Below are 72089 nucleotides of genomic sequence, written 5' to 3'. Positions count from 1 at the left end.
CATGTCTTTCTTTGTAATACTCTTCCATGGTCTCGTCAGTTGCGCTTCCCTAGCTAGCTCGTAGTATCATGGTTCCTCCCCACTTTCTCCATGTAGCGCTCCCGAACCACGGTGCTATGAACGTGGCCCTCCAGCTGGCCGAGTGGCTTGCACGCGTCGGAATCATGTTAATTTCCTCTCAACCGTGTTCGCCCACGCCCGCATGATCGATCCAGTTTGCCTTGAAGGAGTAATCTTTACCTCTAGTGGATAGGGGAAATTACCAAAAAAGTCCCAAACTTATTATAGTTATGTCAATTTAATTCTAAACTTTTTTTTAGTCAATTCAATCCTAAATCTTTTGTATTGATACCACTTCAATCTATCTAGCCAATTTTAGTCGACCGGCATTGATGTAATGCTACCAGAACTAACATGACATTTTTAAAATAATATTTTAATATTTTTTTATAATTTTTTATAATTTTTCTCTCCCCCTTCCCCTACCTTTAGTGCCAATGAGGGCCGCTAGCCACAGGCAAGGACTGCGATGCCCTCGTTGCCAATAGGCGAGGATGCCGCAACCCTCGCCCAGACTAGGTGAGGGCTATGATGCCCTCGCCCCTCATGTGGTCTAGTCAAGCGCCGCAATGGCCTCACCCAATCTAGGTGAGCAAGGGCATCATAGCCCTCGCTTGTGGCTAGTGACCATCGCCGGCGCTAAGGGTAGGAAAAGGGGAAGGGAGAGGGAAAAAAAAAGAAAAAAATTATACAAAATTTAAAAAATATTAAAATATTATTTTAAAAATGTTACGTCAGCACCGGTAGCGCTACATTAGCGTCAGCCAGCCAAAATTGGCTAGATGGAATGAATTGACATAATTGTAAAAATTTATGATGGAATTAGCCAAAAATAATTTATGATTAAATTGACACAATTGTAATAATTTTATGACTTATTTTTATAATTCTCCCCACAATGGATATGGCGACAGGCATAAACCAGGGGATGACACCGAGCGCTTCCGGGCCGAGATGAAGCAGTGGGGTCAGAAGCTCTTGGAAACCTCATCAACTATAGTTCTAAGCGAGGCCTCCGGTTCACATGCGCCCTCCACACGATGATCCCTTGGGTCGACGATGTTGCTCGCTCCCTTCAAATCAAATCCGTTCTCGTTTGGATTGAACCCGCCACCGTGTTCAGCATATACTACTATTACTTAAATGGCTACGAGGATGTGATTAAGAACGTTACAAGCCACAGCTGTGATACTACATTGCTCATCCAATTGCCCGACCTACCACCACTAACCAACCTTGACGTCCCCTCTTTTTTCAACCTTGGAAAGTATGCTTTTGCTCTCCCGAAATTGCAAAGCCAATTTGAGCAGCTAAAAGAGGGGGGGAATCCAAAAGCGGTACTCGTGAACGCCTTAAATACACTTGAACTCGAGGTATTAAGAGCAATTCGTACACTAAATTTGGTCAAAATCGGACCCCTTGTCCCGTTCCGTTTTCTAGATGCACAAAATCATAATTCTTCTCATAAATCTTCCAGAGACGACCTCTTTCAGGGCTCTGTGAATTATGTTTAATGGTTCAATTCCAAGGAGGAGGCATCAGCAACTTACGTAGCTTTTGGAAGCATAGTAACGCTATCAAGGGACAAAAGCGAGAAATGGTGTGCGGATTGCTAGAGACCGGCTGGCCATTCTTGTGGGTGATGAGGGAGAGATGGAGATGAGGATGAACTTGTTTACAAAGAGGAATTAGAACAGAGAGGATGTTTCTTTACTCACTGTGGATGGAACTCGACAATAGAGAGCTTGGCATGCGGCATTTCAATGGTGGCATTCCCTCAATTTGGTGACCAAATGACGAATGCAAAGCTCATCGAGGACGTGTGGCGGGTCGGGGTTCAAGTGTCTGAGATTAGCGAGGAAGGCACCATTGTTAAGGGAGGTGAAATCAAGAAGTGCTTGGAATTGGTCATGGGAGATGCAGAGAGATGATGGAATTAGAAGAAATGCAAGGAAGTGGAAGGATTTGGCCATGAAGTCTTCCAGGGAAGATGGATCTTCGGACAAAAATCTCAAGGCCTTTGTTGAGAATTCGCTAAAGCAGATTGATTCATGATAAAATGTTGTATGTTAGCTTGAATTTATGTGTTCGTAAGGTTCCTTAAATGTGCATGATTCTTCGAAAATTGTATCTGAGTTGAGTGGCAATGTTGTGTGAATATGTTCTATTATTTCGTGTACTAAAAGAGTAAAAGGAAAGAATTTTAAACAAGCCTTCTCCATAGTTGGCCGTTCTTTTAATAGTCGAATTTATTATTTCATTTATAGGTGAATTATCCCGTTCTTATACCACACTAGTGAAACGCTATTCGCCATATTAAGTCGTTTTTCTTTATAAAAAAAATGAGAAAAAGGCATCAGAGGACTCCAAAATTTTTCCAAATTGTTCAATAAGATTCCTGAATTATTTTTTGTGAAATAAGGTCCTTAAAATATATGTTATCTTGCTCGAGTTGGTCCTTCCATTAAAATAAGAATAAAAATGTTAACATGGACTAACAGGTAAGCGTCGTGTCAATACTGACCAGATAAATCACTGTTTAGATGTAATTTTTATGTATCGACTAGATAAATATTGAATATCTTATGTAAAAACAAACCCTAAACAAGATAGAAACAGATGAGACGTGGGGATGTTGTTGGGCAGTGCTGACGAGGGTCGCGGAGCTCTTCCCAGCCAAATTTAGCCGGGCCGCGAAACCTCGAGGAGGGCCAAATCTAGTCGCTGCCAAGTTGAAGAAGTACGCACCAGTTTGACGAGGAGAACTTGAAGCGAAGACCGTGAACAAGAAGGACGAAGCACAATAGCAGCCTGGGACAAGATGCGAAGAAAGTTTACAAAAAGTTTCCGCTCAAGCATTGTCGCCAAGACAAGTTCTTGAAACATCACAATCTTCAACGTCATAAAATGTGTTTGTTAAGTTACACGTGTAAGTTTTATTAGAAAAATTTTACATCGAATAATTAGTATATATCATTGTCCGCTTATAACTTATTGAATTTAATTTTTAACTGAAATTAGGTTCAATCAGATATATTTATGAGCCCGGATTTTGACATCCTCTTGATGGTCTGTCCTCTTGATGGTCTTTCGAGATAAAGATTTCGGACTTTTGTTGCGCGTCTCCATTTATCTACCGAAGAGTACACTAGGGAGTGGCATGGGATGGAGAGCCAAAAGAGCAAACCATGATCCATTACTTTTGGTCGCTTCAAATCCGAGATCTGTCAAGGGAGCCCCTTCTATACAAGTAGATGGGGACAAAACTTTGGAAGAGCTATTTGGAGCAGGATAGCCATCCCTGAGGACAACGGCTAGAGTAGGTCTCTAAAATGTTCAGCGACAAGCTTCAAGAAATCGCCACCGGTTTCATTCAACTGAGGGACAATTGGCAATCGGCACTTCCGACTCTTCACTTGGTTTCTTAGTGCGACTGACAGATCCTACATATTCATTATATTTGTATGATCTTCTTCCATTTATAATTTAAACTTTTGGATTTGATTTTCTAATATGATATCATAGTGGAATATCTTGAGTTCAAATTCTTTCAAACCCCATTTGTCTTTCAAATTAAATATGTCTACATCAAATTAAGCGTGAGGGGTATTAAAATATTAAAATATTAAATCATATTTATCTAATCAGTTTAAATTTTTGGATTAACTTTCTAACAACAGTTGATGATTGCGAATATGTTAGTATCGGGACCTGACTATTCCTGACAAATGACCAGTAGAAATTCAAGGCCTTACGTTAGAATGTTAATTTAATTAGCTTCTCTTTACGACATCATATTCTGTTTTTTTTTTTTTGCCTTCTTTTTTGGGGTAGAAGCTTCGGTCCGTCTGTTGATTTTCATGTGCAGCCGTGTTGGAATTGAGTTGCAACTTGGGGTGATGACTGAGACTGTAGAAAAGGATAAAAACAATGGTTTGCTCAAGTAGGAAATGACATTTGAGTGGACGCACGTCCCTAACATAAAAGCTTGAGTTGTTGAATTAAAAATGATTGAATTTTAAAATATTATGATAAAAGCATTTGACGATGTCGTGCTCCGATTACGATTTTATGTGGGTCCTCCGATTACGATTTTATGAGCTTCCTCGAGCCAATATTTTATTAGTATAATCCGAATAAATGAAATCCGACCCACGGTATTTATCATAATAAGATCATTTAATTTGAAACTTCGACCTAGATGTTGACTAATTCTATGTTGAAGACGAGGCATGTCTTTCTATATAATTTCTTCTTTGGTCTGGTCATTTGCACTTCCCTAACTAGCTCCTAAAACCATATGGCTCCTCCCACCTTTCTCTCGTAGCGCTCCCGAGCCGGGGGGGTATAAACCCAGCCCTCCAGCTAGCCAAGCGCCTCGCTTGCACAGGCAATCGCATTACTTTCTTCACCACCGTGTCCGCCCACTGCCGCAAGATCGATCCAGTTAGCCTCGATGGTGTAACCTTCGCCATGTTCTCCGATGGCTAGGACAACGGGTATGAGCTAGGGGATGCTGTCGATCACTTTATGGCCGAGCTGAAGCGGCGGGGTCGGAAGCTCTTAGAGGCCTCATCGAGTATAATTCTGGACGAGACCTCAAGTTCACGTGCGTACTTCACACGACGATCCCTTGGGCCGATGACGTTGCTCGTTCCTTTCAAATCAAATAGACTCTCATTTGGATTCAACCCGCTACCGTGCTCAACATATACTACTATTACTTCAATGACTACGAGGATGTGATTAAGAACGTTACAAGCCAAAGCTGTGATACCATACCGCTCATCCGATTGCCCGGCCTACCGCCACTAACCGACCGCAACATCCCCTCCTTTCTCCACGTCGAAAACAAGCCTGCTTTCACTCTGCCGCATATGCAAAGCCTACTGGAGAACCTAAAAGAGGGGAAAACCAAAAGTGGTACTTGTGAACACCTTCGATGCGCTCGAACTCGAGGCATTAGGATTGATCGGTGCACTCAATTTAGTCGGAATCAAGCCCCTTGTCCCACTCAGTTTCCTAGATTCAGATCAATCTTCTGGAGGCAACCGCTTCCTCAGCTCTTAGGATTATGTTAAGTGGTTGAACGCAAAGGGGGAAGCGTCCGTAATTGGGAAAAGTACCAAAACAGTTCTAAATCTTTTGTATTGGTACCAAATCAGTCATAAACTTTTTAATTGAACCAATTTAGTCATAAACATTTTCATATCGGTACCAATTCAGTCTATTCGGCTAATTTAAGCCGAAAATTGCTGATGTGACCGTCAGTGGTCTTATGTGGCGCCATGTGGACAAATTTTATATTTTTTCAGATTTTTAAAATTATTATTTCTTTTTCCTTTTTTCTTTTCTCCTTAACCCTTGGCCGGCGAGGTCGCTGGCTAGTCGACCATCGCCAGCCACAGGCTGGTCAAGGGGAGGGCCCCCGCCCTTGTTGGCCACCGGCGAGGCCGCCGTGCCCTCGTCGGCCACAAGCGAGGGCGTTGGCCCCTGCTCGGATCCAAGCGAGGGCTAAAACTCTCACCTGTTGGCTAGCGAGGGCCTCTGCACCCTCGTCGACCATAGGTGAGGGCACGGTGGCCCTCACTTGGATTTGGGCGAGGGCGTCAGCCACAAGTGAGGGCATGCAGGGGCTTACGCCTTGCTTGTGGTCGCGAGTGCGCGAGCTAGTGGCCGGCGAGGGTGTGGGGCCCTCACTGACCAGCCTGTGGCTGGCGATGGTCGGCTGGCTGGCGACCTCGTCGGCCAAGGGCTAATGAGAAAAGAAAAAAAAAAAGGGAAAATAAGCAAAAAATTAATTTAAAAATCTGAAAAATATAAAAAAAATTATAAAATTTGTCCACGTGGCACCACATAAGACCGGTGGTGACCACATCAACAATTTTCGGCTTAAATTAGCCAGATGGACTGAATTGGTACCAATATAAAAATATTTAGGACTAAATTTATCCAATTGAAAAGTTTAGAATTGAATTGGTATCAATATAAAAGGTTTATGACTATTTTGGTACTTTTCCCATCCATTATTTATGTAGCTTTTGGAAGCATAGCTAGGTTATCAAAGTCGCAAAAGCAAGAAATGGCATGCAGATTGCTAGAGACTACTCGGCCGTTCTTGTGGGTGATGAGAAAAAGTGATGGAGAAGATGATGAACTTAGTTATAAAGAGGAATTAGACAAGAAGAGAGTGATAGTCCCATGGTGCTCTCAAATAGAAGTCTTGTCGCATCCTTCAATAGGGTGTTTCTTTACTCATTGCAGGTGGAACTCGACATTTGAAAGCTTGGCATGCAGAGTTCCGATGGTGGCATTCCCTCAATTTGGCCACCAGATGATGAACGCAAAGCTAGTCGAGGACGTGTGAAAGGTCGGGGTTAGAGTGTCTGAGATTAATCAAGGAGGCATCGTTGTTGAGGGAGGTGAAATCAAGAAGTGCTTGGAATTGGTCGTGGAAGATGGAGAGAGAGGTGATGGAATTAGAAGGAATGCAAGGAAGTGGAAGGATCTGGCCATGGAGGCTTCCAGGAAGGGGGATCTTCGGACAAAAATCTCAAGGCCTTTGTTGAAGAAATCGCCTAAGTAGAGGAAAACGTAATGGAGTGATTAATGACAACATGTTATGGGTTAGCTTGAATTAAATATAGCTAGATAATATGTTCTTATCGTTCTTAAAGTTGCATCAATCTTTGAGAATTGCACTGGCTTGAATGGTAATGTAATTGGATCTAATTCCCAAAAAGATACCAACTTTGAGTGGGGGGTGTTTATTTTATCTAAACTATTTTTTCTCATAAAAGAAAAATCAACTCTAGCTCGTGCCCCCACTCTAATCTAAAATATTTTAATCTCATTAGAAAATGCCAACTTCAAGTTGGATTCCAATGTTGGCTGAAACGTATTGTCACTCATAAAAAAAGAAAAATTTCAGATGGTACTCAAATCCGACCTGTGTCGAGTTTCCATTAATAGTGCCTTTAAAGATTTGATGTGTTATTTTATGTGTACTTGGCGAAAACATGATAGGGTCTACCCCAAAACAAAATTTGGACGAGAATTGGATTGTGCTTTTTTTATGAGATGAGACAGCACAGGCCAGAATAGACACTTGAGTTAACGGTGGTGCATTCATAGGGAATTAAAAAAAAAAAAAAAAAAAAAAAAAGAGCGTGTATCAAAATTGTGACTGAAGTCAAACTTGGTGTTTTTAAGAAAAATTGGGCAAAGGCAATTGGTGTATGAGTATGGACTTTTTATTTCGTACACTGAATATGAAAAAGAAAAGAATTTTAAATAAGCTTTGTCAAAAATGGTCGTTCTTTTAAGACGAAGATAGTCTGTGGAATTGAATTTTTCTATCTCCACCGTATGACGAAGTACTTTTCCGAAAAATTAATATCATCTCAACCATTAATTTTGTGAGACCTTTTAATCAATAGTTGGCATGATATTGCTCTACACGACCTAAGTACATATAATATTTTGGTTTTTTCGACTAGTAGATATGCATTAGTTTGAATTCTAAATCTCCATAATTATTGCTACAATTTTTTCTATAATGAGTTATTGGTAAGTCGACAAAGGGTGGTGATACATATTATGAATTATTGGTGGAGTCGAATTCCCCCATTGTACACCATCTATGGGAAACTTCGGATAATAATGGTATAGTTAGCAAAAAGTTAAGACAAAACATTTATTGTATTGTCCTTGTACGTATGAATTGATTATTTAGGACAAAATTGGATTGGTTTTATAAAATTAGAATAAAGCCAAGAACTTATCCTCGATCAATTGTTAATTTAAAAAATTATAGTTTAACTTAGCTATTACATCATTTGCTTAAATTTTCCCGATCTAAGTAGATTTATATGGTGGAAGTATCAAAAAAATTATAAATCTATTGCATTAGTGCACGTTCATTTGTAAACATTTCAATTGTGTCAATTTAGTTCTAAATTATTTTCATATTTTGCTTATTGAGTTTATTAGGTAATTTTGACAAGAAATCATTGACGTTGACATAGACTATCTTATGTGGTACTGTCGGTGCTAATGTGGAAATTTTTTAATAGTATTTTGATTTTTTAATGCATTTTGTTTTCTCTTGTTATTATTGTTTTCCTTTTTTTCTTTCTTATTTTTCCTTATATTTGGTCACGGACTCTCATTGACTACTGGGCACAGGCCAGTAAGCCCTTACCAACAATTAGCGAAGGTCGCAGCTCTCATCCAAGCCCTCGCCCATAGCCTACAAGGGCGTCACCTAGATTTTGTTGAGGGCCTTCACACCCTTGTCTACAACCAACAAGGCTGGGCCTCACCCATATATGGAGAGGGCCTATGCAAGGGTCACGACCCTCATTGACCAAAATGAAAGGGAAAAAAAGAAAAAACTAAAATTTTAATTTAAAAAAATTATCCACGTCAACACAAATTACATCATATAGAATAATCAGTATCTATGTCAGCGATTTCCTGTCAAAATTGATTAGATAGACTCAATTAATAAAAAAATTTCCAAATTTTATGAAACGAAGTCTAAATTTCATTTTTAACCGGTGTGAAATATTTTCGATAACATTAATGGCCAATTATTGCTGATACCTTGGCAATTGGACTTGGCTGTTCTTGACGGATGAACAAGGCCAGAAAATGACCAAGCACAAGTAGCATTTCAAGGCCTAAAGTTAAAATCTACGTAAATTAGCTTCTCTTTAATATTATTATTTTTTTCTAGGGTGGAAGATTCGGTGAGAAATTGTTAATTTTCATGTGCAGTCACGTTTGAATTAGGCTTACTAGTCCAAGGAGAAAGAGTAGTAGGAGTGCCAAAACTTTTGTACGACACTTACTTGAGTGTCAAAACTCTTTTTTTTTATTCACTTAAGTGCCATAAATTTAAATAATCAATCAGTTAAGTGCCAATTCCGATTTACCTCATCGGAAAATCTGACGTGGATGCCAATCATCGACACAACAAAACCAGTCATCTAATGTAGCTTTGCATGAGTTGACATGGATAATTTTTTAAAATTTTTTAAATTCCTATATTTTTTTAATTTTTTTAATTTTCACTTTTATTTTTGTTTCTTTTTTTTTTTTAGGATTGGCGAGGATCACTAGTGACCCTTACTAGTTGCAAAACCCTAGATCAGATTAGGTGAGGGCTACCTCATCTTCAACTGTGAAGGCCTTGGGCAAGGTCATTGAGGCCTTGCTGGTTGCTAGCGAGGCCATGAGGGCCCTTGTGGACAGGTCTAGGCAAGGACCACCTCACCCTCGTCGCAAAGGCCCTAGGCAAGGGCACGCAGCCTCATTAGTGGCTGGCAAGGCCAACGGCCTTGCTTGGGGACTTTGCAGATGAGGGTAAGGCAAGCAAAACAAAAAAAATTAAAATTAAAATTAAAAATTTTAAAAAATTCCACGTAGATTGATTTGCCGGAATTGACATTCAAGTGATAATTTTATTCCATGTGGCATACAAGTAAGCAAAAAAAAAAAAAAATTGCACTCAAGTGTGTATTGTACGAAATCTTTGACACTACTACTGTTCTTATCCCAAAGTCTAAGTTATGACTTTTTCCTTATCTAAGTAGATTTATATGAATCATTACTCGAGCAAAAAAAACATAGATATGAATAAATTACGTTTATTAATATTCGTCATTTTAAACCAATCGAGGTTATTTCAAATTGATCGATCTTAATATGTGATTGAGTTCCATCGGAGGTGGGCAATATGATAACTCACATATCCTTGTTCTAAACTTATACAGAAATTCATGGCCTAAACTTAAAATAGCAAGTTAATTAGCTTCTCTTTATTATCTAATTCTCTTCTTCTTTTTCGTGCGTTGCCTTCAAATTTTGGGTAGATGGTTTGGCCTGTCTGTTGATTTTCATGTGCAGCCATGTTTGACTTTTAACTTGCAAATGCTTGGCGGAATAAATTGAGAGGTCCGACATATCTAGCACGTCCCTAACATAAAAAGCTTTAAATTGTTTAATAAAAAAAATGATCGAATTTTCAAATATCATGACAGAAGCCTTTGACCATGTCATTCATGAAACATACGTTAAAGATGAGAATGACCCTCGGATAACGACATACGAGCATCATCGAGCCGATATTTATACAACATGATCCAACCAAATCATATCCAAACCGTCCACGCACCATCAAATTTAACATCGACATCATTTATCATAATGTCATCATATAACATGAAACTTCCACTTAAATGTTGACAAATTCTATGGTGAAGACGAGGCATGTCTTTCTATTTAACTTCTTCCATAGTATCATCATTCGCACTACCCTAGCTAGCTCCTAAAACCATATGGCTCCACCCCACTTTCTCCTCATAGCGTTCCCGAGCCGCGGCGCTATAAACCCGGCCCTCCAGCTAGCCGAGCGCCTCACTCATGCTGGCAGCCGTGTTACTTTCTTCACCACGGTGTCCGCCCACCGCCGCATGATCGAACCAGTTTGCCTTGATGGTGTAACCTTCGCCACGTTCTCCGATGGCTACGACAATGGGTACGAACTAGGGGATGATGTCGATCACTTCATGGCCGAGCTGAAGCGGCGGGGGTCGGAAGCTCTTAGAGGCCTCATCGAGTATAGTTCTGGACGAGGCCTCAGGTTCACGTGCGCACTCCACACGATGATCCGCTGGGCCGACGAGGTTGCTCGTTCCTTTCAGATCCAGTCTGTTCTCGTTTGGATTCAACCGGCGACCGTGTTTGGCATATACTACCATTACTTCAATGGCTATGAGGACGTGATTAAGAGCGTTACAAGCCAAAGCTGTGATACGACATCGCTAATCCGATTGCCCGGCCTACCACCACTAACCGACCGCGATCTCCCCTCCTTTTTCAACCCCGACAACAAGTATGCTTTTGGTCTCCCGCATATGCAAAGCCAATTCAAGCAGCTAAAAGAAGGGGGAAATCCAAACATGGTACTTTTGAACACCTTTGATATGCTCGAACTCGAGGTATTAAGGGCAATTGGTACACTGAATTTGGTTGGAATTGGGCCCCTTGTCCCGTTTCGTTTCCTAGATGCGCAGGATCGTAATTCTTCCGATGAATCTTCCAGAGGCGACCACTTTCAGGGCTCCAAGGAGTATGTTCAATGGTTGAATACAAAGAAGGAAGCGTCGGTAATTTATGTAGCCTTTGGAAGCATAGCGAAGTTCTCGAAGGCGCAAAAGCTAGAAATAGCGCACGGATTGCTAGAGACCGGCCGGCCATTCTTGTGGGTGGTGAGAAAGACTGTTGGAGATGATGATGAACTCATTTACAAAGAGGAATTAGACAAGAGAGGAATGATAATCCCATGGTGCTCTCAAATGGAGGTCTTGTCGCATCGTTCAATAGGGTGTTTCTTCACTCATTGCGGGTGGAACTCGACGCTCGAGAGCTTGGCATGTGGTGTCCCGATGGTGGCATTCCCTCAATTTACTGACCAGATGACGAACTCAAAGCTTGTCGAGGATGTGTGGAAGGTTGGGGTTCGAGTGTCCGAGATCAACGAAGATGGCATCATCGTCAAGGGAGGTGAAATCAAGAAGTGCTTGGAATTGGTCATGGGAAGTGGAGAGAGAGGTAATGGAATAAGAAGGAATGCAAGGAAGTGGAAGAATTTAGCCATGGAGGCTTCCAAGGAAGGTGGATCTTCGGACAAAAATCTAAGGGCCTTTGTTGAAGAATTCTCTAAAGTAGATTAGTTTATGGTACAATGCTCTATGTTAGCTTGAATTCAAAGGTAGCTAGAGACTATGTTCGTATTGTTCTATAAATATGCATGAATCTTTGAAAGTTGCACTAAGTTCCTCTTTTTTTTTTTTTTTGGGGGGTGGTCATAAAAGTTACAATAAGTTGAGTTGTAATGTATTTGATGTATCAATATTATGGACTTTGAATTCGTACACTAAAAGTGGAAAAGAAAATAACTTAAAGAAGACAATTCCATTATCCCTTTCTCGTGCAAGAAAATCGACTTCGTCACGTTTCTTTTACTTGACTTGAGGAAGGGAAAAGCAAGATGTAATCAAACACTGCCTTAGATGTGATGTAAGCGAAAGGGGTAAGTTATCAGGAAACGTCATGGATGACGTCTGATAGCAGAAAATTTGTTTCGTACTAATGAAAAAAAAATGAATGTTTGGAAGTAAAAGGTACAACATGTAGAATTTTATTGGTTAAAAATAATGAATGGTATCGTGTTGATAATTCATCGATTCTTCGGAAGGGATCACGGCAAGGCAAGTCGTCCTAGGTGCATCGGACGACGGGAAGCAGCAGTGGGCAGCAACCGCAAAGTAGTCGGTGAGGTCTCGGCCGAGACTCCTCTTTTCTCATCTTTCACGCTCTCTCTCCGAATCCTCTTGTCTATTTTGGCCGTGTATTCTCAATTGTGTGGCCCCCAAAACTTCGTGATTGTTGATCACCGCCAAAAGAGGGGTGCACGCTGCTACTTTATCATCAGAGAGGATCGCGACAAAGCTGGCCGTTGTCAATGCAACGGACGATTGGCAGCAGGGTCGGCGTCGAGGCACGGCCACGAACTTGACAAATTCATGGCCGTGAAGGGGTTTCAACCGTGACTTGTTCAGCTCTCGCGAATGTGCCCTTTCTCAATCGTCCCCTCTCACGTGCGTCTCTCTATGCTCTCTCAGAATTGTGGCCATCCCCTTATTTTATTCTGCAACTTTTTTTGCGTATTATATGTGTGGCTTCCCTTGCATGTACGAAGCTCCCTTCAGGAAGAGAAGGTGATCGTGGATGCATATATTCGTTAAAAATACATAAAGTCGAAATATTCCTAAAAAGAATATACAAAATAAAATCAAGTTCCTACTACACAATATTCAAGTTTCTCATTAATGAACCATCATAATCAATTAGATCAATTAAAGCAATCATATCTTCAACATTTCCCCTCAAGCTGACGATTTATACACATCAAGAGTACCGAGCTTGCTTAATACATAAGGATGTTGCCTTTGGCATAAGGGTTTAGTAAAGATGTTTGCCGGCTGCTCCGTTGTTCTTTTTCCCTTTGTCTTAATTTCTCCATCCTGAATCTTTTCTTTGATAAAATGACAATAAATTTCTATATGTTTTGTCCTTTCAAGAAAAATAGGATTTCCTGCAAGTTTAAGTACAACATCATTTTCATAGTATTGGATGGTTGGCTCTCTCACCCATACACCAAGATCCTGCAATAATCTTTTGATCCAGACCATCTCATAGGTAGTTTTTGCCATTGCCTAATATTCCGCTTTGTAGATGAGTCACCTAATTTGATGTAGAATTTCGTGATTGATTTTCTACTCATGGGACAAGTAGCATAATCTGTATCACGATACGCTGTCATATCCATGTTATTATTCCAAGACAATAGTATTCCCAAACCTGAACATCCTTTTAAGTACTTCACAATCTTTAATGTAGCATGCATGTGAGACTGCTTCGGATTATGCATGAACAGATTGAGAATTTGCACTGCATAGCATATGTCAGGCCTAGTCATAATTAGGTATATGAGTTTCCCGACAAATCTCTGATAAGCATAAGGACCACTAAGCAAAGGATCCTCATTTAACGGTGACAATCCTCTATCATATTCAAATGCCGTAAACTTGATATTCTATTCAATTGGAATGACAGCTGGTTTGGATTCTGACAGCCCTACTTCCGATATGATCTCTTGGACAAACTTGTGTTGACTGAGACAAATTCCCTTATCTAATCTCACAATTTCTATACCAATGAAGTATTTGGGAGGTCCCAAGTCCTTAATATGAAAGGTGGAGTGTAGATACCCTTTAAACTTCTTGATGGCATTTTCGTCATTTCTCATAGTAAATATGTTATCAACGTATAAAAGCAGGTAGAAGATAACTCCTCCTTTCCCATAAGGATGGAGGTATATGAAGCTCCGATGTGTCTCCTTGTGAAATATTGGGTGCTGCACCGGATATATCCAATGATGAGGTTGCATCATAAGCCAGAGGTGTTGTAGGATATAAATAAAAAAATCACCATCTGTTGGGAAGATCTTCTTCGATTAGAAATGGGCGGTGATTAGCACCCGTATTTTCTAGCTATGTAGAAGACTATTCCTCCTGGAAAGGAAAAGCATCTTCATGGAAGATAACATCTCTACTGACGAAAAATTCCCCAATAGATAGATTATAAACCAAATATCCCTTTTGAAGAGTAGAATATCCCATAAATACACATTTAATAGCATGAGGATCCAATTTATCCCAAGATCCCACAATAGACATATAGCATGAACAGCCAAAGACATGAAGGTGGCGAATGTCTGGACATTTTCCAAAGATAATTAGAATGTGGTTCTTCCTTTGAGAACTTGAGATAGCATCCAATTGATTAGATATGCTGCTGTGATCACACAGTCTCCCCAAAACATCTCAGGAACATAAGCTTGGTATTTAAGGGCATGGGCAACCTCTAAGAGATGACAATGATTTCTTTAAACCACACCATTTTATTGAGAAGTATAAGTGCAGCTACTCTCATGAAGAATTCCACTTGAGGTGAACAGTGAAGAACATTCACGATTGAAAAATTTTCTACCATTATCAGTGCAAAGGATTTATGAAACTGATTTTTAGTTAGAATGAAAAAATTTCTAAAATGAAAAATGACTTGGGCCTTGGATTGCATAAAAAAAACTCAAGTTGCTTGTGTATGATCATCAACAGTCATGAGAAAGAAATGAGATCCATCATAGTGTGGGGTCATATATGGTCCTGAGATATCCATATGGAGGTGAGAAAAAGCTATAGTGGCATGGGAGGTGCTTTGTGAAAAGGATAATCATGATTGTTTTGTCAAAGGACAGATGTGACACTTTAGGTGAGGAAAGGTGGCACTATGGCCTAAACGCTAATAAGATAAAATAATTTTTTTATTAATGCTGGCATTACATGAGATGCCATTATTCAAGAGAAAAACATAAATATCAAAATCTTTGGGAAAACCGGCCTAAAAATAGAGTCCCTCGTGGTTGTTACCCAAGCCCATCATTTTTCCAATCAAAAGGTCCTGAATGAAGCAAATATCAAAGTTGAAAAAGACCCAACATGAGTTGTCTTCACAAAGTTTGGAGATAGAGATGAGATTAAATTGGAAATCAGGAATGAGCAAGACATTTTTCAAAGTGATGGAAGGATTAAGTTGTACGCTCCCTTTCTTGGCAATATATGTGTCGTTTCCATTGGGAAGACACATTGAGGTATTCAATGGAGGTGATTTATGAATGCTAGAAAGAAAACTTTCATTGTAGACTATTGATCACTAGCACTTGAATCAATAATCCATACCATTTTTGAAAAGGAGATCAAACAATGAGAGGTACTTGCATTGCTGGTCATTTTATCTTATATTCCCAATTGACCTATAGCTCTCATGATTTGCTAAAATTGGTCCTTATTAACAAGCTGATGAGCTTTAGCATGCATTGCGATAGAAATATCCCGCTCTTTCTTTTCCTTATCTACTGGGTTTCCATGCAATTTCTAACAATTTTCTCGGGTATGCTAAGGATAATAATCACAATATTTACCTTTCCCTTTGTTGAGATTTTTTCCATGCGATCGATTGGAAATTTTTTGGGAATTTTGGCCATTAGATCCTTTCCATGAAAGGGCTGATGTGGCTCAATGTGGCCTGTCTGATCTAGGCACCGCTAGAATCAATCCTAAGCCATCCAATTTCGTAATTGAATCTTGGCCACTAGATCTAGATGATGATCACATGCGTTTGGAGCCTTTAGATGGGCCAAAGAAATCGTGGCCATTTGTTTGAAAATTAAGGGCTTCATCCTCTTCTTCCTTTAGAATTAGGGTTTGTGATTGCTTCTCCCCATTTGAGCTCCCCACCCCTCTGAAGACACCATTGCCAGACCTCGCTGTAAGCAAGCGTTGGTCCGGCATCGCCTTTGCCACGAGTACAACTTTTGTAACATCTTTGATTTCGACCCTCATTTTCGCCCAACCACTAAGCCAAAAGCCCAGTACACCAATAGCGAGACTTGGCCATGAATCGGCTTGCGGGCTAGTTATGAGTTAAGTGGTCGTTCACGGATTGGTAACCCAAGGTCCAATTATAGAGTATTGACCATAGAATGATTATTTGACCATAAAGATTGATCGTAAGACAATCATGTACCATCATGGATTGGCGGATGGTCATGGCTCAATTTGCTCGGTCAATGTACTGGTTGTGGATGATTCTGCTTGGCTGTTGTACCGGCAATGTACGACCATGACTCGATCCAAGGTGACTGTGAGTCGAGATAAATCAATTGATCCTACATGATTATATGACATTCGATAATTGACCATGGATCGAGCGAACTCAACAGGGTTCAATGTTGGATTGACCATGATTTGTGATGTAGAACCTTGGACTGGCCATAGGACTGGCCATGGAACCGATCGACTAGCGCCACAAGCCTGACCAAGAGGGATTGGTCGATGGACTAGCCTATGAATGAATTAGAGGACCGATCGACTGGGCCAATGCTCGACCCTAGGACCTAGTCGTGAGCCCCCTTTTCTCGGTACAAGCATGACTTAAGCATGAACCTTAGGTTAAATAACATGGTTGATCAAGGTCGAACTTGATTAAGGCCCTACCCAATGACAAGGCCTTCACAAACTTAGATATTTTTCCAAGTTGCATTTAAAACATGCGTCACGTAGTAAGTTAACAAGCATGAATATTTGGTACGTTGGGATTTTACCGTAAAGGATAAGACTAGACTTGAACTTGGAACAATTAAGTAAAGCGACACTTAAGTCTTGACCAGTCAAAGTTTCTTAGAAGAACTAGTGTGAACAAGTGTAATGCCTTAAGGGTATTGTGGAAAAAGAATACTTTGGAGCCCACAAGAAAGGGGATACATGCCCAAAGAGAGATGAGGGAAAAGCCAAGACAAGTCCAACTTTGGACCAAAATAAATCTACCTTATCTCTTTTAAACTTTAGCTAATTAATAACTAGGATAAGATGTCCAAGCTAGCATACAGCCTAATTAGAATCTTGGAAGATAAGGTTGCTTATCCACTAATGAATCTTGACTCAAGACTGAGTGGAAGCACTCATCTTTCCAACTAGAATTTAACTCTTTTGATTTTTGAAATTTCAAGACCTTTGTTGTTTGCCAATTTTACAAAGCTTTTTCTGGTTTACAGAAATGTCCTTTGTTCAAAACATCTCAATCTATAACGCACTTAAATTTTAGATTTTTCTGAGATGAAATAGTAGGGACGAAGGTCCAATCATTTGCCATCTAGAACCTACTTTGTGTGGGAAAAACGATTATAAAATTTTTTGAAAGAAATTTAAAGGACATTCATGTCTACAACATATAAAAAATTTCAAAGAATCTTGAAAAGAATTGGATTTTGAAATGGGTCATTCTTTACGGACGTTGGATCTACTAGACAGACATATTTTTGGGGTATGTTTAGTGATTTGCTGCTCTTTCTACAACATGAATTGGACTTAGCTTCTTTAAGAAAATGTTAATTAAGGTCTTTTCTACAACATACTAAAATTTCATAATTTTTCAATTCTATGTGATAAGGCAATGATATTAATTTCAAAAACTGGTCAAAACTGTGTTTCTTGCTGTAGAAAGTGTGAATCACGCTTAGCTTGGATTCTAGTCCTCAAATACCCTCTTGAGGTGTCCCAATCTACTTGGTTATAGTCCTACTGTATCTTAAGGCTCGATGACCAAATAATACCCCTCATAAATGTTTCTTGATTGGTTTGTTTGAGGACAATAATGTAAGCCTATTGGGGTCCTATGACACTTATTAAAAGGAGGGTAGACAAAGTGTAGCGATTCATTAATTAAGAGACTAGATGGACCAATTAGAAGATAGCTATATCGATCCCACACTTTCCAACTAAACCACCTTCATTTATGACTGCTCAGACAGATTCCTATGAATAAAATTAGAACCCTATCACCCCACCACACCCCCACCAAAGCCATTATCCTCTCTTTCCTTTCCACCACCAATCATCCCTCTTTCTCCCTCTCATAGTTCGACCCTCTCTTCCCTAGAAGTTCTTGCTGCCACCCTTGCCACCATTCTTGTTGTCATCACTAATTCAAGGCCACCGGCTTAGAAAGTAGTAAGTGGACTTACTAACGGTTTGTTAGAATGTTGTGTTAGACTAGTCCAAACTTGTAACAAATCTATATTTTATTTGTTACTTTTTATTGAGGTTTATGTGTACTTACTTAAGCTGGTTTTGTATTGTTGTTGAGCCTTGGTTTGACATTAGGCCTTTAAAATTAAAGCGGTCTAATTCGGATGCTTGATTATTGTGCTTTGGTTTGAACTTTGAAGTGGCCCGATTCTTGTGCCTACTTTGATTCCAACAGTTTTGAAAAGATTTTTTTAAAGAAAGCTTGATGTTATTCTATGAACTATTTTAGATCACTTTTCAAAGTGTGTATTCACATCCCGAGTTCCAAATAGAGGCTTGGACGGACATAAGACTACAACGGATTGGTCCTTTCTTGGTTTTGGGGTGATATTGAGGAGTATCGTTTTCCCTAGCCAAGTTTAATACTAAATCTATGTATTGTATGGATCAGACCAAGTTACAAACCTCCATTTGAGCTAGACATGTTTAATGATTTGAAATTAGTAAGACATTTCACACTTACACATGACACGCTTTCGGGCTTTGAACTAATAACGAAAATAAGAATTGGCTTGTGATGCTTGGACACACGAGGGACTAACTTGTGCCGTTGATTGATGGATTTCGGCATCGATGCCCAATGGATTTCGAAAGAACTAATGGATTTCAATTATATCATTGACCGATGGATTTCGGCAATGATGTCCAATGGATTTCGAATACTTGATGAATTTCAGATGCCTGGTGGATTCCAAAAGGGTCAATGGATGTCGATCATTAATAATTGAACCCCGCATGTATAAGTTCTTCATATATATAATGGATCCTTGATGTATGCTTACATTTAGTTATTTCGATGATCTCTCCTATTTTACTAAGTCATGGCTTTCATTTTTGCTATTGACAACTACGAGGATAAAGTTATTTGCTTGTTGAAGGGCAATGCATATTTAGTAGGTTTACTTACTAGGTTATACTCGCTAGTTGTCTTCTTTAGACTTGTAAGATAGTTGTACCTCTCAAAAGGTTCGGCATTCCTATGGATATGACGATATTAGAAACTGCTATTTATTTTACAAGTATTAATAGGCCCTATCGGATGGTTATTATAATTATTTGGGTGGATGTGGGATTGGACAAACTTGTCCCTCACAAATACTGTGCTAGGTATGAGTGGGTTGAAGGCGATTTTGTTGAAACCCCTTTACTTTGATGGTTCACCAGGGGCCTGAGAGCGATACTCTATGAAACCTGATACAAGTAAATGAGCTTCCAAGATAAATAAGGCGTGTATATAAAATTACTAGTAATTGCCATGTATATATAAATATATGGTTGTGAGCATATTTTTCCTACTGACTTATTGTGATGTTTTATGATCATATGTTAATCACTTTTGCATGTATATAACTCAAAGATCAATAAAAGCAAGAAATACGGGTCAATGACACGCTTGAGATGTCGCGAAAAATAACCCTCACCTCTGGTAACCTTAGAGATGGAGTTAGGGTCATCATAGCCATTTTTGGTATCACAGTAAATTATTATCTGAAGTGATAAGGAGTGTTGGGATTCAGGATCATTATAAAAATGCCTTATGCATGTGATTGCATAGTTGATTTTCTTAAGTGTTAGTCTTAATCCCTAACTTTATTTGTGGAAGTAAAAAAGATTTCCCTAGAATTTATGCAATTTCAATATGAGTGCTTAGGGCCACACTTCAACCTCCAAAGGACAGTCAAACCAAGACCCCTAACTAGACGAGATTCTGCAAGCTCTTGAAACCATGGGTGGACTAATGGAACAACAAGTCCACCAAGAAGTATCGAATGGAAATAGAAAGGGAAATGGTAACGGTGAATGCCCGATGCATAGCTTGGTGGAGCAATCCATAAAGCTACGACCCCCAAGGTTCGACGGGACATGAAATCCCGAGGAGGCTACATCCTGGCTCAATGAGCTAGAAAAGATTTTTGCACTACTGCAGTGTTCTGATGAAAACAAAGTGATCTTGGCAACATACCAACTATAGGGTAATTTCAGTCACTAGTGGAAAGCAACAAAAGGGAGAATCTTCCATGAAGGTGTTGTACTCACGTGGGATGCTTTTATTGAGGCATCTAATGGAAAATACTTTTCAAGTGCACTCACGATCGGAAAATGGAGGAATTCCTATGCTTCACCAGAACAACATGATAGTTGACCAATATGAAGCTAAGTTTGTTGAATTATCCAAATATGCCTTTAAGCTGATCAAAGACCTAGTGGATAGGGCAAAATGATTCTGGGTTGGTCTAAAGCCCGATATCCATAGTCAATTGGTGCTGCTAAACCTGAAGGACTACAATGAGTTGTACAAGCGAGCTCAACTCATCAAGAAAGACTCATTGGAACGGGCTGCCGCACCCAGATCTTACTATTCCACCCCTAAAGGCGACTAGCGCCGAGGCAAAAAGCCAATGGTGGGAGGCAGGCACCAATTTACCTCCAAAAAGAAGAAAAAACAACCAAAGATGACAAAGCGATGCCTCATGTCCAATTTGGATAGGAGCATGCTTTGGGTGTGATCAATAAGGCCATATGGTATAAGATTGCCCACAATGATGACAACGGATACAAGGTGAAGCACCACCTCAAAACAATCTCACTCGACCCCCGGCTCAAGGAAAGGTGTACGCCATGACACAGGAGAAAGTCGAAGCCTCCAAGACCATTATTATAGGTACAATTTCTTTGCATGATCACACTGCATATGTGTTATTTGACACGAATGCTGCTTATTCATTTGTGTTTAAGGCAATTGTGTGATTGATAAGATCAGAACCAAAGCCTCTAGAAATCACCCTCAGTATTTCTACCCTAATGAACACCTCGAAGGAGGAACCAAAGCTAGAAAATATCCTGGTGGTTCAAGAATTTCTCAACGTCTTTTCCAAAGAATTGTCAAGACTATCTCTAGGAAGAGAAGTGGAGTTTGTGATCAAGTTAGTTCTTGGAACAAAACCCATTTCTAAAGCTCCCTACAAGATGTCTTTGTCCGAGCTGAAGGAATTGAAGGTGCAACTATAAGAATTGTTCGACAAAGGGTTTATTCGTCCGAGTGCCTTACCTTAGGGCGCACTAGTCCTATTTGTGAAAAAAAGGACGGATCCTTATGCCTTTGCATTGACTATCGGCAACTCAATAATGTTACTATAAAAAATAAGTACCCATTGTTGAGGATCGATGATTTATTTGATCAACTTCAAGGAGTATCGGTGTTCTCCAAAATCAACTTGAGATCGGGCTACCATCAACTAACAATCAAGAAGGAGGATAGTCTGAAGATGGCATTTAGGACTCGGTACGACCACTACGAATTCACAGTGATGTCGTTCGGCCTAACTAATGCACCCGCAACTTTCATGGATTTAATGAATCAAGTGTTCAAGCCATACCCAGATCATGTTGTGATCATGTTTATTGATGACATCTTGGTATATTCAAAGAGTTCAAGTGAGCACAAACAATACTTGAAGATGGTGTTGCAAACCCTAAAAGAACACGCACTTTACGCCAAATTTAGAAAGTGTGAGTTCTGGCTTAACCGTGTGATGCTTCTCAATCGTCTAGTATTCAGCGAAGGAATCTCAGTAGACCCAATCAAAGCGGAGGCCATAATCAACTGGCCAAGACCCACGACTATCATGGAGGTATGAAGTTTCTTAAGTTTGGCCAGATATTACCAAAGGTTCGTAGAAAAATTTGCAAGCATAGCCACTCCCCTCACCGGACTTCTAAGGAAGGATGTGAAGTTCGAGTGGATGGACAACTGCAAATGAAGTTTTAAAGAACTCAAATGATTCGACCCATGAGGACTCAAGATTTACAGTGATGCCTCTTATAAAGGGCTAGGCTGTGTCTTGATGCAATACAGGAAGTTGGTGCTATATGCGTCTAAGCAATTGAGGCCATATGAGCTAAACTAACCAACTCATGACTTAAAGTTGGCGGCCATCATGTTTGCCTTGAAAATTTGAAGACACTATTTATATAGGGAGAAGTTCATGATATACACCGATTACCAAAACTTGAAATATTTAGTCTCCCGAAAGAAATTTAACATAAGACAAAGACGTTGGATGGAACTTCTAAAAGATTATGACTGCGACATCTTATATCATCTAGGAAAGGCAAATAAAGTCGTGGATGCCTTTAGTCATAAGTCAACCATTGTCCAAATGATGGTTAAAGAATGGATGCTTCTTAAAGAAGTGTGGGACTCGAACTAAAAGTTCGAGATTAAAAGCCTTTTAAGCTTACTAACTACCCTATGAATAGGACCAAAAGTGCTACCGAGAATCAAGATACTTCAATAAACTGACCTTAAAGTCCAAAAGATCCAAAAGGAAGTCTTGGAAGGAAAAAGACTTCACTTTCAAGTAACTAAAGACATAATACTAAGGTTCCATGGATGATTATATGTACCCAAAGACTATCAACTCAAGGAGGAGATTTTGGCAAATGCTATCAAAGCAATTACAATATCCATCCAGGCAACACCAAAATTTATAGAAATCTTTGACAACATTTTTGGTAGAATGGCATGAACATGGATATTACCAAACATGTTGCCAAGTGCTTAACGTGTCAACAAATAAAGGCGCAACATTGTAAATCTAGAGGACTTCTACAGCCTCTCGAAATTCCGAAATGAAAATGGAAGCACCTCACAATGGACTTCATTTTGGGCTCGCCAAGAAACCAAAGAGGAAATGATTCTATTTGGGTGGTTATCGATAGGCTGTGAAAGCCAACCCACTTCCTTGCAATTCAAAAAAACTATACATCGAAAGAATATGCCGAGTTGTATGTTGGGCACATAATTCTTTTACATAGAGTTCTGATGACTATCACATCGAATCGAGATCCAAAATTTATTGCCATATTTTGGCAAAGCCTTCAGTGTGCTATAGGAACCAAACACCAATACAGCACTGTTTATCACCCCCAAATGGATGGTCAAATTGAAAGAACCATCAAAGCTTTGGAAGACATGCTTTGTGCTTGTACCCTAGATTTTAAAGGAAGTTGGGATGAGTGACTGCACATCATAGAATTTGCTTATAACAACAATTTTTAGCAAAGCACCGGGATGGCGTCATTCGAAGCTCTCTATAGTTGAGCTTGCAGAACTCCAGTGTGTTGGGATAAGGTTTGAGAAAGAAGGATTACTGGTCCTAAGCTAGTACAACTTATTATAGAAGTTGCACAGTTAATCCGAGATAGATTAAGAACTGCCCAAAGCGACCTAAAAAGCTACGTGGATAGGCATCGTGAACCATTAGGATTCCAGATATGTAATCATGTGTTTCTCAAAATGTCACCAATAAGGAACGTGTTATAGTTTGGGAAGAAAGAGAAATTGAGCCCAAGGTATGTAGGACCTTTTGAAATCCTTGAAAGAATAGGGAATTTAACTTGTTGGCTAGCTTTACCATCGAAACTTGCTCAAATACATGATGTATTCCATGTATTGATGTTAAGAAAGTATGAGCCTGATCCGACACGTGTTAAATTTTGAAGAAATCGAAGTAGATGACCAAGTGTCGTATGTTAAAGAGCCTGTGCAAATTGTGGATTGAAAGGGGCAAGTCTTGCGTAATAAAGTCATTCCCATAGTTAAGGTCCTATGGCGACATTATGGCATTAAAGAAGCAACTTGGGAAAGTGAAGAAGTTATGAAGCGCCAATGCCCGCATTTTTTTGGATGATCAGGTATGTATTGGAAATTTCAATGACGAAATTTTTTTAGGAAAGAAAGTTGTCACATTCTCAATTTCGACCCTCGTTTTAGCTCTACCAGTGGGCCAAAAGCCGGGTATGCCAATGGCGAGACTTGGCCATGAGCTGGTCCGAGGGTCGATCATGAGTTAAGTGGTCGTTCATGGATCGACAACTTAAGGTCCAGTTATAAAGTATTTGACCATGGAACGAGTATTCGACCATAATGATCAGTCATGGGATGATCGCATACCATCATGGATTGACGAATGGTCATAACTCGATTATGCTCAGTCAATGCATCGGTCGTAGGTGACTCTGCTTGGCTGTTGTACCAGCAATGGACGACCATAAGTCGATCCAAGGCGACCATGAGTTGAGACAAATTGATCGATCTTACACGATAACATGACAACCGATAATTGACCATGGATTGAACGAACTCAACAAGGTTAAACCTTGGATTTACCATGACTTGTGATGTAAGACCTTAGACTGGCCACAATATTCGCTATGAAATCGGTCAACTGGCCTAAGGACTAGCCACAATCCTAGCCAAGAGGGATTGGCCCTTAGACTAGCCCATAAGCCGATCAGGGGACCGACTAACTGAGCCAAGGTCTAGCCCTAGAACCCAGTCGTGAGCCCATTTTTCTCGGTAAAAGGGAGCTCAAACTTGGTTTGGCTGATCAAGCCCAATTGCATCTGGCTCCGTATGGGCATGGCTTAGGCACGAACCTTGGGCTAAATAACGTAGTTGATCGCGGTCGAACCTAATTAAGGCCCTAATTGATGACAAGGCCTTCACAAATTTGGATATTTTTCCAACATGCATTTAGAACGTGCATCATGTAGTAAATTAAGATGCATAGACATTTGGTGTGTTGCGACTTTACCATAAAGGATAAGACTAAAGTTAGACTTAGAACAATTAGAAAACGACACTTAAGTCTTGGCTAATCAAAGTTTCTTAGAAGAACTAATGCGAATAAGTGTGAACGCCTTAGGGGAATTGTGGAAAAAGAAGATCCTAGAGCCTAGGTCTATTACTACCCTAGAACTCAAGTGTGAAAGGTGGATCTTGGAGTCCACAAGAAAGGGGCTACACGCCCAAAAATACAGAGGAGGAAAGCCAAAACAAGTCCAACTTTGGACCAAGATAAGTCTACCTCATCTCTTTTGGACTTTAGCCAATTAATAACCGAGATAAAATGTCTAAGCTAGCATAGGGCTTAATTAGAATCTTGGAAGATAAGTTTGTATAACCATTGATGACTCTTGACTCAAGATCAAGTGGGAACACTCCTCTTTCCAACTAGAATTTACCTCTTTTCATTTTCGAAATCTTTGAACATTTGTTATTTGCCAATTTTACAAAGCTTTTTGTGATTTGAATTTGAAGAAATTTCATGAAAGTTTTTCAAAAAATCTTAATTTATAATGTACTTAAATTTAAAATTTTTCTAAGGTGAAATGGTAGGGACAAAGGTCCAATCATTCACAATTTGAAATCTTCTCTGTATAGGAAAAACAGTGATTATGGTGCCTTTTCGAATTTTTACAAAAATTTTCCTTTCAAATTTGAACATGTTTCCTCCATGAAAATTTTAAAGGACATCTATGTCTATAACACATAAAAATTTCAAGAGTTTTAAAAAGAATTGGATTTCAAAATGGGTCCTTCTTTGTGAATGTTGGATCTACTGGACAAATGGATTCTTGGGATATATTTGGTCACTTGCTACTCTTTCTACGGCAGGAATTGGACTTAGCTTCCTCATGAAAAATGTTAACTAAATTTTTCTCTACAACATACTAAAATTTCATAATTTTTTGATTCCATTTGATAGGGCAATGGCATTAATTTTGGAAACCGGTCAAAACTGTTTTTCTTGCTTAGAAGGTGTGAATCACGCCCAACTTGGATTCTAGTCCTTAATTGCCCTCTTGAGATGTCCCAATCTACCTAGCTATAGTCCTACCCTATCTTAAGACTCGATGACCAAGTAATACCTTTCGTAAATGTTTCTTGACCGGTTTGTTTGAGGATATTAATGTAGGCCTATTGAGAGACCTATAACACCTATTAAGAGGAAGGTAGATAAAGTGTAACGATTCATTAATTAAGGGATTAGGTGGACCAATAGGATGATGGCCATGTTGATACCACACTTTCCAACTAAGCCACCTTCATTTATGACTGTTCGGACTGTTCTGGGGGGAGGATTTCTATAAGTAGGAGTAGAACCTATTCACCTTACCACATCTCACTGAAGCCATCCTCCTCTCTTTATTTCCATCGCCAATCACCCATCTCTCTCTCTCATAGTTCGGCCCTCTCTTCCCTAGAAGTTCTTGCCGCCACCCTTGCCACTGTTCTTGTCATCATCATTAATTCAAGGCCATCGGCATAGAAAGTAGTAAGTAGACTTACTAACGATTGGTTAGGACACGATAGTCCAAGCTTGTAACAAGTCCATGTTTGATTTTTTATTATTATTGAGATTTATGTCTGCTTGCTTGAGTTGGTTTTGTATTGGTGTTGGGCCTTGGTTTGGCATTTGGCCTTTGAAATTGAAGTGGTTTAGTTCGAATGCTTGATTGTTGTGCTTCGGTTTGAACTTTGAAGTGGCCCGGTTCTTGTGCTTGTATTACTATGCCTTCATTTTACTTTGATTCCAATAGTTTTGAAAAGATATTTTTAAAGAAAGCTTGATATTGTTCTATGAACTATTTAAGACCACTTTTGAAAGTGTGTGTTCATGTCTTGAGTTCCGAATAGAGGCTTGGACAGACATAAGACCACGATGGATTAGTCCTTTCTTGGTTTTGAAGCGATATTGAGGCGTATCGATTTCCCGAGCTAAGTTTAGTAGTAATTTGGTGTATCATATGGATCAGACCAAGTTGTGAATCTCCATTTGAGCTCGGCATGTTTAATGATTTGGAACCGGTATGGCATTTCACACACTTACGTGTGGCACACTTTCGGGCTTTGGACTAAAAGCGAAGATAAGAATTGGCTTGTGATGCTTGATGCTTTGACACACAAGGGACTAACTTATGTCGTCGACCAATGGATTTCTACAATGATGCTCAATGGATTTCGGAAGAATCGATAGATTTCGGTAATACTGTCGATCAATGGATTTCGACGACGGTACCGGATAGATTTCAAATGCCCGATGGATTCCGGAAAGGTTGATGAATTTTCATCATTAATAAATAAATCCCGTGTGTATAAGTTTCTCATATGTATAATGGATCCTTGATCTATGCTTGCATTTAGTTATTTTGAGGATCTTTCTTAATTTTATTAAGTTATGGCCTTTTATTTTTTGTTATTGATCTACTATCAACAACTATCAGGATAAAGTTATTTGCTTATTGAAGGGCGATGCATCATCCTACTTTGATTTTAGTAGGTTTACTTATTGGGTTATACTCACCAATTGTTTCCTTCAAACTTGTAGGATGGTTGTACCTCCTGAAAGATTCAACATTCTTGTGGATATGACGATGTCAGAAACTGCTGTTTATTTTGCGAATACTAATAAGATCTATTAGATGGTCACTACAACCATCTAGGTGGATGTAGGATAGGACAAACTCGTCCTCACAAATACCGCATCGGGTATGAGTGGGTCAAAGGTGATTTTGTTGGTCTCCTTCGAGGCTTTGACTGTACACTAGGGCAGAGAGCGATATTCCACCTGATGGCACTGTAGAAGACTAAATTGATAATTGGTCCTTAGGGGTACAATTTTGGTAAAATCTCATTAGAGGATATTAGGATACTTTGAAGATGGCATGTATGTATTAGTTAGTATGAAACCTAGCCCAAGTAAATGGGCTTGTAAGATAAATAAGGCATGTATGTAAAATTATTAGTAGTTGTCATGTATATGTAAATATATATTTGTCAATGTGTTTTTCCTACTGACTTATTGTGATGTTTTGTGATTGGAGCCAATGAGCGTCGTGCGATGCCGGGGTCGCCTCCCGCGGTCACATCCGCATTGTTTTAGCTCGACATTTGAGCAGGAACTGTCTCTTTGCCAACCGTCCCGCTCGTGTGCTCACATGTGATCTTGCACCCTTTACCCTTGCGAGCCATGCAAATATGTAGGAAAAAAAAAATCGCATTCAAGCACATGCGGGGCCCAAATTGCCAAAATAAATTAACAAATAAATTTTTGTTCGACAATAGAGGTGAGCGATTTCAAGTTCTGTACAAGTTTCACCTGCAACATGGAAACTACCGACTAGGATAGGTTCCTTATTTTTTGAAATCTGGAACCTACATATCTTGAAACCTGAAACCTACACTATTATAGGTTCCAAGGTCATTTCTTGGTTCTAGTCAGATTTCACTTGTATTTTTAACTGAATTATTGCAATAAGTCATTAATTTTAATGACCACCACTCGATTGCTTTTGCATGTATATAACTCAAAGATCAATAAAAGAATGAAATATGGGTTGGCGACATGGCTAGTATGTCACGAAAAATAACTCTCATTTTTCGTGACCGTAGATATGGAGTTAGGGTCGTTACAATCCGATTCTCAATCTTTAGGTATTCCAATTAGGTAACTGCTACGGCTTCTTTTGCACCGCAAGCTGGTAAATTTGTCCAAGGGGAGGAACTAGTTCCATGCCGAGGATCTGGCTGCGAAAGGGTAAGCAGCTCTCTATTAAGATCAATAGGAAGCGCGTCACCTTCTCCCCCTCTTTGATTTTGCAGTACTGAGTTAGGATCTCCTTCAACCCTTGCAATTTTTCTTCGGCCATCTCTAACTCGTTCCATAACGTGGACAATTGGTTAAAAACAGTTGATTTTGAGAGATTCCCTTGCTTGAGTCCTGATAAGGCCTGTGTTATAGTAAAAATTTTGGCCTTATCTAATTTTTCATACATTTCTCATATATTTTCCCAAAATTTTTTAGCATCTTCGGTAGGAGGAAGTCCGGTGGCCACTTCCGGGGTGAGGTAGTTCCTGATCCACGTTTGGATGAGCTGGTTGCACTTCCTCTAGTGCCGTGCCAGCTACTCATCCGTTGGAACAAGGATTGTACCATCAATGAAGGCCTCTTTATCCTTTGTAATCAGGGCTCGCCAGAGTTCTTGGGACCAAATGGAGTAGTTATCCAGTCCCGAGAGTAACTGTGAAATTGGGCGGAACTCGGGTCCATCGGCGGTGGTCGTGTACAGCACATCCTCCGGCTCAGGCCGGCCAATGGAGGTACCCGCGAAGGGAAAATAACCAGGTCAATAACCCGGGTAAGGAAAGACGGTCGGACCCAAGCCATTCTCGTTCGAGTAGGACCAGCCCAGTTCGGATCCCCGATTGGGCTCGGTGGCAAGTGTCGAGCCTCCCCCTGACCCACTATTCTCTGCGTGAGTTCTTTCTGTCGAGCCCGTCACATTCTGGGCAGATTGGATTTGGACAGGGATCCATTGAATATATGGTCCCTGAAGTACTTGCCCTGGATTGAGCTGAGGAGGCCCTAAATTAGGTTGAATCGAACCCAAATGTCCTTTATCAGGACGCATCTGGTCTTCGTTTTATCCACCATAGTTGATCGTTGACCCTGAGATGAGTTTTCCAACTCTTGATCATAGGAAGAAATTTCTGGATCCCCAAATGTTCCCGACTGCGAGGTTTGATTTTTCAGCATGGTTTTTAGTGGATCTTTTGTAACCAAAAATTTTCTTTACAAGTGAAGAAGAGTGGTTTTCTAAACCTGTGGTTGTGGCCGGACAAGAAAAAAGGATCAGTGTGCACAAGCTAGAACAAAAGAAGCTCTGATACCACGTCAGAGAATTAGATGATGGAAAGCTGTCGGGAATTATATAATTGTATATTGCTTTCTCATATCAACATTGTATGATTATAGTCCTATTTATAATACATATAGAGTCGAAATACTCCTAGAAAGAACATACAAAATATAATCAAGTTCCTAATACACAATATTCTAGTTTCTCATCAATGAACCATTAGAATCAATTAGAATCAATTAGGATCAATTAAGGCAATCGTATTTTCAACAAGTGACCTATGTGATGACACGGCCTATGTGGCTGACGTCGTAATTACCAAGCTGAAAACTAAGGTAAATAGTGAGATGTGGCTAGCTTTGCTAATAAAGCAGATTCTGAATGATGCTTCCTCAAATGATAGTGCTCTGCAAACTCTGCAACAACAATATAGTTTGACGATGGCTAACAAACGAGACAAATAATGTTGATATCAATGTTGGCCAGAGGATATTAGAACTTATTGGGAAAAAATGACAAGAAGCAAGATTAGTTTTGTATGCACAGTTACTTGGATGTGCACTTGCTGCACTTAAGGATCGACTAGCTTCATATAAGAGAAAATTGTGAAATTTGTGTATATTTGGATGTATCATAATAAATAGTACATAGCCTTTATGATATTCACTATACAAAGTGACATATATCAATCAAGATACACATAATCAAACGAAGATATATGCATAATTTTAAGAGGTAGAAAAAAGTAATATAAATTATTTTAGTTATCTCTAATATTGAAAATATCATAAAGAATTATTCTAATTATCTCTAACATAGTGCTTGTAGGTAAATAAATATTGGATGCAAATTGAATCATCACTTGAAAGGACAAATGAAGGCCCTAATTCTGTATGGTATATGAACAGTTTACGTCATGATTTAGGTGCTCAATTTCAGGATTATGAACTCTCATGGTTCCACGTATCACGGAAAATCTATAATTTCAGAATAATTTTTTTCCCGCCAAATTACCGGAAGCCTTGCGACGAATCTATAGAGAAGCGTTATAAGTATGAGATTTTATTGAGAATTTTTTTTTCCACGAATTATGAACCATTATTCAAATCTTGTTAATAGAGAGAGAGAGAGAGAGAGCTGTAACTTGCAAGTTAACAAGAACTGGTTTAATTAAACACGCTGGATACCTCATTAAGACAAAATAAGTATGGACAAAGTTTTACTTTTTCTTGGATTTCATCAGATGAAAAAGTTCTTCTAGAAACTCTCACCATCTAGAATAATGACTAACAAAACAAGAAGACAACGGCGTGGTTTTAGGATTTCATTTGATGAAAGAGGTCTTCTACAAACTGTCCCCATCTGGAGAAATGGTTAATAAAACAAGAAATCTAAGGCGGAGGTAACAACTTGGGCTATCTTTAGGAAAAGAAAGATAGATCTAGCCTAAGGAAGAACTACGACCGTTTCAACCGCAAGTTCGACTCAAGTCTCCATTTAAAAAGACAACCACCCAAGCACAAGAAGAAACAAGTTGACACTCGAAGCATCTCAACCTGCCCAATCCCATGGCCAACCCCAACTTCCTCATAGTGGCTTTTGCTGGCCAAAGCCACATAAATCCCGCCTTCCAGCTCGCAGGCCGCCTCCTCCGGACTGGCGCTTCCGTCACGTTCACCACCACGACAACCGCTCACCGTAGCATGAGCGGGATCCAAGCCTCCGACCGCCTGACATTTGCCACCTACTCCGATGGCGCCGAAGAGGGTCCTAAACCAAGTAACTTAAGCCTGAGCAGCATATGGAGGACTCCGCCCGGCGGTGCTCGGAAGCCGTGAGACAGATCATCGAGGCGAGCCGTGATAAGGGAGAGAACTTCACGTGCATATTTTATACGGCGGTTGCATCTTGGGTGGGCGAAGTCGCGCGTTGTTATGACATCCCGTCTGGTGTGCTTTGGATTCAACCAGCAACGTTGTTCGAGATATATTACTATTACATCAATGGCTACGGTGACAGTATCACAAATGAGAGCAATGATCCTTCATCGCCGACTCAATTACCAGGACTGCCGCCGCTCACGGGCCGCGACGTCCCTACTTTCTTGACCCCCGGGAGCCCATTTCGTTTTCTTTTCACTTTGATTGAAAAGGAAATCCAATCGCTCAAGGGGGATAGGAAAGCAAGATTGCTTGTGAATACTTTCGATGCACTAGAATCGGAGCAATTGAACGCTATTGATGAACTCAAAATGGTGGCCGTCGGGCCGCTACTGCCTTCCTTGGAGGGACGAGGCTCTTTCTGGCGCATCGCCAGGAGGCGACCTCTTCCTAGGTTCGAGGGATTACATTGAGTGGTTAGACACACAGCCTGCGGCCTCGGTGGTTTACATATCATTCGGAAGTATCTCCGCCCTTTCGAAGCCACAAAAGGAAGAAATGGCACGCGGGCTGTTAAGCACCGGCCGGCCGTTCTTGTGGGTGATCAAGAAAGCATTGATCATGGATGGCGGGGATGGGGACGGGAAGCAAGAGGAGTCAGAGGATCAATTGAGCTGTATGGAAGAGTTACAGAAACAAGGGATGATCGTGCCATGGTGCTCTCAAGTCGAGGTCCTGTCGCACCCGTCGGTAGGGTGCTTCGTCACGCACTGTGGCTGGAACTCGACACTTGAGAGTGTGGTCTGCGGGGTGCCGATGGTGGCCTTCCCGCTGTGGGCCGACCAGCTGACCAACGCCATGCTCATCCAAGATGTTTGGAAGGTTGGGGTGAGGGTCAGCGGGAATGAACGGGGCGTCGTGGAGGGAGAGGAACTCACAAGGTGCTTGGAGATGGTGCTGGGAGGCGGCGAGAGGAGCGAGGGAATGAGGGGGAACGCCAAGAGGCTGAAGGAGGCGGCACGAGAGGCTGGCAAAGAAGGTGGGTGTGCGGACAAGAATCTCAAGGCCTTACTGGAAGAGCTTGTTTCTGGCTGAAGAATAGAGCTCAATTTGAATTGAACCAAGAGGCATTTTTGTTTTTTGTTTTATATAATTATGATGTGATTCAAGGTCTTTGGCCCTCCTTTGTCGCCAAAAGAAATTAATGTAATTGAGATGTATGGTATTTTTTCGGGATTTACATTGTCGCTGGCCAGCCTCTTGACTTATGATATATGAAAGAAGCACATTAACAAAAAACTCCGGCTTGAAAAATCGTTCCATATTGCAAGACACTCGATGGTAGGGATCATATCATGCATTGCATAATAGGCCATAATTAAGAAATGTAATGATAGTATTAATTGAATCAATAACGAGAATAGCTAATAAATAAGGCCAAATGGCCATAATAGTCCTCGAATTTTCTCCTCTTTTTAGTTTTACCGCCAACTTTTTAGGTTATCCAGATAATTTTTTTGCCTTTTGAACTCGTATAAAATATGTCCCAAAATTAGACTCCCTCAAAAACTATACATTAGATACGCTTTTGCCCTTTTCAAAGTTATTATCTACGATTTCACCATTAAGACCGTATTTTCTCGGGGAGAAACCAAATTCTTCTTGTTTTATTTATAAAACAAAAAAAAAAAAAAAGATCAAAAATGGCTGATATAAAACTAGACAAATTGTCTCCTATTTAAAGATATAAAAAAAAAAAAAAAAGATTGGGAAAAATTCGCACAGACCAACAAAAAATAAAAGTAGGTGTAAAGTGGGGATTTGCAAAGAAATTTAACGGAATATTTCTTCTTAAGAATGGTGTTGAAGGGCCTAGGACTGATTTAAAACAAATTAAAAATATTGGATATTTTTCTACCAGGATTAAAAGGTCAGGATAATGTAGAGATCTATTTTGCCATTTGACCCAGAATCTTGTTAGAAAGTGTCCGTGCACACTAGTTAAAGTTAGTAACATTAATGAAGGTACAGATCGACACATTTTAAAAAAATAAATTAAAAGAGACATGCTTCAAATAGAAATATTTGTATTGGCAACGACCCTAACAAAATGCCGTAAAAACGCTCGCAAATTTTCCAAATAAAAAAAAAAAAATCACTAAGGAGATATCTACATACTAAAACTAGGAAAATTACAAAAAAAAAAAAGAAAAAAGTAGTAAGGTTATTGGAAGAATGTCAACTAAATCCTAAATCTTTCAACTCGACTAATTTAATCCTAGATTTTTTTATCATTTGTTGATGTAGTCATTTTGACCTATTTTTGTTGAGAATCTATGGCGTGGACTTAGACCATCCTATATAGCATGACTAGCATTGATGTAAATATCTTTTTAATTTAATTTTTATTTTTTCCTTTTCTTTCCTTTTTCCTTTTTCTTTGTTTCTTATTTCCCTTCACTTGTTTATGGCCTTGGCAATGGTTGGTAGAGGTCGCCACCATAAGCAACACCTAGACGCCTCGTCGGGCCAAGATTTGGCGAGGGCATCATGACTATGCCGGCAATCTTTACCAACCATTAGTTAAAAAAAAAAAAAAAAAAGACGAAAAGAAGAAAATAGAAGAGAAAAAAAAAGAAATGAAAAAATTATCTAAATTTTGTAAAAATTGTCTATGTCAATTTTTTTTTTCTAAAATTTGTAAAAGTTGTCTATGTTAAAGCTGGTCGCCATTTGCGTTGGTAATTTCCTACTAAAATTGACCAAAATGATTAAATTAGCAAATTATCAAAATATTTAGTACTAAATTGATCAAATTAAAATATTTAGAACTGAATTGATATCTATGTAATAAAGTTATTATTATTATTATTACTTTTTGGTGATCATCCCTACTTACCTTTGAAAGAGAGAGAATGGTACTTGAAAAGAATTTGGTCGAACAAAATTTTTGTGATGACAAAATAAGCTAAGATACATAAACACTTTAAGGGCGTGGGAAGTATCTTGAGTTGGAAAGGCTATTCTCTCATCATGTTTTGGACTAAATCAAACGCTTTAAATAGAGAGTCCTTGAGTACGTACAATTGATACAATCTCACAAAAGGGCCGATAACCCAACTCCCATGTCACGCTGGCGCCACCATCACCCGCCCGTAGTTGTCGCTTAGACCCCGCCACAGTCACCTCCCGGTGTCCCCTGCCCTCCTCGTCATCGTCATCGTCATCAACCAATGTCTCTGTTTCTCTACCACTTGTCCATGAAGAAATAGGGGCCTCGCACAAGGGCTATGGCTAACACTGTGGTCGAGGCCCATGGAGCCGTGCTCAATTGAGCAGATGAATAGAGATAGCAAGCCTGTCAAATAAAACGCTAATTTTTTTATGGACTAAAAATAACAAATTTTGATTAGAATTTGCTCTGTAAGGTGTGAGAGTTGAAATCCACTCCCGAAACTATATTGCCCTAATCACAATCTCCTGAGAAAGTGAGAATTTGAATCATTGACCTCTTCCTTCAATGTTGGAAGGATGGCTACTGAGGCAAATTCCAATAGTTAACTTCCCTTTTTAATAAGTAGAAAATCGTTGTGTCAAAACCGCCAAATAAATGAAAGACATTTATTTTTCTTGAATATGATTTTCATATAAATTATTTTCTTTATCATAAATTTTTTTAATGAAATAAATGCATCTTAAAATTAAAGTTCTCTTTTAGGTGATTTTAAGATGGTAGATGATAGCTATGGACCTCCTTCAATGATGCTTAGCTTTATGATAATGTGGTTGGGCGCCGTAAATCGCGCAACTGCAAGCAATCAATAACAATAAATAAAATGAAAACAGAAGGAAGACAGATGTTTTGGTCTATTGCTATCAAATCAGGACGCAACAACTTCCGATGCTCTTCGACACCTGTCCACACCTAACTCCGGTTAACTAGGCTTGATACGCTTTACTCAACAACAGAAATATCTTCGACCAAAAAAAAAAAAAAAAAAAACAACAGAAATATCCATAAATTCAAAATCCTCTTTCCTATTCCGATACAAATATTTAAATATATTTATCTCGTGAAAAATCAATGGCTGAAATAATATTTATTCTCGATTTAGACATAGATTATAATTTTTTTTTTTGGTCAGTCCTACTCTATTTATACTCTACACTCACTCGCAGACTTGTGCCCTATCTCGCAAGTGGCGTGGGAGTCGCAACCCACTCTCGAAACTTACTCGTCCTTACCCCCATCCCCCGGAGAATGTGGGGATTAACCTCACCTCCCCCTTCCATGTCGGAGGTGGCCACTGGGGCGAACCCCCAGTGGTTGACATAGATTATAATTGATTAAGAAATATTTTCCGTTGGGTATAATTCCCAAGACGTTGCAAATAGTTATTTTAAAATACATTTTTAAAATTACTTATTTTCTTGAAATAAACAAATGCGTGACGTAATGTGAGGACAAAAGAAGCAACCGATCATTTGCCGCGTTTTGCCAGCTCAGCGGATTGCAAAAGATGTTTTAGATTCTGTTTCCGTCCCGGAAAAGAGCCCACGCAGTCCAAACAAGACAGGTTGGAAGTCAGATTCTACTCAAAACAAAACATTATCAATAGAGGGAAAAAAAGGATAAGAAAGAAAGTAAAATTGCCACTTGAGACTATATCAATAATACACAACATGTCATCCCAAAAAAATAAAAAAATTAGTACACAACTTTTTTTTATCGCTTAGTTAACATATTTTATTCTTGGTCCTTATCTAATAGTTTAAGACGTTCTATTTTCATAATAGATAATGATTCGAAAATTTTTCAATTGAAAGATTATAAAAAATTTGGATGAGATAGTCTTTGCATTATGGGGTACGAAAATTCATAACCCGTAAGCATAAAATCTTTTTTTTTTTTAATTTTGTCTCTTGGTGGATTAGTTTTGTTTGATAATTCTTTTTGTACACAAGTTAATCACTATCTTAAGAAATAATCAACAATTTACGCAATATAAGCTCTGAAATAAAATTAGAAGGTGCGAAGCGCAAATCTTGGGGATTATTTTACTGATATTCGCATGAAATACTTTTTTTCTCCTTAATTAAGACAATTGATTTTAAAATTAGAAGCAAGAAAATAGACGTTTCCTGTTATATCCTCTAAAGCCCGCTCAAAATCGCTCTCTCCCTCTCCCTCTGCTCTCTCTCTCTCTCTTCGCTGTCCGTCAACCCAACCGAATCATCGTACAACACAACATCGCAACTGCCATAACACGTCTTTCTCTCTCCTCTCTCTCTCTCTCTACGATGGGCGACATGGCAACCCTCCGCCGTCCCCTCCCCGCCGCCGCCCCCCTCGTCGTCGTCGTCGTCGTCCTCCTCTCAGCCGCCGTGGCGTCCGGCGACGACTCCTCCGCCATGGCCGACCTCCGGGCCGGCATGTCCCCCGCCCCGTCCGGCTGGTCGTCCTCCACCCCGTACTGCAAGTGGGACGGCGTCAACTGCGACTCCTCCTCCCGCGTCACCGCCATCAACCTCGCCTCCCGGTCCCTCGCCGGGACCCTCCCCGCCGACCTCTCCTCCCTCTCCCGCCTCAAGACCCTGTCCCTCCAGAAGAACGCCTTCTCCGGCCCCGTCCCCAGCCTCGCCAACCTCGCCTCCCTGCAGGAAGTCTACCTCGACGTCAACAATTTCACCAGCGTGCCCTCCGGGGCCTTCGCCGGGCTCACCAGCTTGCAGACCTTGAGCCTGAGCAACAATTTCAACCTCGACCCGTGGGCGATCCCCTCCGAGCTGAACCAGTCCACGGCCCTCGTCACGTTCTACGCCGGCAACGCCAACGTGGTGGGGTCCCTGCCCGATTTCTTCGGCTCCTTCCCGAGCCTCCAGAGCCTCCGGCTGTCGTACAATAACCTCACCGGGCCCCTCCCGCCGTCGTTCGCCGGATCCGGGATTCAGAACCTGTGGCTCAACAACCAGGCACAGGGCTTGTCAGGTACCATTGATGTTTTGTCTAGCATGCCCGAGTTGTCTCAGGTCTGGTTGCACAAGAATAGCTTCGCCGGTCCGATCCCGGACCTGTCGAAATGCGAGAGCTTGTTTGACCTTCAGCTTCGCGACAACGATCTCACCGGCGTCGTGCCTGCTAATTTGATGTCGTTGCCTAGCTTAAAGAACGTGTCTTTGGACAACAATAAGTTGCAGGGCCCTGTCCCCGATAACCCCAACAAGATCCAGTTTACTTATGACGGTACTAATAGCTTTTGTAACACTGCGCCGGGCCCTTGCTCTTCGCAAGTCACTACCTTGCTGGAGATCGCAGGCGCGCTGGGTTATCCGGCGACGCTGGCTGATTCTTGGGAAGGGAACGATGCTTGTCAAGGGTGGAGTTTCATTACTTGTCAGGGGAAGAATGTAACGTCGGTGAATTTCTCCAAGCAGCATTTCGCCGGGACAATCTCGCCCGCGTTCGCCAATCTCACGTCCTTGAGGAGTTTGTTGCTGAGTGATAATGATTTGACCGGTTCTATACCGGATGGTTTGGCCAAGTTGCCTCAGCTTCAGGTCCTTGATGTTTCGAACAATAATCTCTCTGGGGCAGTGCCAGTGTTCCCAGCTTCAGTGAAATTTACTAGCACGGGCAATCCTTTGCTCGGAAAATCTTCGAGCTCTGGGAGTGGGGGAGCTTCTGGGTCCAATTCAACTCCGGGAAGTTCATCGAGTGCATCGAATGGTTCTTCTGTCTCAGCTGGTTTGATTGTGGCTATCGTTTTGTCTGCTTTAGTATTTTTAGCGATACTTCTGTTTGTGTTATACAGATGCTGTTATGCCAAAAGGAAAAATGCAGGGATCGGGCAGGGCGAAAATTTAGAAAATGGAAAAGAAGTAGCAAAGATAAATGGGATGAATGGGCATGGTGGTGTTCAAAGTGAGATGCATAGCCAAGGTAGTGGCGACCTTCCTGTCTTCGATGGTGGAAACGTCGCCATTTCAATCGATGTCCTCAGACAAGTAACGGATGATTTCAGCGAGGGCAATGTATTAGGCAGGGGAGGTTTTGGTGTTGTCTACGAGGGAGAACTGCACGATGGGACCATGATTGCCGTTAAGAGGATGGAATCTGCAGCTCTAGGAAACAAAGGATTGCATGAGTTCCAATCTGAACTTGCAGTGCTTACTAAGGTCAGGCATAGGCATCTGGTTGCTCTTCTTGGATATTGTATCAACGGTAATGAACGGCTGTTGGTATATGAGCATATGCCGCAGGGCACACTGGCGCAGCATCTGTTTGAGTGGGAAGTGATGGGCTACTCACCCCTTACATGGAAGCAGAGAGTTACAATAGCTCTGGATGTCGCGAGAGGTGTGGAATACTTACACAGCTTGGCTCAACAGAGTTTTATCCACAGGGACTTGAAACCATCCAACATACTTCTTGGGGATGACATGAGGGCGAAAGTTGCAGATTTTGGGTTGGTTAAAAATGCTCCCGATGGCAAGTACTCTCTCGAGACTCGTTTGGCTGGAACATTCGGCTACCTAGCTCCTGAATATGCTGGTAAGTAGAGCTTCAATGCTTCTTGTTTCGGTTTTATCTTTTGTAACTTGCTTATGATACGGCTGCACTTTCTTGAACTCGAGCAATCTAGATAGCCCCAAAGAGTAGGATTGAATTGTCTGAGAATGGGTGTCATTAGGTCAAGTTGATGTCTTTTTGAAACTTGTTATGATACATTGTCTCTTCTTACGAAGAGAGGAAAGAAATAGAGGAAGATACACCTGAAAGCGCAAAACGCTCTTTGTATTCTTTAACTCTTTGGAAGTCCTCTGTTCTGATCGGGACACTCGTGAATGCTCACGGCATTCACGCATTCACGCATTCCCTTGGCTGGAGATTGATGCATGACCATGATCTCCTACCTATGTTCTGTGTCATCGGATATGTGGATAGAGGCCTGCTTCTAGTTTATTGTGTCGGTATTATAGGTTTTGCTGGCTGAATAATCCAGGATGTGTAAATGCTAACACTGGAGAAATTTTTCTTCGCCAGTTAAGAGTACAATTTCGATTATATTCTCCACTACTCTGTTTTGGGCATTCTCTGTACACCCATTTATTCATTTGCTTGGATTGTGTGCCTTGGAAGTTGCGTTTGATATGCTTTCTCCATTGGTGAACAGCGACCGGCAGGGTAACCACCAAGGTAGACATTTATGCATTTGGAGTTGTTCTAATGGAGATACTCACGGGCAGAAAGGCATTAGATGATTCTATGCCAGATGACAGGGCTCATTTGGTGACATGGTTCCGCAGAGTCTTAATCAACAAAGAAAACATCCCAAAAGCCATAGACCGAACTTTTAACCCCGACGACGACACCTTGAGAGCATCTGCAAAGTGGCCGAGCTGGCAGGTCATTGCACTGCCCGTGAACCCTTCCAAAGACCCGATATGGGCCATGCAGTCAACGTTTTGAGCCCTCTTGTAGAGCAGTGGAAGCCTTCTTCCCAGGAGGAAGAGGACAACTACGGCATTGACCTCCACATGAGCCTCCCTCAAGCTCTAGAAAGATGGCAGGCGGATGAAGATACTTCCACAATGTTCAACGGTGCGTCCTCCTCCCAAACCCAGGCAAGCATCCCTCCAAAACCTGGATACTTTGCGGACACATTCAATTCCACGGATTGCAGGTGAGGGGGGCAAAAAGCAAAGGCTTCCCAGCTTCTTAGTCCAGCGTCTTACCGAGGATTAATTGTGCTTCTGTCATATATTCATTCGCTTAATCAGTCTTCTCAGAGTCTCCTGATGATTTATACTGCTCAAGCCGAGCAGATAGAGGCTACTTCTTAGGTTCTCTCGTTCTTTGATCTGTTATTCTTTTCTCTGTCGTCCGTTCTTTCATATCTTCACTTGTTCAGATTCTTTCACGCAGAGCATAGATTTTGCGGTGGTCAAGTAAAGGGGTGTTACACCAAGTTGAGAAGGGTAGATCTGTGTATGATAGTTCCTTCACATTGTAAAGAAAAGAGAAATGTGACTGCTTTCACTTGAATGTAGTGATGAGTTGAGAATATTCCCTTTCTTCCTTTTCCTAGGAATGGTCACATTGATTTTCCTTTTCCTCATGTATCCATTGAGCTTCCTTTGTGAAAAGCATCATGCCCGGGTCCTTTTGAGATGATTTACCTTGTAGTTTTGTGTATGATTTTTCCTTTACATTGTCAAAAAAGAGAAAGGTGACTGCTTTCACTTGAATGTAGGAATGGGTGGAGAAATATTTCCCTTTTTCCTTTTCCTATAAATGATCACATTGATTTCCCTTTCCTCGTGTACCCTTTGAACTTTCCCTTGTGAAAAGTATAATGCCCCCTGGTCCTTTTAAGATGATTCCCCAATCCAGCCTGTGCAACATGTATTAGGTGGATGCTGAGTAGGCTACTCTGTATATGTTAGAAAAGAGACACTGACCAAAAGCTTGATGAGAGAGAGAGAAAGAGAGAGAGATTGGCTGGGTTGGGTTGGACTCTTCGACTGAAATCACATGTTAGGAAGATGCACGAGTTGAGGCCACGCTGGGTTGGTGGCAGCATGGGATCTTTTCGCTGAACATGATTTCGGCTGTCGTGCACATGCTGTGGGGCCCTCCCCTGTTCCTTCTTGATTTCAGTTTGAAAAGAGGCAATTCACGAGATGAGTTGATGCTTTCGGTATTTAAATTGCTAAAAGTCGGTGAATTTTATTCTTCCTCTTTTCATGTTCTTTCACCTTTTTGGTTGAGGCGTGAGAGGACCGGAGTTAAGTTAAACCAAATAACGCAATCGTTTCGCATTAAAGTTTCCATCTACCTGTCAGCGTCGTGTAATCTGACAATGACATAAAACCAGAAAAACTTTTAAGTCCCAGTCTTACTCTTACGAGAGGTGACATTGACAGGCCAAAAATACTAAAAATATCTTAAACTTATTATATTGATATTTTATTTTTAAATTTCTAGGTCAATTTAACCCTTAATTTTTTCACATTTAACCAATTACTTGAGGTAACTTTTGGCTAAGAATCGCTGGCTCAAATAATTTTTAATTAATTTTTCTTTCTTTTTTCCTTTCCTTTCATTTGGGCTAACAAGGGTTGTCGGATCACTTACAAAAATGAATTAATGAGAAATATTTTCATGATCATTGAAATGAAAATGATTAAATATAAATTATTGTCAACAATGAAAATATTTTTCAATAGCTAATTATTTTAAGCGACATGAGCAAGTATTTTCTGAAAAATATCTTTTCAAATTATCCATTTTTCACGAAACAATCGAAATCTAAGTAACAAACCTCTATTGCCACCAATTATTCGTAGGGCCGGATGATATATGTTTCCATAGATTGCATCACTTGTCTCCAATACTAATTCGACATCATGGACCACAATATAGATTATCAAAATTAACACAGTTTTCCCTTTGCTTATAAGTAAAAGTCATTGCACGTCAACATTGAGAATGATAGGGAATAAACTTTCAAAAATTCTACACAATGCTTATTATGACACATTTACCTCAAATATTTTTTGTCACAAAAAATTCTAAACTTGTACCCACGAGGCACATCTACTCACCAAAAACCTTAAACATATATTTGCACAACACATTTACCTCAAATATTTTTTGTCACAAAAATTCTAAACTTGTACCCATGAGGCACATCTACTCACCAAAACCTTAAACATATATCTGTACAACACATTTACCTCAAAATTTAGGTTAAATATGTCACATGAGTATAAGTTTGGGATTTTAATGTCATAAAAAATAATTTGGGAAACATGTGTCACACAGATATAAGTTTGAAATTTTTTATGTTTAAAAAAGAAGTTTAGGATAAATATATCACGTGGGTATAAGTGGGTTTTAGAAATGTTTGGAGTAAATATGTACAGTGATTTTTATTTTTTTTTAGAGTTTTTGGTGGCCTTTTCGTAGAAAGACATGTACTATCTCTTTTAGTACTTTCTCTCAAGCCATTTGTTCTTTAGCATTGGTGATATTATCTCTTTATGTCTACGGATATTATTCTTTTGCTAGTTCAATGCTAATTTCAAGATTTTTTTTTCCAAAATAAGATGGCGAATATTATTTTCTTACAGACGTAAACAATGTAAAAGATAAGTTTTTTTTTTAAAAAAAAATTTCCCTGCAATTAACTCTAACGTGAATAATTTAATCGGCTCATTGAATAACAAATCCTACGTGCCAGATAAGATGAACGAAAATTTCAACTTCGTCCGTCATCCATTGTGTTTTCGATCCTCGTAGAAATATCTCATATACTAAGTTTAAAGCTAAACAAATCCCGTCATATATCGATTTATTGGAATAATATTTCCCTGTCGTCATATGTCTGGATCCTTCCATGTTAACTGTATCTTCATGGCGAGAAACAAGGGAGAAAAAGAAAACTAGGGCTTCATCAGAGGGCGATGAACGGTGAGAATAATAGGAATAGGAATGGCTTCTACTGCTTCCAACATGCGTCGCGAAGGATTGTGTCGAAAGCATTGACCAGGGAGCGGGTGTACAGCTCGGAGTCTATGAAGCCTTGCTCAGCTCCCACAGCTACTCTTAGATTTCCCGCATAGCTGAAGATCGTTATGCGGAGACTCTGCAAAAGTTAAATGCAAGAAGGTATTTCATGCGTTCATTACATTATCGTCTGCGAAGATGAAGGCCACTCAGGATTACTCTAGTCGTTATGTGATATGGTAAACAAGACAAATCGAATTTTGAATTCGACAGTTCTGTCCACTTTTACGGATGGCATAGGAGCCTAATTGTTGCAGATGCTCTGTTCCATTATCATGTGTACGTGATAGAAACGTTCGTCTTTAGACCCTGTATGTGTCCCGGATGTCGCCTTCTAATTAATATTTTGGAAGAAGATGCATGTAGGGACTTGAAAAATGTGTCCTAGTACCAAAACTTTAGACGTACCAACCAAGCATTGGTAATTTTATGCGCTTGGGTCCAAAATCAATGTCCTCCGGACATGTGTCCTAGTACCAAAAATGTGTCGCCTTCTAATTAATTTTATGCGCTTGGGTACTAGATAAATACCTCCGGTGTGCCGGCAACGGTGTAGTACATGCCTTTAACAGGATGATTAGCCAGGGACAATTTCTCCACTGGCCCCATAACGTTGGAGATGACCATGCTCGAGTTTCTCAATGTCCTGCTGATGTGCTTTGCTACTGCCTGCAAGCACGAGCAAACAAGAGCGCATTCATATCAACTTTGTAAATCAGACTTAGCATATTTAGTATTTCTGATTAATTTTATCGTCCCACATGCACAGACCTCTGCGTTTCTGCATTTCTTCATGATCCCAAGTAGCTTCCCTGTGAGGATTACACCGAAGGAGCTCCGTTTCCTCTTGATCACCTCATGAGCTTCGTGGACAAACTTCAAAGGATCAGAGAACTGAGAATCGCTCGGTTTCACTTTCGGTATTGGCACATGCAAGAATGCAAAATTGTTTCCCCATGGTGACTCGGAATTAGGTCGGACCATGTCTCTCACTGACTTGTAATCTCGCAAATTCCTCGTATTTAGCAACACCAGTGCTGTCGAGTTGGTGCTCAGATTTGAGTTTGTGCTCGCTCTTTGCATGTACATTCGAGTCGCCAAGAAGATTGTTCCCATAATCACATCGTTGACGGTCTGTTTTATTAAAGAAAAAATTCAAGTGAAACTGACTGATGATATGTTAGTTTTTTGGCCTCGAACTCGTTGCGTGAGCGATTGATTCGAAGCCCTAGGAGTATCAATCGATTTCTGTATGGTAAAAGAGTAAATATACCTACAATTTCAACTTGACAGCAGTTCAAGAAATAATGTTGCATGTGGATCGTCGGATGCTACTAAAGAGTTTTTCATTTGAGGTTGATTCCCGTCCACTCATGTGATGTTGATATGTATCTCCCTCAAATGTCTTATCATTCTTGTTAAATGTGAATAAATTCGAAGAATAATTTAATGTTGGATCTACTAATATCCCTTTATTGTATTAATTGTCATGGAAAAGGCAAGGAAACGCTCAATATGTTGACCTGATTTTAAAAGAGACATAATCTAAAGCTGAAAAAAGCAAGTGAACTAATCACTTTAATAAATATTTAGGTTAATATCATGGAAAACCCTAAACTGATGCATCTCTAACAATTTACTACTCAACTAATTTTTTTTTACTATTAAAAATTCCAAACTGATACACTTGTGATAAATTTACTATTTATTACTTTGTATTAAATTTAAATTTTATTGTCAAATTATTAAGCCGGATTACACATAGTAATTGAAGGGTCTATCAATTTAAGGTTTTATCTTCGTTTGTTACATGTATACTAGTTTAAGGGTTTTTTGTGCAATACAGAAACTTTTTTTTTGTCTATCCTACTTTACTCCAACTCTAACTCTCACTTTCATACTTTTGCTTTGCTTCATTGTAGGGTATGAGAGTCGGAATTCACATGTGAAATTTGTCACAAATGTACTGGTTTAGGCTTTTTTGTGTTAAAAAAATTAGTCTTGGGTAAATTTGTAACGGGTGTATCAATTTTGAGTTTTTTGTGGTTAAAAAATTAATTTGAGGTAAATTTGTCATAAAATGTAGTAGTTTGGATTTTTTTGTGATATCAGTCCTAAATATTTTGTTTGATTGGTGGGTTTGTTTTAGAAAAATCAATGGTGTATCTAGACATTTATATTTAAAATCATGTAAATAAATGCCAAAATTATCTTTGGAAGAAGAATAACTAGCTTTCTAGAACTACGAATATTTTACAAATAAGTAAGAAAAAAATAATACTTTTCAGCTAATTATGTGAAGGCGATCATTATAATGCAAAAGATTATAGACGAAAGTGTACCTTAAAAAGTAAAATGCTAAAAGATCGAGAAATGCTTATGTGATGCAAGAAGTGAGTTAATATAGTCTTCAAAATGATATTTCTTACCACTCGAAGGCGGGACTTGATCTCTTTGATGCGATCCAACGAGAACGTGACTGTCGACACCAAAAATGGCTGGAAGCTCTCCGACCCACACCGAATTGGTGACAAATCGTCCTCGATACAAGTGCTTTTGAAGACGCTCCAACCGAAATCTTTTACAGTGTTGACCAGTGGTGAAAAACATCTGCTAACTACCTTCCGAAGTCCAATTTTTCTGTCATCTTTATTGGCTGAGCTGAAGTTACTGACCGAGGGAAAGGTTATTGGAAGAGAAGGATTGTCAGCTCTTTGAAGGCAAGACAAGAGAGCACCTACAAGAGAATAGCCATCACCAAGCGCATGGTGAAGCTTGAAAATTAGGGTTCCTTGTGCTTCACTGGTTGGACACTTGATAATATGTATTTCCCACAATGGTTGGCCTTGCGGAAATGGTTGCATGGCTATTTGTGAAATGTAAGTTTTGAGGAAACTATCATTCTCGGATGGAGATGATGAGCCCTTTGGAAAGGAAAACTGGGGACGTGCACATGGTTTTCCACATTCACTTCCACCTTCTTCCACTTTCTTGCTCCCTTCTTTCCCATCACCTATCCAAGAGAAAAAGAAAACAAAATAATATCTGAGTATGTTCAGTGAGTTGGGGTTTATTCATTCGAGATATCTGACCAAGCACGCATTCACATTATAAACACTAATTACTCATATATCAATCCTACCAATGGTGAATATCTATGCATAGGGCGCACAGACACATACCATGATAGAAGAGAAGCGAGGGTTTATTGGGAGGAAAACATCTTTGATCAGCGCCGTAGCTTGGGAGTCATCAATCGGAATTTCTGATTCCAATATACCAAGAATAGAAACCGACATCACTTTACTGTTGAAGTACTCTCCTGTAGGGCTCACTGGCTCAAGGCCATCATCCTCTTTTATCAACTCCATTGGACAGGACTTGCAATAATCCCAATCTAAACGTAACAGGTTGAGAATCTATAGAGAAGTCTATGAAAGAATCGGATATCCTTGGCATACATACATATATATATGTGTGTGTGTGTGTGTGTGTGTGTGTGTGTGTGTGAGTGCGCGTGCGTGTCCGTAGGTGATTTTTACGTTTCTGGCCATCCATGTGACTTCGTGTACCGAGTTGTCGGCGAATATGGGGATTAGGTGGGATAATAAAGTGTTGTTGCAACATGTAGGTAGCTACACTTGGGACGTCATCCGCTGGAAAAAAGTCATAAGACAGAGATTTTCTAACGATCTAGTTCGATCCACGTTGGCCCAAATTTGTATTCAAACAAGTAGCCATCTAGAAATAAATTGTTAATTACCAATCGGTTGATATTACATCTCCTATCGGATGGGAGACTTTCGGGTGTGACGCTTTTTTTCAAGCGCTTGAGGCTCTTCAATCGTCGGATTTGCTATGGTGCACACATTTGTGCTTGACAAATATGTGTTAAGATTGATGGGAGCAAATGCCCGACTCACTTTTTGAATTATAAAAAATGTTTTGTTAGCAAGTGGCCTTGTGAAACTTATCAAACATGCAAAGGAGAAATTCCTTTTTTAGATTGTTGATTGTGTATATCATGAGGATAGTCAATGCATAGCGTCCTTACCTCTCTGTTTTGAGTCCTCCAAGCAGAAACCTATCTGTAAGAGCTGGTTCCCAGTTTTTGGAACCAGTAACTTTCCTTTCCAAGCTTGTTCCAGTATCGACCCATGAACCAGCCTTTTTTTATTTTATTTTTCTGTTTCGTTTTTATTTATTTAATTGCTCAAATGGTTTGTATAAGCAAATCTCATTCAAGCCATGAAACTTAACATAAAGAAGTGGCAGAAGAAAGGGAATACAAGACGACGAAGTGAGGCATGTTTTGAGAAAATTGAACAAATTTGGATGAAAATTGCGACAATGTTTGACCATTTCTGTATATTCAAGTAAAAGGGGGTGTCCCCAGCCCACAAGGCTTGTTGCCACGTGAGGGTTGGTTGCAAGGCACGCATGGGATTGATGTCAATGAACTAATAGTATTCTGCTTCCTTTTGCAAGCGTGTAGAGTAAGCACAAGTCGTGCTTCAGGCCGATGCTTAGTAAAGAGATCAAGAAGATATAGAACACCGCAGAAAAGTGTTGATCTTGGTCTGCAAGTTCACCGGAGTTCATCAGTGACTAATGTTGCTGATAGATCTTCTTCAACAGTTGTGGGAAGTGAGACAACCGAGAACTAGAAAGAAATATGTCTGAGATAATTTAGGGTTGGTTTTGAACAGTTTAAAGTCGGTGTCCACGCATAAAACTGAAAATTGAATTGATCCTTGAGTGAATTAGCCAAGTAATATCAGTCTGGTTCGGTTCCCAGGTTGAACTGGCCTGATTGCTCAATCCCAGTTCTCTCCTTCCTCTTCTTGTCCTCTTCATGCTTTATATGCAAGTTACACTACGAGGACTGCATACCTGCTCTCCGCCGATGACGAGCTCCCACCCAATCAATTCTGCTTCGTTCTCCCCAAGCCCAAGCTTTAGCAGCGGCTCATGGCGTCGGGCATGGCAGCTCGCTCTCAAGGCCAGTCTCGCGCTGCAAAAGGTCACGAAGCAGGGTGGGGACCACAGACGGAGGAATACCTAGATCTCTCCATCTTTGAGGTGCATCTCGACGGCAGAGCTCGTAGTGATGACGGCAATGTCTGATACGGGAGCGAAGAGTTCAACGTCGAGAAGAGCTTCGCCATCAATGGAAAGGCAGTCGGGGGGCATGAGCCTTTCTCGATTAGGGTCCGAGAGGAAGATGCAGATCATCTACGATGATTTGTTCGTTTAGGATGAAGTCGAGCACTTCCCATGAAATCCAAAGATAGTTTCTACTTTTAGATTAGGAAGTTTTTTTCTTCTTATTTTTAAACTTTAATTTTCGGATTGACTCGTGACCGGTTTATTTTCCCAAACCAAGCAAAAGATAACGAAAAATGTTTTTCAGTAAAAATTTTCCTACAAACCAATAGAGTTTCCACATCTTCATAAGAAACCACAGAACAATGTAGAAAACTACCTGTAAATTGGTTTTATCAATTGTCTATTCCATTTATTTTATTGTCTTCATATGGAGTTCCTAGACCACATTAAATTCATCATAAATATGAGAATAACTAAGTCAGGAAGGATCAAAGAGAGAAGATCTGGTGCCAAACTAATAGGACGCTCAAACATAACAAACTAGAGAGTAAGAGCACGAAAGAAAAATCGACACAAGGTTTATGTTCACCCTTAAACTAAATCTATATTCAGTAGATGATTTTTTTATATCTAGCAACTCACATTGCTCTGTTACAAATTTCAATCAAAATAGGAAGAAATTATATATATATATATATATATATATATATATATATATATATATATATATATATCAAGTCCAAACAACCAATAAAATATAGCTCAAATTATAAAGTCTACTGGTGGTTATAGCAATAGAGAGTATAAACTACATCTCAACACATACTCAGAAAACCGTCATACCTTCAAATAAACAAGGTACCAAGTTTAAGCAATCAGAAAAGCAGTGAGATAATTCCGGCACCAACTTTTGATCGTCACGCTCATAAGCCATGTTTTATAAAATTCCCCAAATAGTGGTCCACAACATGAGTAATGAGATAAGAAACTAGAAACAGCTACGGCGTCCAAGATCAAAATTCGCTAAACGGAATGAGACATTTGTAGGATAAGTCCCATCATCCTTCTCTTTCTATAGATGTGGATTTTCAGCTTTTACTGTTGACTTGACCCGAAATTACTTGAATGAAAGCCCTCCAAATCTGGGGAAGGTTGGAAGAACCATCAGCCACTTCGGCAGAATGCTTTTATTGTTGACTTGACCCGAAGTTACATGAATGAAAGCCTCCAAATCTTGGGACGGTCGGACGAACCATCAGCCACTTCGGCAGCTATTCTGCTTGCCATTATGCCTGCAAAAAAGCTACCATTTAAAAGAGCATACTCAAAGCACGAAACACCAACAGTAGCAGCAGATTTTGTCATTCCCAGAGACAATCTTGAATCAAAAGGATGATTTTTTCCGAAGGTTTTGCCCGGAAAACAGTATTTGCAGGTAAGGAAAACATGATCACATAAGTCAAAAAAGTAGTAACACTAGTTATTCTCGTACGCCATATTAAAGACGTAACAAGTATACTTCAATATTAAAAAAGAAATCATGTGATTCCATCTAAAGGCATAATTCGCAAGAAAAAGGGTATCAAAGCTCAAGCAGTGTCTACGTAACTTCAATAAACTTAGGGGATTCTGCCAATATATACCGCTTCTACTTTCTGCACGATAAACATTATATCCAAAAAATGAAGTTAAAAAAAAAAAAAACTGCCAATTCACAAAGGCAGCTTTAGTCAAGGTGTTCAACTTAAGGGATTCTGCCAATAATTCCCAATTCTACTTTCTACATAATAAACATTAACTCCAAAACCTAAAAACAAAACGAACCTTTCAATCCTTGAGTAGAGGTGCTCAACTCTCCAAGAGTTACCATCTTCCTCCACCAGAGATAATCTCCGTGTTCCCACTCCAACGCCAAAGTAATGCTTCTGTCATCCTTTATTGAATGAGGGAAACTTTACTGGAAGAGAAGGACCGTCAACTTTTTGAAGGCAAGACACGAGAGAACCCAAAAGAGAATAGCCGAAGGGCATGGTGAATCTTGAAAATTGGGGTTCCTTATGCTTCACTGGTTGGACACCTGATAATATGTATTTCCCACAATGTTTGGCCTTGTGGAATTGCTTGCATTGCTATTTGTGAAATGTTACTTTTGAGGAAGTCAATTCTTGGATGGAGATGATGAACCCTTTGGAGAGGAAAAACCGGGGACGTTCCACATTCACTTCCACTTTTTTCCATTTGCTTCCTCCTTTCCCATCATCTATCCAAGACAAAAGAAAACCAAAATAATATCCAAGTATGTGGGGATAAGGACACCACAAGTGCTATAACTTTCATATGATACTTACTTGAGTGCTATAATTTTTTTTTTTTTTTATCATTTGAGTACCATAACTTTCAATCGATTATTTGAATGCCATAAATTTTTAAAGATGTATACCCTAGCGTTGGAAATTTGATGTGGCATGACAGTTGTGGTGAGCATTTTTAAAAAGTAATGGCATTCCAATGATTAATTGAAAAGTTATACGATAACAAGTGATTAGAAAAAAAGAAGTTATGGTACTCATGTGATCGAAAAAAAGTTGTGATACTCAACTGAACGTTATACAAAAGTTATGGCATTTGTGATATCCTTTTCCCAAGTATGTGCAGTGAATTGGGGTTTCTTCATTCAAAATATGTGATCATGCACATAGTCACCTGATAATATTCCCTTTAGGACAATACTTCAACAGTAAAGTGTTGTCGGTTCTATTCTTGGCATTCTAGAATTCGAAATTCCAATCGATGACTCCCAAACTATGTGGCTGATCTAAGTCCACATTCACTTCCACCTTCTTCCATTTTCTTCCTCCCTTCTTTCCCATCAAATATCCTAGACAAAAGAAAACCAAAATAGTATTTAAGTATGTGCAGTGAATTAGGGTTTATTTTATTCAAGATATGTGTTCATGCACGCATTACACTTGACAAACACTAGTTACCCATATATCAATCCCATCAATGGTTAATATACATGCATAGAGTACACACATACATACCATGATCGAAGAGAAGCATGGATTGATTAAGAGGAAAACATCTTTGATCAGCGACGTAGTTTGGGAGTCATCGATTGGAATTTCGGATTCCAAAATGCCAAGAAAAGAAAGCCATAACGCTTTGCCGTTGAAGTATAGACCCAAAGGGGTCACTGGCTCAAGGCCATCATACTCTTTTTTCAACTCCATTGGACAGGATTTGTAATATTCCCTTCTCTTTTCTACTCAATTGGACAGGACTTGTAATATTCCCTATCTAAGAGTGTTGAGGATCTATAAAGAAGTTTACGAAAGAATTGGATAAGATCGACAGATACATGCCCATAGATGGTTCTTTATGTTTTCTGGCCATCCTTGTGACTTTGTGTACCATGACTCTCCGTACAGTACAGGAATTAGTTGGGATAATAAAGAGTTGGTAGTTATAAGTAGCTATACGTTGTACATGTTTTATATAAATGTGAAACAGGTGCACCAAAAAAAATCATAAAGACAGTTTTTCTAAACACAATTCACTCCATGTTGATCGAGGCGAGTACTCAAAAGGATAGCCATTTACAGGTGAATCATCATTTGCAAGTCGATTCACAGGGATGTCCTATCTAATGTGAGACAAGGAAAGTGATTAATTTCTATTTATTTGGTGGCTTGGAAAAAATGATTTCCTTCTTATTATAAAGGAAAGTCGTTTTCCCTCAATTTAAACTTGTTATTTTTAGTCCACGGAAAACATTTTCCACATGTCAATTAGTTTTCCGTTATTTAAATATTGGAAAGGCAAAAGACAATTTCTTGAAGATAGTTTTTTTTTTTCCGAACAAATGAACCCTAAAAATAACTCAATCACTAAGAACCAGAAAATTATTACAAAAGTGTTAGTAAGGTCGTGTGTATGTAAACATGTGTCGCGACCTCTTTTTTTCGGCGCCCGCAATCGGGTACGAGCGCCTAAGGAGGCTAATGGCTCGGCTAATTTTATTAAGCCCGGACTCTCCCAAGTCCACCAATTCACGACTTTAATAGTTTGAGTTTTTAACCTATAAATCAATTTTTAAAATGGAGTCGCCACTAATCGATTTAGAGTGGGTCGATTAGAAACCCAAGCGAAGTATCGGGAAAAATACTCGCTCTGCGCAACCAGAGAAATTAGGATCGGGGACTTGATTACACTAGTTAATCACTAATGCCCTTTCGGTACCTAATCTTGTTTAAACCCTAAGGCTTTTGGATTTTTGAGAGATTTTCCATGCATTTTTGGGAGGAAAACATTTTTTTGAGTCATTTTCCAATTTTTTGGACACAAAAGGGATTTTTTGGGGTTTTTTGGTATTTTTTTTGGAAAAATACAAGTCTTTTTGGCTTTTTCTGAATTTTTGGCTTTTTTTGGAAAATATGAAATATTTTTGATTTTTTTTTTTATTTTTTCGAAAAATAAAATATTTTTTAATATTTTTTGATATTTTTGGAAAATAAATTATTTTTTTATTTTTCTCGATTTTTTTAGAAAATAAAACATTTTTCAACAATTTTTAATATTTTTTCGATTTTTTTTGGAAATTAAAACATTTTTTAATATTTTTTTGAAAATAAAACACTTTTTGATTTTTTTTGAAAATAAAATATTTATTATTTTATATTAAAATAATAAAATAAAACCGACCCGGTCGGCGACCCAACGCAGACGGGCCCGCGTTGCGCGCTATGGCCCGACTCGGATTTTTCATTTTTTTTATTTTATTTCGTTAAAACGACGCCGTGGCCGGGCGTTTGGGGACGCCCGGCCCGCCCGATGACCCGGTCCACGACTTGCTTCCCCGGCGAAACCCTACCAGATCCGACCCGAATCGCGACCCGGTCTTCGCCGCGCCCGCAATTTGTGGAATCCCTACCCGGTTCCCGATCCGGTCCGACCCGACAACCCGGGTCGCGACGGAAAATCGGAACCCTAGGGTTCCCAAATCGCGGCGCCGAGGCACAACAGCGGGGGACGACGGCGACGGCGATGGCGGTGGCAACGGCGATGGCAACGGCGGCGGCGACGGCGACGGTAGTGACGAGGGTTGGAGCGAAGGGGGAAACTATGGCGACGGCAACGGCGGCGGTGGCGGTAGCACTACCCATTCGTGGCGATGGCGTCCGGATGGTGGTGGCTGGGCAACTTGGTTTCCCGATCCGGCGCGGCGTCGACGGACCGATCACGGCAACGGCCGCAGGTGGGGCACGACAACAAGCCGTCGAAGCAACGGCGTCGGGACCGAGGCGAACGGCCGCGGCACGGCGTCCGGCGGCAACAACAACAGCAAAAAAACCAGATCTATCGCGTAGATCTCGACCGACCCTCCTCGGCCTTGATTTCTCCTCACTCAAGCGATCCGAGCCTCCACCGGCCGGATCTGACCTTCTCGAAGTCACTCGCGCCCGCCTTCCCCGAAGTCTCGGTGGAGGGTGGGCCGAGCTCGCGACTCGAGCTCTCTCTTGCGCTCGCCCTTCGATCCTTCCCGACGTCTCTCGCTGAAGGATCTCCAAGCTCGCCACACCCTCCGACGATGCTTGCAGCCACTTATTTATAGGCGAAGGAACTCCGGTCGACGGAGGGGCTCGGTCGCCGGCCTCCGGCTTGCCCACCGGTTCCGCTCGGGCTGAACCGGTGTCCCATCGAGCTTTCTAGCGAAGCTCGCTCAGCATTAATGGCGCCGCGATCTTATCCTCCGCCGACGTCGCCCTACACTCCTCGGCCGTAGGCCGTCCTTCGCGCGCGTCGCCGGCCACCGCGCGTGAGATGCAAGCGACTGAGGAAGAAGAAGAGAGAAAAGGGGCCGGGCCAAGGGTGAAGGAAAATGGGCCATATGGGCCACGCGGAGGGGGAAGAGAAAGGGAAAAGAAAAAAAAGGTGGGCTGGGCCTTTGCTTTTTTGTGTTTTTATTTGGTTTTTGTTGTTGTTTTATCTTTTTATTATCTATTTATCCGAAAAGATAAAATAAAAACTTAATTAATAAAATAGACCTAATTAAAATTGAGGTGTCACTGCCCCTCTTTGAAGGTGAGTTCGCAGAGGTTGCATTCAAAGACAGACTGATGCCTCAATTTTATCCATGCATGCGTAGTAGATTATATTTTATTTGGAACTTATTATTCTAAAGAGCAATATAACTTTACATATACTAAGACAGATAAGAAGATACCTGTAGTTACTTACCGAGAGTGAGTGAGATAGGGTGTGAACCCCGAGTTTTGGCAAGTATCAAGGCGTCATCTTACCTGGTAATATGAGGAGGTTGCTTTTCCAGGGCTCGAACCATTCTTCGGTCACCTGTTAAAACAATCAATGATTTGTCTAGGACCCGAACCTTTTTTTTTTTCGGTCGCCTTGACGGGAGACGGCTCTTCCGGGACCCGAACCATTTTTCGGTCGCCTGTTGGAGTAATCGGTGGTTTGTCTCGGACCCGAACCATTCTTCGGTCGCCGTGACGGGAAGTTGCTTCTCCAGGACCCGAACCATTCTTCGGTCGCCTGTTAAAACAATCTATGATTTTTCTAGGACCCGAACCTTTCTTCGGTCGCCTTGACGGGAGATTGCTCCTTCAGGACCCGAACCATTCTTCGGTCGCCTGCTGGAGTAATCAGTGGTTTGTCTCGGACTCGAACCATTCTTCAGTCACCGTGACGGGAAGTTGCTTCTCCAGGACCCGAACCATTCTTCGGTCGCCTGTTAAAACAATCCATGATTTGTCTAGGACCCGAACCTTTCTTCGGTCGCCTTGACAGAGATGCACCGACCTTTCTCGGGGCATCTCATTTGTGGGTGCCCGATTTGTATCGAGGACACTAGTTGGTACCCGACCTTTCTCGGGAGATGCACCGACCTTTCTCAGAGCATCTGTTTTGCTGGGGTATCTGACTTCTGTCAAAGACACTGGTTGGAACCCAACCTTTCTCGGGAGGAGGCGCCGACCTTTCTCGTGGCATCGATTTGTGGGGTGTCGACTTCCGTCGAAGACACCCGTTGGAACCCGACCTTTCTCGGGAGGATGCGCCGACCTTTCTCGGGGCATCGATTTGTGGGGTGCCTAACTTCGTCAAAGACACCAGTTGGAACCCGACCTTCTCGGGAGGATGCGCCGACCTTTCTCAGGGCATCGATTTGTGGGGTGTCTGACTTCTGTTGAAGACACCAGTTGGAACCCCGACCTTTCTCGGGAGGATGCGCCGACCTTTCTCAGGGCATCGATTCTGGAAGATACCTGGACATTCACAAGCATATCAAAGAGTACCTGTATATTCACAAGTACTAACATGAATGATATTTGGGCCTTTGCAGGCGTCGAAATGGGTATTTGGCTGACCATAGGCTTTGAAGGGGTATTTGGATGATCACAATTATGAATTCTTGGGGGATACTTGGACATTCACAAGTATCGAAGAGTACTTGATAATTGGAAATATTGAGAACATACCTTGGATATTTGTGAAGGTTTCTCACCTCTTGGTAATGGGAATGTCGAGGACGTACCTCGCATATTCATGAAGGTCTCTCACCTCTTGGTAAAGGGGAATATCGAGGGAGTACCTGAGATATTCGTGAAGGTCTCTCACCTCCTGGTAATGGGAATATCGAGGACGTGCCCCGCATATTCGTGAAGGTCTCTCACCTCCTGGTAATGGGAATATCGAGGACGTGCCCCGCATATTTGTGAAGGTTTCTCACCTCCTGGTAACATAAACTTGAATGTAGCACGAGGCTTACCTGGATGGCTGCAGGTGTACAAAGTACTGGAATACTTGGATGAACACAAGTATTTAATGATACAACCTGGGACCACTCAGTTGGTCCAAGTGTAAGAAAGCATACCTGGGTAGGCGCAGGCACACGGAGCAGTGGAATGTTTGAACAACTGCTATTATTTGGGGACAACTTGGGCAAGTTGAGTGTCATGAAAAGGATGTACCTAGACAACGGTGGGTACTTGACAATATGGGGATACCTAGACAGCAGTAGGTATTCCAAAAGATACTTGGTTAGTCATAAGTATCAATACTATGGGGACAACTCGGACAGGTCGAGTGTCAGAAAAAGGGAGTATTCGAATAGTGGCCGGTACCTAAAAACAATGGGATGCTAAGACAACAAGTAAGCATCGAAATTCAAGGGACAACTCGAATAGGTCGAGTGTCAAGAAGGGGGTACCTAGACAAAGTGATAGGTACTTTAAGACAAATGGGGACAGTGGATATGCTTACCGGCAATATCTCTGATTTCTGAGAGTATGTCTACTATTTGCACAATATGCACACATGATTGTATATGCTGTAAATTCATGAGTTCAAATGAGATTCATGCATGATAATTTTGTCAATTCTGCATCTTTTGATTTCCACTGGGGAAGATTTTGAAAGACAACCTTCATTTAGAATGTAGATGTCTTGAGCATGCGGATGAGGGACTTTCGGCCCGAAAGGACTTTCCGCTCACTCTCATGGAAAAGGCTATCCCGACCATTGATGCAGGATTCATAAGGACCACACTATCTCTTTGTCATCATGTCGCAGGGTCCTGAGTATTCTCGCAAACGGTACGACTTTACCAATGTGAGAGGTCTTTGTTAAACCGTGATGAAGTCTTGGTCAGCGGCTCATCAAAGGGGACCATCAAGGTTGAAGCTGATGGACGAAAATGCTGCACGATCATCTCCCAGTTTACAAGTCAAGAATTCTGCGAAAAGAGATAGAGTAATCTTGCTCGTACTTCTTCGAGCGATGCTTATAGACATATGAAATCCTAAGTTAATTGAAGTGCCCCTAGTCTGAAGAGACTTTTACAATGGGATGCAAAGTAGGCTTGATTCATGTGTAAAAAGGTAGAGCTGGTGATTGCCTTGGCATTTGTTACTAGTCTTTCTTGTCGAACGGAGGTTCTATGGACCACAACAACAACTTTTCTTGGCTGCGTTTTTGACTGGGGGGCATTGGCCTTGCTTTTACCAAGCACACTGCTTTTTCATGCCCCTATTTTTTATTCCAATTCTTCTTTTATGGGCATTGACCTTGTTTTTACCAGGTACACTGCTTTTTTATGCCCCTGTTTTTTCATTCTTGTCATTAGAGGAACTGGCCTAGACAAGCTCAATCGAAGCACCGTTATTAGACTCTTGAGTCTTCATCTTCAGTAGGCACTCTGGGCTATGCTGCTTAAATGGCAGTAACTTATGTTTTGCCTCCATGTGAGGGTGAAATTATAGACTCAATTGGGTTGTACAATGAATACAAGTGCATAGAGAAAGAATTGCTCTTCGTCATTCTAGGGCACTTAAATTAACGTGAGTGTTCATATGCAATAAAGATACCCAAAGATTGATGCAAGTGCGAGCAAGAAAATTTCTATCTCTCTTCTCACCTTGTAATGCTGCTTCGCTTCTAATCTGGCCCGGTGTAGGGGTTGCTCTTGACGGGGGTATGAGAGAAGCTTCACCAATGTATGGGGCTCAAAGGGGTGAGCGATGGAATGCCTCTCACTATTTTGGTTATCGTACCATTCGCGAGAGAACTCTTTACCCTGCAGCCATGGAATCTTCTGCACTCATCTCACAAGTGTATAGATGGGGGACTGTGTGTAGGATATGGCTTGCCTTTCATCATTCTGACACGCCTCATCCAGCATGCTCGATTAATCTTGTATTCTTCATTTAGCTGTCTATTCTAATAATTCTCAATGGAATCTGTGATTTAGACAGACAAAATCATCATGCAAAAAATCCATTTGTAAAAGGCATGTAGTATTTTAAATATGATGGAATTTGGACTCTTCAAAACAAGTGAATGGTTTTGGCTCAAAAAGACCTTCTTGGTAGCTTTAAAGGTCAACAGAATAGTATTGTTAAGCTTTGAACATCAAAAGGGTTATTCACAAAGGGGTGTCGATGGTTGTCCCTATTGATTAGGGATATGACACATGAATGATCGGCCCGAGGTTGGGAATCGATCGGGCATCTTTGTTTCTTTTCCTTGCTTGGATCACTTGGTTTGCCCCTGTTTAACCATTTGATCTCGCTCTTGAATTCCAATGCTTCTGTCAATATGAGTTCGAGAGTGAGTGTTAGAAATGATGCCAAATTACCTTTCCCCGAGTTTATTTGTGCTGGTTCTTAGGAAAGTTGCTGACGGCCTCTTTTACATTTCAATGCTTTCCTTCTGTGGAATTTTTCCTTCTGCCTTTGATCAGGCAAAGTCATGTACCTCAAGCTTCTATAGAATTTGAGATGGACAATCAAAACTTCCAGTTTTCTAATAGCAATTACTTCTTGCAAGAGCATGTGTCTGGAACAAGAAGTGAGGTTTCCAGATTCTAAGATTGTTGACTGGGACAGAAGGTTTCTTTTAACCAGACTGGTTCCTAAATGACGAATCTTTTACACCGATCTGGGCAAAATTGACAGGGATTACTCTTATGCGTTTGCCTGGGTAATGTTGATTTGTTCAAGTTATGCCATCGAGTTTGCTTCTTGATTTATGACACTTCCTTAAAGACTAGTCATCACCATTCATTTTTCTCCATTGAGTCAAACACACATTTTTCATGATGGTGTAAATACATCACTCATATATAAATGTGCATAAGCATTTTCATTCTGATAGAGAAGTGCTTGGAATTGCCAGACAATAAACATCTTTCAAGGGTAGTACTTTTTTACAGCATCGGAATTAACTGGTTTGGAGAATTCCCGCCCGTCCATTTCAGTCAGAATCAAGGCTCCTCCAGAGAGTATCTTCTTTATTACATAAGGACCCTTGTAATTAGGGGCGAACTTGCCTCCGGGCTCTGGAAAGATTGGCAGCGTCTTTCTCAAGACTAGCTCATTTACCTCGAAGTGCTTGGGTCGCACCTTTTGATTGAAGGATCGAGCTACCCTTTGTTGGTACCACCGACCATGACAGAGGGCTTTCGGTTTTTTTCGTCGATCATATTTAGTTGCTCAAGCCTTTGTTGTGTCCATTCTTCCTTGGACAATCCCGCTTGGGATAAAATTCGCAAGGAAGGGATTTCTACTTCTACAGCAAAACCGCCTCCATGCCGTAAACCAAGGAAAAAGGCGTTGCCCCGGTGGAAGTTCGAATCGAAGTTCGATACGCTGTTAGTGCGAAGGGTAGCCTCTCATGCCAGTCACGGTAGTTTTCAGCTGTCTTGGATAGGATTCTCTTGATGTTCTTGTTGGCGGCTTCCACAGCTCCATTCATTTGTGGACGATAAGGGGACGAGTTCAGATGTTGGATTTTGAACTCAGAAAACAATTGATCAATCAACTTGTTGTTTAGGTTTGACCCATTGTCAGTGACGATAGCTTCCGGTATGCCATAACGGGCGATTATGTCACGTCTGATGAATTTCATAACGTTTCGTGAAGTTACGCTTGCATAGGATGCAGCCTCGATCCATTTTGAGAAGTAGTCGATTGCGACCAAAATGAATCGGTGCCCATTTGATGCCTTCGGATTGATTGGGCCAATTACATCAATACCCCACATTGAAAATGGCCACGGCTCGATAACGATGCAATTCAGTTGGAGGGACATTTATCTTGTCCCCGTGAATCTGACAACGATGACAGCTTCGCACATGCTGAGCACAATCACTCTCTAAAGGAAACCAATAATAACCTAATCTCATTATTTTCTTGGCCAACATACGTCCATTCATGTGAGGGCCACATACTCCCCCATGTATTTCTTGCATTATTTGTGTGGCTTCATTTGCATCCACACACCTTAGCAAGACTGAGTTATATGATCTTTTGTACAAATTTTCACCGCTGACGAAGAACCTCGAAGCCATTTTCATAAGGTATTTTCGATCAGAGGGAGTGCTTTCTTTAGGGAATTCCTGCTTTTGGATGTATTTCATGATGTCGTAATACCAGGGTTTCCCATCGGGTTCTTCAGTTATAGTCATGCAGTGGGCCTGTCTTGTCAAGACTTCAATTTTCAAAGGCTCTACTTCTAACCCCTTCGCTACTTGTAACATGGATGATAGTGTTGCTAGTGCATCAAGAAGCTGGTTACGGATTCTAGGTAGGTATTCAAATGAGATGTCCTGGAATTCTTCTACCAATTCTTCCAAGTAGTCGTGATAAGGCACTAGTTTGGCGTCTCTTGTCTCCCACTCGCCCACCCGGGAGGATAATTAAGGCGGAGTCACCGAACACTTTTAGTTTTGACACTTCCATTCCAATAGCCGCTTGTAGGCCGAGGATGCATGCTTCATATTCGGCTATATTGTTGGTGCATGGAAACATCAATTTTGCAGCCACAGGATAATGTTGCCCATTTGGGGATATCAAGACCGCCCAGGTGCCGAACCCGACAAATTTATAGCTCCATCGAAAAACATAGTCCACGTGTCCTCTTCTCTTTGTTGAGATTCGGTCATCCGAGGAATGATCATCGCCTACTTCTTTAGGGTAATCTGCTAACATATCAGCAATCACCCGACCTTTAACTGATTTTTGCGACATCACCTCGGATGTTGAATTCTCGAGATTAGGATTTGCCATTTGGCCAATTTTCCCACCAAGGCCGGGCAACCAAGCAAATACTTGATTGGGTCACTCTCGGTTATAAGGAATGTCGGTAATGCAAGGTATCGCCGGAGTCTCGTGCAACACCCATACCAATGCAGCACAGGTCTTTTCTGATTTGGAGTAGTTTTGTTCTGATGTGGTGAACTTTTTACTCAAATAGTAAATGGCTCGTTCCTTTCCATCATGAGGTCCTTTCTGTGCCAACATTGCACCTAGGGATTCACGTTGATGGTAAGGTAGAGGGTCAAAGGGTGTCTGAGTCGGGGGTACTAAACCGGGGTTTCATCAGTACCGCTTTAAATTTTCAAACGCCGGTCGGCAGTCATCATCCCATTTGATTTGTGCATCTTTCTTGAGAAGTTTAAAGAAAGGTTTTGCGGTTTCCGAAAGCTGGGAAATGAATCGCGCAATGTAATTTAATCTTCCCGTGAGGCTCAGACTTCTTTCACGTCGAGGGAGGAGGCATCTCAAATATCGCTTTAGTTTTTGACGGGTCCACTTCTATCCCTTTACAGCTCACAATGAATCCAAGTAATTTGCCAGAAGTCGCCCCGAACACACATTTTGCTTGGTTCAAGCGCAACTTGAACTGGCGAAGTCGATCGAATAATTTTTCCAGGGTCTTCACATGGTCTTCTCCATGTCTGGTTTTGGCGATCATGTCATCGACATATACTTCAATTTCTTTATGCATCATGTCATGGAAAAGGGTGACCATGGCACGTTGGTAAGTTGCTCCAGCGTTTTTCAGGCCAAAAGGCATGACCTTATAGTGAAAAGTCCCCATGGAGTAATGAATGCCGTCTTTTCCTTGTCTTGCTCCTTCATTTTTATTTGGTTGTATCCTCGAGAACCCATCCATGAAAGAGAAAAGTTTGAATCCAGCAGTACTATCCACAAGAACGTCTATGTGAGGTAGTGGGAAATCATCCTTTGGGCTTGCTTTGTTCAAATCGTGATGAGTCGACACAAATCCGGATTCGACCATCTTTCTTTTTACTAGTACAATGTTTGCCACCCAACTAGGATATTGCGAGACTTCGAGGAAGCCACTTTGCCAGAGCTTCATTACTTCTTCTTCAATCTTTTTTGACAATTCAAAGCTTAGCTCTTCTTAGCCCGCTTCTTAGGGGCCACATCGGGTTGGTTGGCAAGCCGTGCTCCACGATCATTGGATCAAGGCCTGGCATATCGGCATAAGACCATGCGAATACATCTTGATATCTCTTTAGGAGGGCAATTAAGCTTGCGGCTTCTTCTTGGGAAGGTTCGCGCCAATCTTTATCTCCCTTGGATCTTCTGTGCCGCCTAAATTGACAATGATGGTGTTTTCGGTAGTAGGGGCCTTGCTTCTTCGTGGCGCTTCCAATTCCATTGAATTTCGTCGGAATCATCAAAATCATCATCCGAGTCATCGAATTGCTATCATGGCTACTTACGGTGCTGGTTTGGACCGTTCCCATACCCTCGCCGCCGCTATATTATTCTGTGTCATAGAGTAGATAGGCTAAGGGAACAAATAAGGTTAGTAGTATGCATGCTTCTTTCTTTTGAAAAGGTGATAAATTGCTTTTAAAGATTAAAGACAAGGAAACATGAGGAGACCCAGGCCTCAGATTTCTTCTTTCATTTGACGGCTGGCTATCATCAACGGGCCGGTTTGGTGTGTCTCCTCATGCCCTCAAAATGTTTTCAACTTTATTTATTAGTAGACGGATTTACGTGGTGGTTTCAAAAATAGTTCCTTGAGTGGAACTGTTGTTGAAAACAAAGCAAGCCAGACTTTAAGAAATATGTACAGGCTCCCACGTAGGGGAGTATGCAGAGGAGTTAAAAAGGATTCTACTCGAGCGGGCCTGCACCCATTTCCCCTGACGGTCCCTCGTTGATAGCGCCCACGAAGAAGTCTTCATACCAGTTGCCAGTCACGTCTCCTTGTGCTCCCGGCTTTGTGGATTTCAGATCATCCACGTCTCCCCATCCATCAGGGACGATGTTGTGGTGATGATCATAGAAACTTTGGGGAATTGAATAATTGACATAGTAGTCAAATTTACCACTTGGTTGGCCTAAAGTGTCTATGATTGCTTCTCCTTTATGCGCCTCCTTAGCATGCTCAGGGAACATGGTACGGGTGCTGGGTACCACGAGGAGGTGATCATTGCCAAAACACAGCCATGGAGAGCGGAAGGTGAATACCCGAGCATCCAAAAGATCTTGGACCTTGTCTCTCAGGATGGTGCAATCATCTAGCGAGTGTCCTAATTCCCCTGAATGGTAATCGCATTGCTTGGATGGATCATAATCAATGAAGTACTCGGGGTAGGATGGTTCAATTCTGCCGATTATCCCTTGCTCTAGGAGGATGGGGAAAATAATGGCCATTGATTTAGGAAGAGGCGAATATGGTCGTGTGCTTCTTGGGGATAAGGGTAGCTGTGCCCCTCGCTAGGTCGTGTCAGTAGGGTCCTCTTCATTTATCACCAGCTCCTCATTGTGACGAGAACGGAATGCACGGGTAGCTTGAGCAAAGTTTTCTGTCAAATGGTGTACGAGTCTCGCGTAATTCTTCGACTTGGTGTTGAAGTTTTGGATGAACGAGAAGTTATCGCATGTCTCTTCTAATTGCTCTTCCTCAATGGCACCTATGAAAATATCCTCGAGCATGGTGGTCATGTCATCGGCCCCTCCTTTTTATAAGTGAGGGCCAAGTTGTGTCTTCCTGGGTTATGGGCAATTTCACACTTTCGGGGTTGAACCATTTTGGAGTATCCACTTCCTCTTCCTCATGCATCATCTTGGCTGGGCCTGGGAAAGTTTCCTCGAGACGGGGATATACAAGGCCGACTTTTTTCTTTGCTTTTCTATCTAGGGAATATCCCAAACCGACAGTAGAGGGTCTTCTCCGAGCTTCAATAAGCTGACGAATGCCCTGGCCTCTCCTACCAAGCCCTTGTCCTAGAAGGAAACCGTGTCCTACCATGATTTTTCCTACCATGATTGCAGCACTTGATATCTCGGGGACGAGGGGCAAAGTCCCTCGAGTTTCGTGTATAGTAGACACGAGCTCGAACGATTGATAGCTAGCTTCGCTCTTGTCACTAGGTTCAACATAAGGAATGGCCGTCTCGTGGTAAATGCGGTGATCTTCTTCTCCTCGGACCGTGATAAGTTTTCCTCCAACCACGAACTTCACACTTTGGTGGAGGCTTGAAGGTACTTGCGCCCGTGACGTGTATCCATGGGCGCCCTAAGAGGAAATTGAATGCAAAGTGGGGATATCCATCACCTGGAACAAAATTTTGAATACGGTTGGGCCAATTTGAATGTCGAGCTCGATCTCTCCCACTGTTTCCTTCTTTGTTCCATCGAATGCTCGAACAGAAGTCTTGGGTACCTGGATCCATGATCTCTCTATTTTAAGGCGACAGAGTGTCGCTAATGGACATATGTTAAGAGCAGATCCGTTGTCAATCAGCACTCGAGCGACGTGAGATGCGTTGCACTTGACTGATATGTAAAGGCCCTTGGTGTGTCCTCTACCCTCCTCGGGAATCTCTTCATCGAAAATGCCATTTGATCCTTTAGAAGGATGGTACCGACAAATTCCTCGAGTTTGTCATGCTCAATAGTTTCGGGGACATGTACTTCACTTAATACTTTCATGAGGGATTTCTGGTGCTTGAGATGTCCGAAGCAATTCCGAGAGAGATCTCGCGCCGGTGATTTTCGTGAATCGTTCCACCACATTATATTCGCGGCCTTAACTACGGCCAAAAACTCCTTGGCTTCTTCGTCGTGACGGGCTTAGCGACCGAGTATTTGCTTGAGCATAGGTTCGCCCTGATCTTGTGACCAAACCAACATCAAGGTCATAAGACCATGGTACCGTATTGTTGTATTTGTATTTGTAAGGTTGGGGAATCTCAATGACTATAGCTGTTTTGCTGTTGATGCTTGAACAATGGCTCCTTTCCTTTCAAAGACGCTCTCGGGTAAGGTGGAATCATTCTTCTCCTTTTCCGCATTTAGCGCGCAAATTCTTCCTCCCAATTGATGAGGACTTGGGATATGGTAGAAACTATGTTGGCGTGGCCGGCGTGCACAATTATTCCGGCCTCTATCATTCTTAATACCCTTTCCTCCATTATTGCGAAAGGCGGTATTTCATTGCCCGGATAATACCTGGTTTCTACTAGCCCTCGATAGATGTCGACCATATGTGCATTGACATTTCTGATTTGACCGGCTTGAGTAACCTGAATATCATGTTTACTTTGTCGGCATGATCGGGAGTGGATTGCTTTGGACATTCGGCTTCGCGGTTTGGAATGAGAAGGCCTTAGTATCCAAAGCAGTTCTCGGATTCGATGCTTAAGGACGAAACACTCATCAGTTGAATGGCCTACTTCTCCCATGTGATAATCACATTTTTTGGACGGGTCATATATGGAGAAGCTTTCAACGTTAGGTCGTCTTGGTTCAGTTGAAAGGAGGCTCTTGTTTCGAAGGATTGCCAAAACCTGGGAGGGAGATCCAGGAAGCGGAGTGAATTGTCTTCGGTTGTTGTAGCGCTGGGGTGGACGGCTATTAGTCTGTTGTTGGCCTGTGCTTGTCTGAACAGTTGGGGGGTGACCGGTGTTTGCAGTGTAGGTGGCATTGACATCGATCAAGGATTCTTTATCTTTTTTCATGTTGAGCCTTCGGCGACGAGAGCAAAGCTCGGTGAACCAGCCATCCCTTAAACTTTGTCTCAATTTGCTCTCCCACCGGAATGAGTTGATTGAATGATTCAGCGATTGTAGTCACCATCCGATTGCGGTATTCGAAAGGGAGGGTTTTGATGAACATTTTTCTCAATTCAAAGTCGGTTGGCTCGGGATCGATACGGGCGGCGAGATTCCTCCATCTAATGGCATATTCTTTGAAGGATTCTTGCTTTTTCTTTTCCGTGCGATCAAGATCCTCGCGAGAAGGGGTAATGTCCATTATGAATTTGTACTGTTTGAGGAATGCTTCACTTGCTTCACTCCATGTCTCGATGAGGTTTATGTTCTTTTTTATGTACCATCTCAGGGCGGGACCTATCAGGCTTGACTGGAACAACTGGATCATTAAAGGTTCATTATTAACGTACTGGGTCATTCGAACCAAGTACATCTGCAAGTGAGCTCTTGGGCAGGTCGTGCCATCGTACTTCTCGAACTCAGGCATTTTGAATTTTTCCGGCATTTTGACCTTAGAGTAGATGGAGAGGTCTGTTGGAGTAGGATCTTGAAGGCCTTGCAATTGCTTTAGCCTCTCTTCAAGCTTCTCAAGGCGTTTGTCATGTTCAGTCTTAGACAAACTGTTGGGCTTTGCTTTCTCGACTACGATTTGGTGCGTATCATCTTCTAATTCGGGCATGTTATCATCAGTATCTCTTCCTTGATCACCTCGAGTAGACGATTGCGGTAACAATACTTCGAATGAGGTGGGGCGGGAGCCAATTTGCCTTGGATGGAATCTATCTCGCTTTGAGAGTTGCTGAAGCACATTGAAGACTTGCTTCATTTCACTTTCCATAATCTCGACACGGCTTGGTACATTTTCTTCGGCCATTCTATCTTTTGGATTTGGCGAATACGACTATGATGTGATTTCCTGCATAAAGAAAATGGAGAGAACGTAAGCCAGGAAACGTATGGAACACTGGCCCATGGCAAGGGTCACGTCATTTTTATTTATTAGCAGGAGATTTATACAATGCCAAAAGGGCTTTTTACACAAGTCAAAACGACCCTAGATATTAACATTAGGAATATTCACATCAAAAGTCCTGCTGCCCATTTTATATGCGATGGGAAGCTCCAGTCTTGTGAAGCCGCTTGCTTCTTCGTACTAACTTCGATACGTGTCTCTTGCTGGTCTCCAAGCTCTTTTCAAGAGATTCGATTCGCCCTTGCGGGGTGGTAAGTTTATCAACTACATCGGGGATTACTTGGTTGCAACTCCTTGGGAATTATATGGTTGAGGATGTAGAATGTTGATGCATGATGAACTTTTTCTTGTTCCTTTAACCTTCGGGGCACGACGATCTTTTCGGTGTGACATCTACTCCATGCGTTCTGAATTATGCGGATCTCCTCCAAGTAGTTGTAGTACGTACGGGTGAAAAGATTCGGAACAATCCTGATTTGAGTGGTGGCGGGACTTCTTGAAGGACCTGTCTTGACCGACGAGCCACCCTATATGGATAATATGAGGTAGCTCCGGAGAGGCCCAAAGAACGGGATGGGGTTGTAATAATTAAGCGCAAAGCGCGCCTCTCCTGCAATGAACCATTTAGCTCGCCATAGGAATGTCTCAGGGACCGGGTTTTTTAGCAAGTTAATCCATCGAGAATACTCTTCATTGGGAGAATATTTTTCCAAGATTTGAAACTTTTGCAATGGGTGTTTAAACTCGTTGATTTCAAATATTTGCATGAGGTGCCCAAATCCTTTGATATGGGAAAAGAACCACATTTGTAAAATTTCTGGAGCGGCCCTCATGATTTTTTCTTTTTGGTCCTTGAAACGATTAAGAGATAAAAACGTTTCGGCTAAAACCATATTCACATATCCTGCTCCAAAAATGACTTGATTTATCACCCATGTGATTGAAGGATCTATAGCATTCTTTCGATGGGGAAAGATAATAAAACCAAAGAATGCTAAGAGGAAGATCTTGGCTTTTTGGGTCATTGACTGTTTTTCAAAGCATTCAGTTAAAGATGATAGCGGAAAAGCATTATTGTTGGCTTGAACAATTTCTCTTACCGAATGATTTTTTAGAAACCGTGATAGACTAACCACAGGGTCAATGCCGATTGGCTTGACAAGCTCGCTTCCCAGGGGCATTCCTATGGCGAGACTGTACTCTTCTAAAGTCGGAGTCAGTTCAAATTTGCCGAACATGAAGGTGGATGTTTCAGGACACCAGAAATGTGGTAGTGCTTGCATGACCCCAGAGTGGATATTGATTTGGAGCAATGGGAGGAGATGACCGATTCTTGATTTGACGCACTCTTGGCCGAGTTGATCTAACTGCTTCCACCATCTGAGAAGCTCTCCCTTTGGGGTGGGAATGAACTGGATATCAAATCTTCCCATCGCATATAAGGAAGGGAAATACACAACCTGACCCTATTTCGCCATGAGCCAGAAAAGACTAAGTAAAAGTAAAGAAATCACTTTGCTTTTAAATAAAATGGCAAGCACAAGACATACAGATGGGATGTGCGGCTCGATTTCTAACTTAGAAGGATTTGTGAGATTAAAAGGATATCCGCCCGTTGCAGTCTCGCGTTAGCAGCATACCCTCTTAACCTCGGCTAAGAAATTCGGGGAAAAGAAAGGCGACCTCTACATCGCAGTCTCGTGTTCGAGGTCGTATCTTTCTTAACACCATCCTAGAAATCCTATGGCGGCCCGAGTCCTGCGGCCGGGTTGTGTGTGCCATGTGTAGTGTTTAAAACAGTAAAGCATGCACAACAGTTTATAATCACAAGATAATTTGTTTTAAGCAAGATTAAAAATCTAAGCCACGACCCGCATATAAAAAAACCTAAGTTAGTAAAGATATTAAACAAGACATAAAGGCCTAAGTCCTCAAAGTCCCCAGCGGAGTCGCCAAGCTGTCGCGACCTCTTTTTTCGGCGCCCGCAATCGGGTACGAGCGCCTAAGGAGGCTAATGGCTCGGCTAATTTTATTAAGCCCGGACTCTCCCAAGTCCACCAATTCACGACTTTAATAGTTTGAGTTTTTAACCTATAAATCAATTTTTAAAATGGAGTCGCCACTAATCGATTTAGAGTGGGTCGATTAGAAACCCAAGCGAAGTATCGGGAGAAATACTCTCTCTGCGCAACAGAGAAATTAGGATCGGGGACTTGATTACACTAGTTAATCACTAATGCCCTTTCGGTACCTAATCTTGTTTAAACCCTAAGGCTTTTTGGATTTTTGAGAGATTTTCCATGCATTTTTGGGAGGAAAAACATTTTTTTGAGTCATTTTCCAATTTTTTGGACACAAAAGGGATTTTTTGGGGTTTTTTGGTATTTTTTTTTGGAAAAATACAAGTCTTTTTGGCTTTTTCTGAATTTTTGGCTTTTTTTGGAAAATATGAAATTTTTTTTGATTTTTTTGATTTTTCGAAAAATAAAATATTTTTTAATATTTTTTGATATTTTTGGAAAATAAATTATTTTTTTATTTTTCTCGATTTTTTTAGAAAATAAAACATTTTTCAACAATTTTTAATATTTTTTCGAAAATTTGGAAATTAAAACATTTTTTAATATTTTTTTGAAAATAAAACACTTTTCGATATTTTTTTTTGAAAATAAAATATTTATTATTTTATATTAAAATAATAAAATAAAACCGACTCAGGTCGGTGACCCAACGCAGACGGGCTGCGTTGCGGGCCCGACTCGGATTTTTCATTTTTTTTATTTTATTTATTTTATTTCGTTAAAACGACGTCGTGGCCGGGCGTTTGGGGACGCCCGGCCCGGCCCGATGACCCGGGTCCACGACTTGCTTCCCCGCGAAACCCTACCCGAATCCGACCCGAATCGCGACCCGAATCGCGACCCGAATCGCGACCCGGTCTTCCGCCGCACCCGCAATTTGTGGAATCCCTACCCGGTTCCCGATCCGGGTCCGACCCGACAACCCGGGGTCGCGACCCGGAAAATCGGGAACCCTAGGGTTCTCGAATCGCGGCGCCGAGGCACAACAGCGGGGATGACGGCGACGGCGACGGCGGCGGCAACGGCAACGGCGACGGCGGCGGCGACAACGACGGTAGTGACGAGGGTTGGACTGCGGAGGGGGGAAACTATGGCGACGGCAACGGCGGCGGTGGCGGTAGCACTACCTGTTCGTGGCGATGGCGTTCGGATGGTGGTGGCTGGGCAACTCGGTTTCCCGATCTGGCGCGGCGTCAACGGACCGATCACGGCAACGGCTTCGCAGGTGGGGCACGACAACAAGCCGTCGAAGCAACGGCGTCGGGACTGAGGCGAACGGCTGCGGCACGGCGTCCGGCGGCAACAACAACAGCAAAAAAAAACCAGATCTACTGCGTAGATCTCGACCGGACCCTCCTCGGCCTTGATTTCTCCTCACTCAGGCCAGATCCGAGCCTCCACCGGCCGGATCGACCTTCTCGAAGTCACTCGCCCCGCCTTCCCGAAGTCTCGGTGGAGGGTGGGCCGAGCTCGCGACTCGAGCTCTCTCTTGCGCTCGCCCTTCGATCCTTCCCGACGTCTCTCAGTGAAGGATCTCCAAGCTCGCCACACCCTCCGACGATGCTTGCGGCCACCTATTTATAGGCGAAGGAACTCCGGTCGACGGAGGGGCTCGGTCGCCGCCTCCGGCTTGCCCACCGGTTCCGCTCGGCTGAACCGGTGTCCCATCGATCTTTCCAGCGAAGCTCGCTCAGCATTAATGGCGCCTGTGATCTTATCCCCTTCGGCCGACGTCGCCCTACACTCCTCGGCCGTAGGCCGTCCCGCGCGCGTCGCCGGCCACCGCGCGTGAGATGCAAGCGGCGAGGAAGAAGAAGACAGGAGGAAGAAGAAGAGAGAAAAGGGGCCGGGCCAAGGGTGAAGGAAAATGGGCCATATGGGCCACGCGGAGGGGGAAGAGAAAGGGAAAAGAAAAAAAGGTGGGCTGGGCCTTTGCTTTTTGTGTGTTTTTATTTGGTTTTTGTTGTTGTTTTATCTTTTTATTATCTATTTATCCGAAAAGATAAAATAAAAACTTAATTTATAAAATAGACCTAATTAAAATTGAGGTGTCAACAACATGTCGGCCAAATAAGAGGAAATAGGTCATGCATACATGAACGATACAATTTCTAAGATCTTTAGCTAATGTTGCATTGTCGTCGTGGACGAATATCATTTGAAGATCTTAGCATTCGAGGTTCCATTAGGTGCATTCACTGCAATAGATGGAGATATTTATTGATGGGAAGGTACCAATCGGGATATTTCTCCATCAAATGCCTCACCCACGCTTTTATTCAGTTCGTATAGATGTTGGACCATGAAACGCTCCTTATTTTGTATTAATGGTGATGGAGAATGCAAGGAAACAACCGACATGGTGACTTAATTGTGAAAGAGATGTAATTTAAAGCTGTACAATGTAAGTGAAAATTCATGTTGTGCCATGAAAAATGTTCCCATGTTTCTGGTCATCCTTGTGACTTCGTGTACCATGACTCTCCGTGGATTCTAGGGATTAGGTGGATAGTAAGAGGTGGGTAGTTACAATAATTATACATAGGAAACCATCTGCTGAAAAAATCATAAGACTAAATTTTTCTAATGATCCAGTTGGATCCCCGTTGAGTACTAAAAAGTTTGGTCATTTAGAGGTGTTCATGAATGAGTCTGTAAGGCATCTTTTATATAATGTGAGACTTGAGGATATTAAGCTCTTTTTTTTTTTTTTTTTTCAGCAATCGGATGCTTGAGGCTTTTCAAGCACGTGACCGCTTCCCCATGTGCCTAACATACACCCATTCGTGCTCAAAACAAGTATTTGTTAAGTTTGGTGGAAAAACTTGCCCGATTGACTTTTCGAATCATGTAAAGGGTTTTTTTTAAGCAAGTGCTCATATTGTATTAATTAAACATGCACAGTAAACAATTTGCAAAATATTGATTATGCATATCACGAGAACGGTTAATACATTAAATATTACAATATTTTTCATTTAGCTGATAAAAAAGTGCCATAGAAGCACTCTTTAGCAAAAAATTTTACGCCAATATGCTGGTAAGTTTCCAAGACTCCCTTCAACTATGCTCTCATAAAGTTCCTAGGAAGCTCAGATAAGCTATCGTGCTCTGTTTTTTTTATAAGGTTTGCCCCCACTACAAGTATTATATTGGACCGTGACTATATTATCATGAAGATCTAATCACATGTTGACAGAACGTATTCTTGCCATACTTACAAATATGATTTTTCACTCAGAAAGCAGTACACCAATTATAGAGATTACTACGATTTATTATTTACAAATACTTACGGAGCTTGCCCT

General features: G+C 41.2%; 3 protein-coding genes, 1 long non-coding RNA gene and 3 pseudogenes across 4 annotated transcripts; 5 read left to right on the top strand and 2 right to left on the bottom strand.

Moving 5' to 3' along the window:
- The window catches only part of LOC120292484, a 3836-nt pseudogene extending 1721 nt beyond the window's left edge, over window positions 1-2115 (top strand).
- A 1844-nt stretch (window positions 2116-3959) lies between these two features.
- On the top strand, window positions 3960-6642 carry LOC120292483 (annotated as a pseudogene).
- Window positions 6643-10326: 3684 nt separating this feature from the next.
- LOC104455994 (phloretin 4'-O-glucosyltransferase) lies at window positions 10327-11913 on the top strand. The gene has a single exon (XM_010070681.3). It carries the CDS (start codon window positions 10404-10406, stop codon window positions 11799-11801), a length of 1398 nt encoding a protein of 465 aa, XP_010068983.2. The 5' UTR covers window positions 10327-10403; the 3' UTR covers window positions 11802-11913.
- A 19480-nt stretch (window positions 11914-31393) lies between these two features.
- LOC104429144 (crocetin glucosyltransferase, chloroplastic) lies at window positions 31394-32800 on the top strand. The gene is given in 3 exon segments (XM_010042046.2): window positions 31394-31606; window positions 31609-32127; window positions 32129-32800. Coding segments are annotated over 3 exon segments (1404 nt in total).
- A 4095-nt stretch (window positions 32801-36895) lies between these two features.
- Window positions 36896-40574, top strand: LOC120292436 (annotated as a pseudogene).
- A 2493-nt stretch (window positions 40575-43067) lies between these two features.
- LOC104455996 (O-acyltransferase WSD1) lies at window positions 43068-46749 on the bottom strand. Its single transcript, XM_010070683.3, has 5 exons — window positions 46460-46749; window positions 45707-46290; window positions 44049-44411; window positions 43809-43946; window positions 43068-43356 (listed from the first exon to the last, which is right to left on the bottom strand). Exons 2-5 carry the CDS (start codon window positions 46139-46141, stop codon window positions 43210-43212), a joined length of 1083 nt encoding a protein of 360 aa, XP_010068985.2. The 5' UTR covers window positions 46142-46290; window positions 46460-46749; the 3' UTR covers window positions 43068-43209.
- A 2529-nt stretch (window positions 46750-49278) lies between these two features.
- LOC120292447 lies at window positions 49279-51656 on the bottom strand. The gene is made up of 3 exons (XR_005550270.1): window positions 51431-51656; window positions 50211-51264; window positions 49279-49678 (listed from the first exon to the last, which is right to left on the bottom strand). It is a non-coding gene; the product is annotated as an uncharacterized LOC120292447 (long non-coding RNA).
- Window positions 51657-72089: the final 20433 nt, after the last annotated feature.

Source organism: Eucalyptus grandis, chromosome 4 (genome assembly GCF_016545825.1).
Source record: "Eucalyptus grandis isolate ANBG69807.140 chromosome 4, ASM1654582v1, whole genome shotgun sequence".
NCBI lineage: Eukaryota > Viridiplantae > Streptophyta > Magnoliopsida > Myrtales > Myrtaceae > Eucalyptus > Eucalyptus grandis.
This window is presented reverse-complemented; position numbering and strand designations above follow the sequence as displayed.

Bases quoted from the DNA above. Each gene is read 5' to 3' on its own strand.
- LOC104455994 (XM_010070681.3), top strand. From the start codon at position 10,404: ATGGCTCCACCCCACTTTCTCCTCATAGCGTTCCCGAGCCGCGGCGCT.
- LOC104455996 (XM_010070683.3), bottom strand. From the start codon at position 46,141: ATGCAACCATTTCCGCAAGGCCAACCATTGTGGGAAATACATATTATC. The intron at 44,412-45,706 runs GTAAGAAATATC...TTAATAAAACAG, and splicing joins TCAAGTCCCGCCTTCGAGTG to ACCGTCAACGATGTGATTAT. The intron at 43,947-44,048 runs GTCTGTGCATGT...TCGTGCTTGCAG, and splicing joins AGAAATGCAGAAACGCAGAG to GCAGTAGCAAAGCACATCAG.